The following is a 64,534-nucleotide window of genomic DNA, read 5'->3' as shown; positions in this document are numbered from 1 at the left end:
ATATAATCAAAATCGATAAATTAAAACACCCATTTTAATTTATCACTAATTCACATCCGGTGTCCTAAATTGATGTCTAGCAACGTGTCAAAACAATACTCATGTGACAGGAAATCTCAAGTGGTATGACAAACCAAAGTTGTTCGTTTACCGTGAAACTATAATCCCTTCGTTAATATAATCCAATCAATTATGAGAGATGGAAGTGTGTCAATTTCGATTATCGATCATATATTTTATTCCACTATTAAGTCAATATAAGTCGAAAACTCATTTTTGTCTTTTATGAATACACATTGACCAAGGATTTCATTATCAACTTAATTTAATGAAATGTAGATCATAATCTTTTACTATCTAAGAGTGACGAATCCTCTATTAATCATTTACAACCTTCATATGATACTTGACATACTCAAACGATGCCTTATTAGTGACCCTTGGCAAAGCACCATCCAGCATCATAAAAATATGATTGCCCTCATATAAAGTACTATGATGACCTCATTTCAGAGGATCAATTTCACTACCGAACGTTAGAGATTAATCACTGACACTTCAGATAGTTATTCATGTGGAATCTCCCTACGGATTTCCAATGTTTTGTTCTAAAACAAAACATTCACGTGTTCATTTAAGTGTCATCACAATTTAACTTGTGAGATCAACTACTTCATAAGAAAGAAATGTCACACGTGATGGTCTATCCGTAATTACGATTTCGTATCTCGTTATTATTTACGACCACGAATAATTTAAGACTCAATCATATGTAATTTATATCTCACATCATAACTTTTTGTGATTAACAAATTAAATATTTGAATCAACGGACTCTATTATTTAATTTAATTGAATATCAATTAAATAATAGATCTATCATAAAATTGAATCAATTATATATTAAAAATGCTTATGTTCAAAGTTAATTGGATTTAAGGCATAACACTTACAGTTGAAATTTAAACTCTAAAAAAAAAAATGAACAATCCGAAAATGAAAAAAAATATTTCAACTTAGACAAAACTGTAAGCTTCAAAAAACAAAACTAAGTTTTCCTCATTAAGTTCCCAGATGAATACATTAAGTGATGACTTCACTTCCTCGCTTCCATAAGAGTTTGCATGTCTAATGTCTCCTTCCCAGCCTTGAACAACTTGGCCAAAGGTTCGAGCGTTGAATTTTGTTAGCATATGATGTGAAGTCATTTATTTAACACGCCACGTACCTTATCACGAACAGCTGCAGTTGTCACTTAATTAATTGTAGTAGAAGGATATTAATTGATTAAATGTATCATATGCTCTGTGTAGTCCCACTAGGGATTGTACCATAATTTAGGTAGCGCTAGATGATATGTTAAATGCAGGTGAAATTAAATGATTTATTTAATTCCATCCATCATTTAATGTCAACTACATTGGGGTTGTAATTCTAGTATTACTAAATGGCATTACTCATTAACAAATCACTATGCAAATGATTTATTTGATTCCACCCATCATTTAATGTCACTTAGATTGGGATTGTAATTCGAAAATTACTAAATAGCATTACTCATTAACAAATCAATATGCAAATATAAAAAATACTTTTCAAAATGACTTCTTTTGAGCTTAATACAGTATAAGAAACTCAGGGGGTGTTTGAGCCACATTATTTTGGTAATAATATATTCTTGAATAGTGTATTGATGAGAAATGTGTGGTTAAAAAATAAAGAAAAGTTTTTGATTTGCGTGTAATATTATTTTATTAAAAAATGTGTGGTTGAAATAATGTCAAATCACTGTTTAAGAATACATTTTTTGAAATAATGTGGCTCAAACATGCACTCAATAAACATCCAATCACTCAAATTTTCAATAAAAAATTCACATTGTACTAAATAAGGTCTAAATGTGAAGGCAAACTTAAGACTCTTTCATAGCTTCCAATATTATATCAATTAAAATACCTTGTAATTTGTAGCTACCCTACGCTTCATATCATTATTTATTATACTATAGAAATTGTAATGCAATTAATGAATAATATAATATTATTATTTTTCATTACGCAATGGAATTGAAAGATGAAATTCGAGAACTTAAGTCATAAGCATAGAGAACATAGGCCTCAATTGATTAAGCCTTGAAAAGTCATTTTGTGAAGAGTAATTATTTTAGAATGTATAGTTAAAAAATAGAAAAGTTATGGTTCCGCATACAAAACTATTTTATTGACAAAATTATTTTATTGAAATAATTTGGGATTCAAAATGAGTTTTAAGGAGAAATAATTTTGAAAAAAATAAAATAAAAGAGGGATTAATCTTCACAAAAGTGCCGTTACTGGGCTGACCACTTGACGAAGCAAGTGAAAGAAATAGTGGTTTTCACAGCCAATTGTTGAAATGAGGTTGAAAATGTCAAGATTCAAATTATATATACTGACTTTGAGAGTGGATTTCTTCGCACAAAAAATAAAACTGTATAATTAATTAGGCACTCATTGAACTAGTCAATCTTTACCAACTCTATTCCATTGTGAGAAGGACTTGCTTTAATTCCGAAATCTTTAAATTTACAAAGATGTTTTTGAATTTACAAAGATTATAGAGAGACTTTGGAGTACAAGTGTGATAGTATGCTTTGTGTTTTTTTCTCGTTGTGTGGTTCTTTTTGAGTAATATGAGTATTTATAGACGCTGATATATTACGTCTATTATTTTGATACTGTATCATTTTATAAGTGTGCGATCTATAATTAAAGCAAAAGTACTAAATACTGTTCAACTTTGCAGGTGTGCGGTTTTAAAATGACTGTATGAAATTATTGACAAATTTTTTCTTCATTTTGACAACTTTATCTTCGACTTCTTTCTTTTGTTGACTTTGCTTGATAATTGTATACTATTCTTTTTCTTTACATCTTTTCATCTTTCTATCTTTGCTTTGTCTTTTCTTTGTTCTCAATTATTGAATCTATCTGTTCATCATTTCCATGCAAGCTTCTTTTAGCTCTGGATCCATTTCATTGTCTTTGCGATCAGATATGTATTTTTCTTCTTCTGTATCTGATTGAGTTTCTGTAAATTCTCCATTAATTTCCTGAAGTGCCATCAGAATTCTTTTGCTCAATATTTTGTATTGGTATTTTTTCTATCTGATTATTATAGCGAGGTGCTCTTAGCAGAAAATAACTCCATTATTTCACCGTGCTACCAGTCTGAAATCATTACTTTGAACTTTCATCGTTGCTGCAATTCTAAGATTTGTCTTTCAAATAAACCTGTCTAATTTTTATTTTAGTAATAGTCTTAGAAGAGAGCATGAATCTTTTGGCTCATTCATATATTAAAATATGATGATAGATTGAAATTACAATACCATTATTTACAATAGGGGGTCTGGAAATAAACTGAATCATTAAGGGATGGTCTTTTTTAACTAATCAAGGATCTGTTTAAGATTTGGTAGAAAAAAATCGGAAAGATTTGTTTAATATATATATAAAGTCTTCTTCCTCAAAAATTGCATAATCAAAGGAAATTGTAGGATAATTGTGTTTAAAAAAAGGCTAAAGTTTTGGCTGATTCGTATTTGAGACCATATTTAAGGAATTATCTATTTTCATTGTGATAGTAACTTAAAATTTGAGTAAAATCTATAATTTCTTTTATGATTGAATTCTTTATAGAATTTCGAACAATATTAACGCAATTACCAATTTTTTTTTCTAATTCGTATAAAGTATTTTCTTTCCTTGCAACTGTTGAATCTATTAGTTCAATAAGTCTTTCTTTTTTGTCAGAATAATTTCTATTTGTAGAAGCAATGTTTTTAGAAATAGGTCTTTCAAGAGTATCTTTAAACTAAGTCTTTTTATCAGAATAATTTCTATTTGGTATTTTTTTATTAACTCATGTATCAAATAATCATTTGCCATATGAATGTCATGTAGGGCGAATGTCGTACTGAACGACTACGAATAACATTATTCTTGTGAAAAAGGTTCCTTTTAGAAATTAAATTCTATCTTACAGTATAAAATATTTTACTTACTTAATATTAAGCAAAAATTATTTTAAAGCATACTAGTTTTCTTCAGATTAAACTATTAAAGCTTAGCCAAACTGGCGAATAGGCTAATGTTTCATTATTTTCATCTGATATTTTTCTGTGTCGAATTTTTTTCAAGAATGTGAAATCTCATTCAAGGGTTGGGACCCTGTTGATTAGGTGGTTCATATTCCTTATATATGTTAGTTGATGGAGTAGAGTGAATATGCCGGTAGGTTTGGAGACGCAGATAAATTGGAGGGTGGGGGAGCGGACTCCTCGTGTTATTTTATGGTCTTATGGGGGCATTTTGAATTTATGGTTCTATATACACAACTTATTGTAATCGTGTTTGGAATTAGTGGGTTATTTGCATCGAGAATATAGGCGCATAGTCGAACCAAAATTTTTTTTTGTGTCGACCTTGTCGAACACTTAAGTTACTGCAAAATTTCTAGTTGATCCTTAAAGTTTATTTGTTCCATATCAACATTTAAGTTTTCTAATGATTTCAATTCAGTGGCGTTTTTCATTTGCCTTTATCAAAATCTATTAAAATATAATTTTTAGCAAAATGGATTTTATCTTCTAAAATCATGAATTGCCTTTGAGACAATAAATAAACAAGGATTATAATTGTAATTTAGAATTTCATTAAATTTTATGAAACAAAAAATTGAAGGAGCCAACTTTAAGCAAGTGATTCAAAGTGATTAACAACGTTGATTCAAGAAATAAGACTTTGTTCTTAACATTTGAGTTTGCGTTATTCGTTAAATAGTAAATTCAAATTATTAATATTAGTCCACTCATCACGTATCTATATAAAAGCCACGTTAACAATACTTATATTTTAAATTAAAAAAATTTCTTAGATCAACACGTTTTTTTAACATCATTTATACATTGATAGACTCGCCGAGTCGTGGTGGTATGCCTACCATTGAATAAATTAAATCTCTTCATAAATGTAAATAAAGAAAAATGTTGATGCCAAAAAAAATTAAATTTAATTAAAAATAAAATGTATTGGCCTACCAAGGTTGATTTAATTCGAAAATGAAATAATTAGTGGTGAGACTAAGTACATATTCATAATCTAGTTGGAGAAAAATAAGTGGTGGGGCAGCTTATCATCTTCAATTTCCCGACCCCATATCCATTTTTGTTGGTGGGTCATTTACATAAAGATGTACCAACATATTTATTATTAATGCTGTTTATAGTAAGGATTATCGATAGTTGCTGTATTGATATATGCGTAACAATTTATTATTTGATACATAGAACAACAAAATTAACAAATTAATGTATCAAATGACAAATTGTTACATGTATGTCACGTAAGGCAATTATCAATAGTTCTCAATATGAATAACATTATTCTTATATTGAGCCTTGATAGAAACTAAAATCTAAATTTTGATCTAAATTAAAATTAACAATTAATTTTAATTACATATTTTATAGAGCTTACAACTTTACTTAAATTTTTATTTTGATAACCAGCAAACAGGGACTAAATAACCAAAATCTTGAATTTATATATTTTATTTCACATATATATCTCTTTTCCTATTTTTTTCTAATTCTATCATCCAAACATGTTTAGCTTAACTTTGGAAAATAAAAATTATCCAGTCGCTTTTGAAAATAAAAAACTATCATTATTATTATTATTATTTAGATTAGTCCATCACGATCTCTATCCCCTACACATAAAAATACAACAAACATATTTAATACTAAATACATCTTTTCTTGGAATTTATCTAACTTTATCCAATTTATCACGCTAAATATATCTTAAGAAGTTTGATTAAAATTTTCTGCCATAAAAATTATATAGACAAAAATATAGTCTATTTTTGTTGACATACAAAAAGTTCAGCCCAACTCGAATAGCCCAAGGAATGAAAATTAAATAGCCCAAGAGAATGACCCAATCAGACAATGCAAGATAAAGGTCCAAATAGGGACGCCCATGAATGTGGTAATACCATCGCCCAAGGTTGTAAGTCGCCCAAGATTTGAGCGAATGAATTGCCATGCAGTCGCCCAGAGCTGTGACCCTGCTCTCGTCCAAACATTCGAGTCACCCAACATCTTAGCAAACATAAGATGTTATGGTTATCCAAAAAGTGCAGTTAATAAAGCAGTTATTGGATAGTCCTATTACGTTCCACGATTCAAGGAATTCAATTGAAGACGGTTGAACGACAAATGTAATGGCAGCAGTTAGAGAAGACAGTTTCATGACTAGTTGGCCACTATAAGGAAAGTGGGCAGTTATAGAGCGATCAAGCAGTTTTTAAGCGGTTGATCACGAAGAGATCATCCAGGAAATATAAAAGGAAGAAAAGACATAGGGCAGAGGACCCCGAATCAAACACTCTCAAACAGAGAACATGTAACTTTCAATTTCTTAGTTTATATTTAAACACTTCTTTTACAGTAACTCGTGTGCTTGCGCTTCTTGGAGGCATTCTGTTTTTATTTTCCAATTGTAAAGTCATCGCCAATAAAAACGCCCATTTTTGGGACTTTGTCTCAAGAGGTTTATCCCTTACACAATCGTCTGATCCCTTTTTAATTGCTAGCGACTAACCCGCGTGAAATAATTTGGCACGCCCAGTGGGACAGTGGTGTTTGATGTTGAAGATACAAAAAGTAAAACAATATGCCTCAGAGATCCGATAAGGAAGCAGCAAGTCAGGAAGGAGTCCAGTCTGTGATCGAGCGATATGAGGAGCAGCATAGCTCTCCACGAACAGATGGACAGAATCAGAGCAGTAACAGTCGTTACGAATCAATGGCAGAGTTGAGTCCTCGAAATATGCGTGCACTATTTGGAGAACTCACACAAGATGTTGTTGAAGCTGAAAAATCAGGACGAATTCGTCTGGAAAGAAGAACGTCAAAAGGCTTTTAAAAGCCTGAAGAAATATTTATCAAGTCCACCAGTATTGGTGTCACCAATCCAAGGATGGCCAATGAAAGTATATGTATCGGCTGAAAAAGAATCAATAGCTGGAATGGTCGCGCAAGAAGACCAATTTGGTGAAGAAAGGGCGATTTACTACTTGAGTAGACGGTTAACAAAATGTGAATGTAATTACTCTGCTATCGAAAATTATGTCTTGCATTGTATTTCACATGTACAAAATTAAGGGCTTATTTACGGCCCGTAACCGTTTATTTGATTTCTAGAGTACATTTAATTAAGTATATATTCTCTCGCCCTATTTTGCACCAAAGGGTAGGCATTTGGACATTAGCTTTATCAGAATTCGAAATACAATACATATCCCAAAAGGCAGTAAAAAATCAGGATTTAGCTAACTTTCTAGCCAATCATCCATGCCTTGACATGCCTGAAGAAATTGAATTAGAAATCAATTCATCCGAGCTAAAACCTTAGGTGTTGTATTTCGATGGTTCAAAAACCTCTAAAGGTGTAAGAGTAGGAGTAGCATTAATAAATCCTTTAGGGATTTGCTACAAGTTCGCATTCGCTTTGGATAGGATGTGCACCAACAATCAGGCCGAATATGAAACCTTAATCATGGGCCTGGAACTAATGATAGATATGGGGGTAAAAATTGTAAACATTAGAGGCGATTCTCAATTGGTAATTCACCAACTGATTGGTGATTTTAACTACCAAAGTGATTCCATCATGAGTCAATATGAAATCGCCCAAGAGTTATTAGAAGAATTCGACCAAGTAGAACTTTCATGTGTTAATAGGATATACAATGACGTGGCAAATGAGTTGGCCCAGATGGCCTCAGGGTACTCAAAGGTTTTAAATTGGAAGTCTACTTGTGAATATGGAACAATATTGCCCGTGATCCAAAGAAGGGCGAGAAGGATTGAACTTCATTGCATACAAGATGGAGATGCAATGGATTGGAGGGTAGAAATTAAGGAGTTCCTTAAAGAACCTAATAAAAGAGATAGTAGAAAAATGAAGTTGCGTTTGCTAAACTATGCACTGATAGATGAAGAGTTATTCAAGAAACGCTTTGATGGTATACTGCTAAAATGTGTGAGTTTGTAAGAAGTCGGGACGATCATGGCTGAAGTCCACGAAGGGATATGTGGAGCTTATTAAGTTGGCCAAAGGATGAGATGGTTAATTATTAGGAGTGGATATTTTTGGCCAAAGATGGGAGAATTATGGGTTCAGTATGCAAAGAGTTGTTTAGCATGCCAAAAGCATGGTCCAATACAAAGGGCGCCAGCACGAGAGATGACACCTATTATTAAACCTTGGCCGTTCAAGGGTTGGGCGATAAACCTGATAGGGAAAATTTATCCCCCATCGTCCAAGCAACATACTTTTGTTATAGTTGCAACCGATTATTTCACTAAGTGGGTAGAGGCAGTACCTTTAAAGGAGATCACCAAGAAGAATGTCATAGAATTTATCCGTGATCACATCATTTATAGATTTGGAATTCCACAAATTTTGATGGTAGATCACGGGACATCTTTAAATGGAGATCAAGTGAATGAATTCTTGAGCGGGTTTGGAGTTAAATTAATAAACTCCACACCATATTACGCTCAATCCAACGGGCAAGCAGAATCTTCTAATAAGATTCTAAAAAATATCATAAGGAAAATGATAGATGAAAATGTTAGAAATTGGCACGGATGTCTGAACAAAGCCTTATGGACTTATAGGACGTCGCCTCGGTCAAGTACCAAAAGTACTCCTTTCCAACTTACTTATGGACATGAGGCCGTTTTGCCTATGGAAATTAACATGCAATTGATCAGAGTGTGTTTGCAACATAAGTTAAGTGATGATAAGTATACCAAATCACTAGTTCAAAACTTATTAGAGTTGGACGAATTAAAGTTAGACGTCCTAGATAGATTGCAAGTTCAAAAACGAAGAATGGCTAAATTTTATAATAAAAAAGTTATAGTCAAGTTGTTTAGCCTGGGCAAACTGATTTGGAAGACAGTACTCCCTTTGGATAGCAAAGATCCAAAGTATGGCAAATGATCGCCCAATTGGGAAGGACCATATAAAGTGAATAATGTATTGCCTAATGGATCCTATCATTTGGAAGATTTAGACGGCACCAAGCACATGAGGTTCATTAATGGCAAATATTTGAAAAAATATATTCATTCCTCATGGGAAAGTGAACAAATAAAAGTGTAACCAAATCGCATTGAATGATCGTAGAGTAAAAAGGGTCAGAGCGAAATACGTTCAAATAAATTCCTTTATTATCAAATATTCATTACAAAATTGCGAAATACAAGATGCTAAATGCTCTATAAACTACGATTAAGAGCAAACTAATCTCCCGGTCGATCGCCGAGTAAGAGGGTGTACTGGCTTTGATCGCCGTCCTGATTGCACTGCTGCAAAGGCAAGCAGAAAGGCTGAAAAGCACTCTCAGCAAGTAGAAAGGAAGATGAAGCGCCCTCACATCGCCTTCCTAAATGCATCGCTGCAACGACAGACAATGAGATTGAGATGTACTCTCAGCAAGTAAGGTGGCCTCCAAGCACCCCAAAAAATTGTCTTCCATCATTGAACTTCTTGTAGGAACGGAGACGATGGGAAGAACTTTGCTGCTGGCCAAAGAATATTTCCTATATCTCCCATACCAAAAGTGACATCAAGAAAGATGGCAAAGTGGGCAGATCAGATGATCCATTTCCATGAAAAACGAAAGCTTTTGATTGATTGTCAAAAATGCCAAGCAATGGCAGCAAATTGATTTTTTGAAGAAGAAAATGGAAATGAAGATGGAAAGTATGAAGTATACGTGCATTTATAGGGAGGTACAAATGTGATGTGCATTTATAAGGGGTGAAGGTGAAAAGACAGAATATGAGCAGCCATATTCGTGTCTAGTAAATGGGATTAAGTGGCCCCAAGTTGGGCAGAAATATTAAGAAAAAATGTGCAAAACTTTTAGCATAAAGCAGTTAAATGCCTGAGCGATTGACAATTAAAAAAAAACGAACGTTGATAAATACACAAGATGCTAAAATAGTTATTCATTAACAATGATGACTGCTGTTATATCAGTACAAGGTTACAAAGGGAAAGTCAATACGAAATTATAAAAAGAAAAAGTTAAGGCATTATATGTCTTAATTACAATTCGCCCCATACCAAACGAATTCTTTTCCTAAGTTTCCCCCAGTCCTCGTTCTGCCGAGAAGAAGTGATGTTCAATTCAGCCACAACATCATCATCAACTTCCAACTTCTTGTACTGCTCGACCAAAGACTTAGTTCGCTCAATTCCTCGGGAGGTATTACGCTTTATAGCAGCCATTCTCGCCTTGTAGTCGTCCATCTTGGCTTGAAGCTCTTTCATCTGAGCAGCCAAACTAGTCATCAAAGAGTCTTCAATCATGACTTCGGAAGAGATTTCTTTCAACTCGTTCTCAGCTTTGTTGATCTCCAGTAGCAAAGACTCTTTTTCAGATACGGCGCGAAAATATTGAGTACTTTTGGCCTTCAGTTCAACATTTTTGGCCAGCAAGGAGAGGACCTCGAAATGGATAACTTTCAACGTCGCTTTAAAATCAGCAGAAAGATTGAGCGACGGAAGTGTCAGTGCTTGCTCCAATTTCGCATTCAAATGCTCAAGCTTATCCTTAGGCCTGGTAGCACTAGCCTTACCGATGTCCATATCCATGAAGGACATATACTCAAATATTGACTGCTTGAAGAACTTCATATCGTCCTCTGAAAAAGCAGAAGGACAATTGGCTGAAGCAAGGAGAGATGTTTTGACTTGTCCCCAGGAAGTGAACACGTCTTGAATGGAAAACACAATTTTATCAGCATCCTACAAAGAAAATCGCCAATATTGAAGGTTTTCACTACACTAAACAAAGTTGAGGTAAAGATGAAACAAAGATTACCTCATCAGCAATCTTGAAAGATGGCATATCCCAAGCCAAATCTGCCACCTGTGGCTCCACCATTTGTGAGGACTTCCCCTTGTCTAAGCAAGAAGACCTTGCCGCAACGGGCAAACTCATGGGAACATCTGCAAAACTCAAAAGAAAACAAGTCAACACCAATAGCACAAGCAAAGGTAAAGCATCAAAAAACGAATTACCTTCTGCTTCGACATTTGGGGGGTCAACGCCCTGGGAAGAAGGTAGCTCGTCCATTGGTTGTGATGAAGATTCTGGGACTAAAGATTTCTCTTTAAGCGTAGTCCCTTCATTAGCTGGTTTGGACGAAGCAGCCCCAGCAGAGGATGATGGAGCAGGAGCTGCCAACACCAAAGCCTTCAAGGGAGATGTTGAACTTTTCTGAGAGGTCCAAATAAACTATCAGCACATGGAAAAGTCTCAAGTATGGAAAGGTATGCTTATGAGTAAACCGATTTAATTACCTTCCTCCTGACGATGATAGGGGTATCATCATCATCATCATCAGCATCATCCTCCAAAATGGGAGACGCTGAGGTTGGCTATTTGCGGCTTGGGGCACTTTTAGCTGCAGTGGGCTTGGTAGGAAGAGAAGTCGATGGACGGGCATATTGTTTAGCACGAACAGAAGAAGAGGGACTCCTAATGGACACAGGAGTGACCAAAACAGGAGAGGTGGAAGAAATGTTTGGCTGGTCTAGTGCGTGGAAAGCACTATTGGCATCAGTCACAAACAATTTGCGTTTCACTGACGGCCAGAGTCGTTCAAAAAAGGGATGGATGGCACGGCTATGATTGAAGGGGGCTAATGAAAAGTTGCTCGTCAAAAGAAGATTGCGAGCATTTATAGCCTCTGCCTCTGCCTTATTAATGGTGTGGAAACGGTCTATCAAATTCCTTGAATAGCAAGGGGGAACGGGCCAAGTTTGGCCAAAACCAAGTTGGCGAGCAAAAAATTGGGGAGCATATATCTCTACCCCAGCCCTGGCATTGGTCCCAGTCAAAATATCATGGAACAACTCCCTCCCGGTCAAAAACTGAATCCAAACAAACAAGGAAGTGTTCGCACTATCCAGAGTGGATGGGGGTTGCACATAATCTGGAGTCAAAAAGGGAGGAAAAGGAAAGAAGGAAGGGATTGAATCCAAAGTATAAAAGAATGAAAAAATGTCCCTTCTGGACATATTTACAGGAGTCAGTGGCTCAATGGCTAGTCCATAGCAACTAGCAGAAGGACTGGAAAAAGATGGAGCACCGAGCGATGGAAAATAGACTCTCAACCACATTTGAGCGAAGCAAAGAGGCCCACTGCCAGTGGGAGATGCACTATTCTTCAATTGGGATTGAAGAGAAGCCATGCCTCTATAGAGGGCAGCTAAAAAAAAGAACATAAATTCATAGGCCTACCACGCGCTAATTCGTGCGCTATGTGTAAATAGCTCAAGGAGGGCTTTATGCTTGGCACACACAAAATGTATTTACAAAGCCAAATCAGGAGATAGACCACTCGTTCAGTATGGGAAGCCTCAACGCTCGAGTGGTTATAAAGGGTTTGCATGCTTGAATAAGACTCGGTGAGGCCTTTACCAAATTTTGGGGCGACACCAGAAATCAAAATACCAGGAAAAATGGTATCGCCCAAAGGCCAACATCCCTTAAGGTAATGGACATGAGACCAAGAGGAAAAACAAAAGTATTATACTCAGAAGACCAAAAATTTAAAGCGATTGGAAAAAGTACCGTGTCAAAAATAGGGGGTTGAAGAGAGATTTCTAACAAATCAGAAATCCTAGCATTATCAAAAATTGCCTTAGTAGGACCATGGTCCACAAAGCGAGCATGCCATCTACAAAAAATGACATCAGATTTAGGCTAAGTGCAAATACCTCTTTTGCGAAGTGGCTCCAGCGGCAAAGAATTTAGAAATGGAGGGCCCTGAGTACAAAGGAATAGCTGACCAACTGCCGCTTGTTCGATGGCCTCGGCATTGTTGAATAAAGGACCTAGATAGAACTCATTGAGTTTGACATTGGCCGGTGCAAGGAAGTTCGAAGTTATATATGGTCAAGTAAGGAGTTTCTGAAAGTCTTCGAAACTGAAGGAGTCACCAGACTGGGATTGTGAAGCAGCTATTAAGGACGAAATAGAGTTTTTCAGAGTTACGTAGCAGAGAAGCAAGGAGATGAACAGTAACATTGCGAGAGAGGCGCAAAAAAATGAGGCGTGATTTAGTGGTGCAATGAAATAGCTTATTTGGGGGTTATAAAGGTTTGCAAACGTCGCACCTTTTCAGGCTATGGAAGAAAACAATGATTGAAATTTTTGGGAATTTCAAATGTTGCTGGGAAACACAAAGTGAATAAGGCAAAAAATTAATAATTGGTATTAATTCTGCCATATTAGGGGGTAATTGTTGACACACAAAAAGTTCAGCCTAACTCGAATAGCCTAAGGAATGAAGCCCAATTGGAAGACCCCCAAAATCAAATAGCCCAAAAGAACGACCCAATCAGGCAATGTAAGATAAAGGCCCAAATAGGGACGCCCATGAATGTGGTAATACCATCGCCCAAGGTTGCAAGTCGCCCAAGATTTGAGCGAATGAATTGCCATGCAGTCGCCCAGAGCTGTGACCCTGCTCTCGTCCAAACATTCGAGTCACCCAGCATCTTAGCAAACATAAGATGTTATGGTTACCCAAAAAGTGCAGTTAATAAAGCAGTTATTGGGTAGTCCTATCACGTTCCACGATTCAAGGAATTTAATTGAAAACGGTTGAACGACAAAAGTTATGACAGCAGTTAGAGAAGGCAGTTTCATGACAAGTTGGCCACTACAAGGAAAGTGGGTAGTTATAGAGCGATCAAGCAGTTTTTAAGTGGTTGATCACGAAAAGATCATTCAGGGAATATAAAAGGAAGAAAAGAAATAGAGCAGAGGACCTCGAATCAAATATTCTCAAACAGAGAATATGTAACTTTCAATTTCTTAGTTTAGATTTAAACACTTCTTTTACAGTAACTCGTGTGCTTGCGCCCCTTGGAGGCATTCTGTTTTTATTTTCCAATTGTAAAGTCATCGCCAATAAAAATGTCCCTTTTTGGGACTTTGTTTCAGGAGGTTTGTCCCTTACACAATCGTCTGATCCTTTTTTAATTATTAGCGACTAACCCGCACGAAACAATTTTGGTCTTTATTTACCCATAATTTCATTTTTCTTGATCAATTTTAGTGGATATCTGATTTTTCTTTTTCCTTTTTTAATTAAATTGTTTTAAAATTATAGATATAGTAATGAGTTAAATAAATAAAAATAAAAAGAAATTCCAAGAGGTGCTTTCTACTTTACCTTTTTACTTTTTAGAATTGTGATAATTTTATGCTATATATTTCACATAAAATTGTGTATTAATTATTTAATATCTAAACCAACTCGGAACATTATGATGGCTTTTTAGTTATGTCCAATGCTGTTCATGGGACAGCCATTATAATTATAAAATGGATCTTTTTATGTCAAATGCACTCATTTCGTATGAGAATCTTTGTGTAGGGCATCTTATTAAGATTTTATATTTTCCTTATGCCCATTTATAGGTTGAGAAGTTGATAAGAAAGCTCGAATACATATATCGTACACAATATTATACCATATTAAGGTCTATTTAATGAAACTTTTGCTTTTGTTTCTTCTTCTTGTAGAAAAGAGATTTTGAGGGAAATTACCTTAGATCAATTTTTTCCTAAAAACTCTTTTAACGAGATAAAGAAATTTAAGAAAATTATTCAATTACATTCGAAAGCAACTTTTTAGTCTAACAAGCAACTTTTGACTTTTCAATAGTCATGTCATAAATAGTATAATAAACATGATTGTAGCTTCTTTCAATTTATCAAACACGTTTATTCAGGGAGTGGATCTAGGAATGGTTTTAAGATAGACAAAGAAGAAAAAAAGAAATTTTTTTACACAAAATTGTAGCACAGCCTAGTCCTCCCAGATTAGCCACCGCATATATTTTATTTTCAATAACGCTATTGAGTGATCAACTGAACATAATATGCATAGGTATGTCATCAGCACTATACATTAGTACTCTAGTTTGTACGGATTTTGCTATTTGTACACTGATTGTTGACACTTTGATTGACATTTACATTGTTGTTAAATGTCAATTGAATAAAAAATTGTTTGAATTATAAACTATATAATAGGATAATGTCAAATGGTAAAGTGTAACTCAAAGTGTATAATATAATGTACATGTAGCAATGTTCAGTTTGTACAACCTAAAGTATGGATTTGGAGGGAAAAAAATTGTGATAGGATTGTTAAAGACAATAAATAGGAAGAATTAGCTCATTTTTCATTATTCTCATATACATGTACCATCCTACTTTACGTGTAAAATATCATCTCGATACCTTCGTGAATAGACAGTGCTAAACCCCCTCAAAAGTCGACCAACCCACTTTATATATATATATATATATATATGAAAATAAAATAAAAAATGGAGAAAGGGACAGATTAGCATTCATCATATCTGACTTCATTTGCCCTGGTGTGCAAAATTCGACACATGTACATTCTTTTTGACATTATATTTTTATTTGTTTTTTATTATTTACTCATTAAAATGAAAAATAAAATCATTATCCATCACATCAAGTCATCATATTTGAAAATTTATCTATTGTATGGGATCCATAATAACTATATTTTTCATTCTTATTTTTATAATAATGTGGTTCAAACGGGGCCTATATTTGATATTGTGTTATGTTGCGACACATGATTGGATTATTTAAAAAAAAAATTCACTTTCCTGCGTAACACTTTTTGATTTCGAATGAAATTTAGCTCTTGTTCGGCCCTCATTAAAATAAATTTTATTTTTCTCTTTCTTATTTTCAATTACAAAATTTTTTATAAAATAATGTTACATGTAAATAAAAAATTTTTATTTAATTTTCTAATTTCTTATTTTAAAAAAAAAATACTATTCCACTTATTTTCATTCGAAAAAATGGGAGCCAAATGAACAAAGATGTCAATTGTAGACTTAGCATTATTCAAATTCGGCAGCCAACCATTAAAAAAGAATAAAAAAAAGAAAAGAAAAAACACTTTTCATTCTCGCCTAAAAAGTTCACCTTTACACAGGCTGAGGCACTAAAAAAAGGCTCCACTTTTTACATAGAGGAAAAGAGTTTAAGATTTAGCGGAAAACAATTTTTTGATTATTTCTTATCAATTCATGATGAATATGTATATATTCAAGAAACAGATGAACAATTGAGAAAGATTTATGGTGGAAGCATTATTTGTCGGCCATTTGAGTTTCAGTAAAGGGATTCTGTTCTGAAACGTCCATTCAAGTTGGTCGAGAGATTTTTCCTGTTATTGTCCATTCGAAGAAGGCCCTTTTGCTCTAATGGAAATTCCAGGATTTTCAGTTGTTTTGTTCTGTCCTTTCGCTTTCGAAACTATATAATTTCCAAAAATATAAGAAAACGATTTGATTCAACACACTTAGTTTTCTGGGCCTGCTTGTATTTTAATAACAATTGAGTCTTTTCTAGTTTTCATGCCCAAATCCTATATGTTGATTTGAATATTCTGCCATTTTTTAGGATTCCATGACATTTTCTCTCTTATCATCCCAAGGGATCACTTGAATACTGATGAACCTCTCTGTTCAGAAAGTCTTCGACTTTTGGTGGACTTAAAGGTATTGTTCAGGTTTTGATTCTTGATGTTCTTATTTTTGATATTCCTGATTTCTGCATCAGTCTCCTATATTTAGCTAATTCTTCATTTTGTTCAGCAGTATACTTTTCTTGAAATTTTTGGACTGGATTTCTGAATTGTGGGCTGCTGTGAAATGGAGGATTAATCCATCACTCTTTTGAATTGGATTTTTATCAAATTTATTGGACCCATATCATGGTTATTATTCCTCGAATGTTTTCTGCCGAGTTGCTTTCATAATTCGATTTCTCTGAGATCCTTTCTGAAATTGACAGCTTATAGGCCCAATTTTGAATTCGAAAACCCTTTTAAGAGAATTGGGAATAACAACTTTTGGTGTTGTATATCCAGTGAGTTAAAGTCTCAATCATAGTTTTGACAGAGTTAAGGTTCTTATGATGTCTGTGGAGGTTGGATTGAAGAAATGTCCTTTTTTGGGTTTAGTAGGAATTTTAATAGCTTTGATGCTGGCTTGTCATTCAAACGGGTTGACTGCGGACGGAATCTACCTCCTTGAGTTGAAGAGAAACATTGTCGATGAATTTAACTCTCTTGGGGACTGGAATCCAAATGCTACGACACCCTGCGAATGGGTAGGCGTGAATTGCACCTCGGATTATGCTCCCGTGGTATGGTCTCTGGACTTGAGTTTGCGGAATCTTTCAGGGACTTTGAGCCCTAGTATTGGCAGTTTGGTCTTTCTAACTTATCTCAATATTTCTCATAACAAGTTCACAGGAAATATTCCCAAGGAAATTGGAAATTGTTCGAAACTAGAAACTCTTTTCTTGAATGATAACTATTTTAATGGCCAAATTCCAGCTGAATTGGGTAATCTTTCTTGTCTGGAAGATTTCAATTTGTGCAACAATGAGATCTCTGGCTCAATTCCTGAGGAATTTGGGAAACTTTCTTCCCTTGTTAATTTCGTGGCGTACACAAACAATCTTACGGGTCCATTGCCTCAGTCTCTTGGCAACTTAAGAAACTTGAGAACATTTCGAGCTGGTCAGAATGAAATCTCTGGAAGCTTACCAACAGGGATTGGTTATTGTCAAAGCCTGGAAACTCTTGGTCTTGCTCAAAATAGAATAGAAGGTAATCTACCTAAAGAACTCGGTATGCTCAAAAGCTTAAGAGAAGTGATTCTATGGGAGAACCAGTTTTCTGGATTTATACCAAAGGAACTTGGAAATTGTACAAATCTTGAGATGCTTGCTTTATACCAGAACAATCTTGTCGGAGATATTCCTGCAGAACTTGGGAACATCATGTCTATGCAAAGGTTATACCTATACCGGAATGGATTGAACGGAACAATTCCCAGGGAGATTGGGAACCTTACTCAGGCAGTTGAAATCGATTTCTCGGAGAACTATTTGACAGGAGAAATTCCAACGGAGTTAAGTCAGATAAAGGGTCTACATTTACTGTACTTGTTCCAGAATGAGCTTTCTGGAGTTATCCCAAATGAGCTTAGTAGCTTGAAGAACTTAACGAAGCTAGACTTGTCGATTAATCACTTGAAAGGCCCAATTCCATTTGGCTTTCAGTATCTTACTGAATTATATCATTTACTACTTTTTTCTAATTCTTTGAGTGGTATCATACCTCAGAGTTTTGGGCTTTACAGTCGACTTTGGGTGGTTGATTTTTCCGAAAATGACCTCACTGGAAGAATTCCTCCTCACCTTTGTAGGCATTCTAACTTGATGTTGCTGAATCTTGAGTCTAATAAACTGTATGGAAACATCCCAGGTGGCATAATTAATTGCATATCTTTGCAACAGCTTCGTCTCAGTGGTAACAGACTAACTGGAAGCTTCCCTTCCGATTTATGCAAATTACCGAATCTCGCTGCTATTGAATTGGGTCTGAACATGTTCGATGGTCCAATACCTCAAGAGATTGGGACGTGCCAAAAGTTACAAAGGCTCGATCTCTCAGGAAATCAATTCACATCTGAGTTGCCGAGGGAGATAGGAAATCTATCCCAGCTTGTGTCTTTTAATGTTTCGTCGAACTTGTTCACTGGGCAAATCCCACCAGAAATTTTTCACTGCAAGGCTCTGCAAAGGCTTGATCTTAGCCGGAACAGCTTCATTGATGCTATACCAATTGAGCTAGGGACACTTTCACTGCTTGAACGTCTTATTGTTTCAGAAAATATGCTTTCTGGAAATATTCCAGAGTCTTTGGGCAAGCTCTCTCATTTGACAGAGTTGCAGATGGGTGGAAATTTATTAACCGGCGAGATACCAAAGGAGTTGGGTGATCTTTCAGGCCTGCAAATTGCAATGAATCTTAGTTGTAATAACTTAACTGGGAGAATACCGCTGGAGCTTGGAAACCTTATGTTATTAGAATATCTCTTGCTCAACAACAATCATTTGAGCGGTGAAATTCCTAGCACATTTGTAAACCTGTCTAGTTTACTGGGCTGCAACTTCTCATACAATGACTTAACTGGCCCATTGCCTTCTGTACAGTTGTTTCAGAACATGAGTATCAGTAGCTTCATCGGAAACAAAGGGCTTTGTGGTGGGCCGCTCGGTAATTGTAGTGGGTCGACACCTTTCGACACAATTCCTCCTGTGAGAAGTTCAGATGCTCGTCAAGGAAAGGTCATTACAATGGTTGCAGCTGTCATTGGTGGAGTGTCTCTTATTCTAATTGTAGTTATATTGTATCTTATGAAGCGTCATCCAGTCGAGATGGCTGCGTCATTACAAGAAGATGTGGACATTTCATCCCCAGATTCTGATATTTATTTTCATCCAAAAGAGGGTTTCACTTTTCAGGACCTTGTTGAGGCCACAAACAATTTTCATGATAATTATGTTATTGGAAGGGGAGGAGTTGGGACAGTCTATAAAGCAGTTTTGCGATCCACTCAAATAATCGCAGTTAAGAAGCTGGCATCTAATAGAGAGGGTAATAACATAGAGAAGAGCTTTCGAGCTGAGATTTTAACTCTTGGAAACATTAGGCATCGCAACATTGTCAAGTTATATGGGTTTTGCTATCACCAAGGTTCCAATCTCCTTATTTATGAGTACATGGCAAGGGGTAGCTTGGGTGAATTTCTTTATGGGGAATCTTGTGACCTAGACTGGCCAACACGGTTCTCAATTGCTCTTGGAGCTGCTGAAGGCCTAGCTTATTTACATCATGACTGCAGACCAAAGATTGTCCATCGCGACATAAAGCCCAATAATATTCTTCTTGATGAGAAGTTTGAAGCTCATGTTGGGGATTTTGGTTTGGCGAAAGTGATTGACATGCCTCAGTCGAAGTCTATGTCTGCTGTTGCTGGATCATATGGTTACATAGCCCCTGGTGAGTTAACTCTTGTCCATCTGCATGATAACAATCACTTTTATATCCATGTTTATAATAATAGTTTATTTCTTATTGATTCTCAAAAAATCGAAATGCTATGTCTATACGAAGTGTATTTTGTCCCTTAGTAGCGCATAAAGTGGTCTTCATCCAGTAAATGTGTATTTTGTCCCTTAGTAGTGCATAAAGTGGTCTTTATTTGGTAATGTTATCTTTATACCATTTAATGCTCCCCACCCTCAAAGTTGAACGGGAAAAATACTAAAGGCTTTTTACTTGGTAATTATTTAAGTTTCCCTTTATCAGGTTGACTAGTAAGTATTTTTCAAGTTTGTAATGTACTCCTAACTTCACTTTTAAGATTTATCATCTTATATCTTAGAAAGTTGTGAAGTTCTCTTTGTATCATGTTATAATATCTGGATTAGTTTTGGAACTTCTTCTCTGATTGTTGATGTTCTGATCTTTGTTGAGCAGCCATATGCTATACCTCAATAAGAACCCACATCTATAGAACTAGGACTTGATTTAGTTTTTCTTACTTGGTCTAGTTAATTTTTGATGATATCTTTTTTGGGTTTATTACGTTATCATTCTTGTGGTATGTAAAACAATTTAAGAAGTTGCAACTTAATCGAATTACAAGTGATTTTTTGTGACAAAACTTGTGCTTGCCTTTGAATAAAATTTTGTTGGTCAACTTGTTCTCCAAGTGTGCTTGTGTTATGACAGTCTTCAAATCGCTTAACAAGTCGGAAAATCATAGAATAAATTGGATAGATTGGAATCTAAATTCTTGTAAATCTATGAACAGACTTATATCTTGCTATGTCCATTTTCACTTGACGATGTAGTTGATCCTAGTGCATTAGGATGAGATATGGGATCTGAAAATTTCAATCTGTCTTGGATAAGATTAAACAAATCAAATCTCGAGATATCACAGTTTGTCTTAGTAAAACTACAACACTGTATGTATGCTCTACAGTAAGATGATCTTTATTAGTAACAGAATAAAATCTATATTTATTCTTTACCTTTGTCAAAATATGTTTAATGCCAATATCAGTCTAATTCTAATAGTGATCTCACTAAGTCTTTCTGTTTGTGTGGGACTCTTGGAGATCTTAGATCTCTTTAGGGCTTAATAGTTTCTTAGATCTCTTTGTATCTTATAGTTTGAATGGGATCCTCTGGGATCTCGGTAGGTCTTATCATTTGCCTGGGATCCTCAAGTATGGGTCTTTCATGCCTGTGAACATCCGGATGGTCACTAGGTGTTACAGCTTGCTTGGTTCCTTGGAGATCTTTGGAGGTCTTATAATTGCCTAGGATACTCAGTGCCTCATTAGGTGTTATGGTTTGTCTGCGATTGTTTGAGATCTCGTTAGGTCGTATATTTACTTTGCCTAAGATCCTCAAAGATCTTACTAGGCCCCCGTTTGGCCCCCATTTTGTAGAAATGAAAATGGGTGGAATAATATTTTTTTGAAAAATGAGTGGTTGAAAAGGAAGGAAAAGTTTTCGATTTACATGTAATATTATTTTATGAAAGATTGTTTGGTTAAAAATAGGGGAGAGAAAAATGGAATGAAAATTAATGGAGGCCAAACGGGGGCTAGATCTTGAGTTTGCCTGTGGACCCCAAACGGCCTTACTTGGTCTTTTGTTCCTGCAACCCCAAAGAATCTCGGCAGGTCCTTGGTGCATGTGGACCCTTAAAAAGGGTCACACAATGTCTTATTTGGATCTCTTTTTCTCCTCTGAGTCATCTTCTCATTGGGAGATTAGTTGAGAGTGTGAATTTTACCATGAATAATGGCAATGAAATGGAATTCTACATAAATCAAATTTACAAGCGTTGAATCTATGAAGGAACCAGAATTCTTATGAGGAGTCGTGACAGAGTCAGTTTAATATTTATGAGTATTGGCATGGACCATCTTGAGTAGCATTTTTGCTCATCCACATCTTAATTTAGCACAGCCCATTCATGTCGTGCTTACCCTGAGACTGGAATTATCAGCGACTTGAACCATTTCATCATCAAAGTTGCCCTTTCTTGAAAGTGTAGTTGGCTATATTGTGGAACAGTACGCTTCAAAAGAGCTTTCTTAGAAGAGATCTAATGTTGGAGGAGTCATGGAGCTCTCATCGCCCTTCTCTCTCAGCATGTCATCTCAATATTTCACTAGGTTAATGAATCCTTCGTAGCACCTATGAACATATCTGACAAGTTTTCTTGCTGGACAATACCATGTCATGATCTATGAAGGCAGTGCGACATATCTGCATTTGTTGGTGCAATTTTTAAATGGACTTTGATAGGATAGAATGGATAAAAATAGATAGACTGTGTGCTTGAACTTCTTATATTATGAAATATTCCACCTTCCATTCTGAGAAGGAAGCTTTATCTATCTCTACGGTGCTTGGCTAATAATACCATTCTATTTACCATCAATGAGAAAAAAACTGTAAAGAATATATTTTACGCTTCATAGATTAGAGATGCTCCAAAACTGAATACTCCTTATATTGAAAAATGTTATTAGCTAATTTTTTTCCCCTAATTTGCATGTGTCCCAGTTCAACATTTTTGTTATTTTAGAAAGTAATTAGACTTAAATGTTATTAGGAATCTTATTAATTTCTATTTTTATTTTCCTGGCAGAATATGCATACACCATGAAAGTTACAGAAAAATGCGATATTTACAGCTACGGTGTGGTCCTCTTGGAGTTGCTAACTGGAAAAATGCCAGTACAACCTTTAGAACAAGGAGGTGATCTTGTCACATGGGTGAGGGATTATATTAGGAAGCATTCTTTGTCGTCCAGGATACTTGATAGCCGTTTGAATCTGAATGATGAAAGTACTGTTAATCACATGATTAATGTATTAAAAATTGCTTTGCTGTGCACAAGCATGTCGCCCTTCGATCGACCAACAATGCGGGCAGTTGTTCTAATGCTGATGGAATCAAATGACAGAGAAGGAAATGCAATTTCACTTCCAGATCACGATCTTTCTCCGAGACATGATGCATTGTGAATGTAAGTATCCCTTTTCTTTTGCTTTAACTGTGATGAATCTTTCAGGGAAGATTCTTCCCTGTATTTCTTACCACGGTTAAATATAGAAATTTGTTTACATTTATTGAAAGAAATTATTAGTGTTTTTGTGGTGCTTTATTTGAATCATAAAAGTATTTCTAAACCATCAGATGTACCACCTTGATCACTCATTGCAAAACATTATCTGCAAGAGGTTAAGAGAAATGCTTAATTTATAATTTTAATATGAAATTATTAAAAATGTGGATGAATATTAACGTAAAAATGATTAAATTTAAACAATCTTCTTTGTGCTTTGATGCATTTGTTGTGATCAATTTTGCACAAGCAATTCTCCCACCAACCCCGACTCCAACCTCTCCCCCCCCCCCCCCCCCCCCCCCCCCCCCCCCCCCCCAAAAAAAAAAAAAAAAAAAAAAAAAAAAAAAAATANNCTCACCCAAATGTGCTGCATATTTTCTTTTTTTTTCCCAGTAAAAGATGCCTAATAAATTCAACCTAAAGTTTTCGACATTATATTTTATCTAGTCTATCCTTAATTTCGATACTCATGCCGTCCGTTCATAGGCTGTCATACAATTTCTTTTCCTTGTGGATTGGGGGAGGGCAAAGTATTCACAAACTCATGGAAGCTTGTTGTACCTTATCTTTAGACATTTTAAATATTAGGCTTTCTGTGTCAATTCTAATGAGTTGTTTCATCTTCATGATTAAAGTGCATCAAGATGATATGCTGTTCATATTAAAGACATTTTACATGTTCGGCTTTCTGTGTCAATTCTAATGGGTTGTTTTCATCTTTATGATTAAAGTGCATCGAGATGATCTGCTGTTCGTATCTTATGGTTATATTCTCGCCTTTGTTTTATAACTGTAATCCGAACCTCTCAAGAGTGTACTATACATCTTTTCTATATATGAATGTGAACTACCATTATGAAAAAAGAACCATTTTGAAGCTGTTACTTGAAATTTCCAATTATTTCCAGAGTTATACTAATAAGAACCTGAAATTTACTTGTGCTTGAGGTTGAATCATATGTATCAATTATGGTTGACGATACCTGTTGCAATGCGGGAGCTAATTCGTTAATTCTCTATTATAGTTGTTCTATTTGAATTTTTGAAGTAGGATGCAATCAAACAATTATAGAGAAGGGGAGAGAAAAAGAGAAAGGAGGGGGAAAGAGAAGAAGAGGAGGAAGATAGAAGAAGGGAGAAGAATTATACAGAGAAGCCGAATTTAAAAGACAGAAAATATTTTTATTTCATTATCAATTTAGGATCCATTACAAAGCATAAGCCCCTTTTTATATAGGGTTTTATAAAACTATTTTAAATAGGAAATATCTAATCAAATCCTAGAGAATTTAGTAAATAAACATAATAAAATCCTTGAAAGGAGGGGGAAAGAGAAGAAGAGGAGGAAGATAGAAGAAGGGAGAAGAATTATACAGAGAAGCCGAATTTAAAAGACAGAATATTTTTATTTCATTATCAATTTAGGATCCATTATAAAGCATAAGCCCCTTTTATATAGGGTTTTATAAAACTATTTTAAATAGGAAATATCTAATCAAATCCTAGAGAATTTAGTAAATAAACATAATAAAATCCTTAAAAAAAAAAAAATTTAGTAAATAAAGCTTAATGACTTTCTTCAAAGTAAGAGTCTAAACATGAAAATTTATCATATAGTAATCTAACAGGATATTGGTTATTTATCTTTAGTAGAGAGAACTCGACTCCGATGTAATAAACTGCAACTTCATAGCTAAGGAGGACAATCTTTCTTCATGATCAAATAATGAAACTGAACATATGACATCAAATCCTTCTTTTGTCAACTGATTTTCTTCTTTTCATTTGTTGTGGTTGGTGGAATTTTTCGGGTGGTTGAAGGTGGCTAAGGATGTGGGTGTATAAATTTTGAATTTGAACATGAAATTTAATTGGCCAAAGGAAAACGGCTTGCTTTGAAGATGGGAAATTGGAAGGAGGGAGATAGAAAGGGAAAAGAATTCGACAGACGGAAACAGGATTTAAGAGAGAAAATATCTTTATTTCATTATTAAGGTCGTGTCCATCAAATTGCAAAAGTTTATATAGGGTCTCAGTGATCTTATTCTACGTAAAAAAATATTTAATAAAATCTATTAAAGCAAACTCTTATTATATTTCCTAAAATAAGTATCAAATTTGAAAACTACATTAAATATAATGTCTCTACTAATATTCCCATCATTTAAAGGGAGGTGGATCTAATCCAACATTTCATTATGATATAAGTTTATTTGCTTTTGTTTTGCTGTTACTGTTTGGTGTTGAGAAATCTGAAAGTTATTCACGTTATACGGTACATTATACGCACATGCCAAATTCCTAGCTGCTGGTGCATGCTTTGTTACATATGTTGTTACACTAAGTAATGAACCCAAAGATACAAAACAACCAAGAAAAGTGTTAGTACAAAATTACAGAAAACAAATCTGCTTCCAGCCAATCAACGAAACTCAGACCACAAGTATCAAAGATGAAGGTCTTTCATGTTTTGGGCTCAGACTCGAGGGAAAATCAGGTTTGTATCCGTCTGTATGACCCACACGATCCACCTAAACCCTAAGGCTTTTCCTCTATCAGATTAAAGGAAGCCACAAGGGTAAAATCACACACCAACCCCTTCAATACACTTAGTATTTCAGTTAAGCAGAGAAGAATCACTCAGAAATCAGAGATTGGAAGTTCACGAAGAAGAAGAAGGGTTTGGAAGAGTCTCGAAGTCTCACAGGCTGCTTAAGAGAAAGAAAGTGGCGATTCATCTCAATTAGGGCAACCAAGAGGCATATTTATACCCACAAATAAGTAACCATTGATCAGGATTTCATCCAAGTGTCGAGGGCTCCCAAGAATAATGAAGAGGACGTGTTTTGGACTGCATTTAAAATGCCTCGACAGAAAACACGCTTTCTACCTTTTGGGCCGGGTGGATCAAGTCACGTTATTGGGCAATTCAGGACCAGGATTAGCCATAAACCTGCTTAAAATGCTGATTGCATAAGCCACATCAGGTCTGGCACAGACCATGGTATACATTGTAGACCCTACTGCATTAGCATATGGAACCTTTTCCATGTACCTTATATCAAATTCATCAATTGGACATTGTTCTTTACTTAATTTGAAATGACTAGTTAAGGGCAAAGACATTGATTTTGATTCATGCATGGAAAACTTAGATAAGACTTTTTCTATGTAAGCTGATTGTTTCAAAATCAAGGTGGATTGTGATCTTTTTCTAAGTATATCCATTCCCAGTATTCTTTTAGCATGCCCCAAATTTTTCATTTCAAACTCAGCTCCAAAAGTTTCTTTAATATCATTTATTTGTTTTAAATTAGGCTCAATTAACAGCATGTCATCAACATAAAGTAACAGAAAAATGGATATTAAAGAATCAAAAATTTTCTTAAAGTAAAGGCAATGATCATAAGAGCTTCTTACAAAACCAACAATCATGACAAAATTATCAAACCTTTTATATCATTGTCTTGGAAACTGTTTTAAACCATATAATGATTTTTTAAGTAAGCACACAAAATTAGATTTAGATTTATTTACAAAACCTTCAGGTTGTGACATATAAATTGTCTCATATAAATTACTATGTAAGAAAGCTGTTTTTACATCCATTTGTTCTAGTTCCCAATTGTGATGCGCAACTAATGCAAGTAGGACTCTAATAGTTATGTATTTTACAATAGGTGAAAATATCTCATCGTAATCCACACCTTGTTTTTGTGTAAACCATTTAGCAACTAATCTTGCCTTAAATCTTACAGGCTCATGATCTGAACTGCCTTCTTTCACTTTGTAAATCCATTTACAATCAATTATGGATTTATTTTTGGGTCTGGGCACAAGATCCTAAGTTTTATTTTTCATTAAAGAGCTCATTTCTTCTCTCATAGCAGCTTCCCACTTACCAAACTAGTTGCAACTCATAGCTTCAATATAGGTTTTAGGTTCCTTATAAGCTAGGTCATTATAAGACATTACAGAGTAGGATAGATAGTCTTCATATCTTGCAGGTTCTCTTATGTTCCTTCTAGACCTATTCCTAGTCAATTGATAGTCTCTAAGATCACTTTGTTGATTGGGATCATCCATTTCAATTTGTTCCTGTTCCTGCACACCTGAATGTTCTAATTCAGTTTGAATTTGAGGTAGTGTAAGTTCATTTTCTCTCATATTATTAGGAACAGAATCAATTTGAGATCCCAACTCCACCTGAAACCTGGTCACATTTGGGTTTTCAGGGTCTGTAGACTTTTGTTTTTCTAAACAGGGTATCTCATCCTCATTGAAGGTAACATCTCTACTTGTTATGATTTTATATCCCCCATGACCTCTAGCCCATAATATATAACCTTTAATTCCTTCAGGATAGCCTAAGAACACACATTTCTGAGCCTTTGGCTCCAATTTTCCCAAATTTTGGTGACAGTAAGCTGTACACCCAAAAACTCTAAGGTGGGAATAATCTGGCAATTTCCCAGACCACTTCTCTTCAGGTGTTTTTCCTTCCAAAGCACTAGAAGGGGTTCTATTCATTATATATGTGGCTGTCACAACAGCCTTCCCCCACAACACCTTAGGAACTCCAGATCCCACCATCATATACCTGACCTTATCCAACAAGGTCCTATTCATTCTCTCGGCTACTCCATTTTGTTGGGGTGTATATGTGACAGTTTTGTGTCTTAGGATTACATTTTGTTCACAAAATTTATCAAATTCAGAGTTGCAAAATTCAAGTCCATTATCAGTTCTCAAAATTTTGATCTTTGTAGACATTTGATTTTCAATAAGGACTTTCCAGCTTTTAAACTTTTCAAAGGTTTCAGATTTGTGTTTTAGTAGAGACATCCACGCTTTCCTTGAAAAGTCATCTATTATTGAGAGGAAGTACTTATTTTCCCCTTGGGTAGTTGTGGATGTTGGACCCCACAAATCAGAGTGGACATATTCCAATAGGGAGGTAGTTTTATGCTTTCCAAAATCAAAGTGGAGCCTGTGATGTTTACCAAAAGTACAGTTTTCACATAAGGGAATTTTTGATATTTGGTCCTAACCAAATGCCTCCCTTTTATATAGGATTGTGAGGCATTTTTCACCAACATGTGTAAGTCTTTTATGCCATTTTAGGATGGAATCAGATTCAGTATTAGGGACAACAACATTATTTTCAAGTACTGTTTCAGCTTTAACTACATAGATTCCATTTTTCTTTACACCCTTAAAGATGACAAGAGATCCCTTGATCACTTTCATCAACCCATCTCCAATCCTACCACACATCCCTAGGTCATCTAATTCTCCCGTAGAGATCAGATTCCTTTTAAGTTCAGGTACATACCTTATTCTCTCTAGGGTATATATGTATCCATTTTCAAATTTTAGGGTCACATTACCTAAACCTTCAACATTGCAGGCAATATTATTCCCCATCACCATTTCACCACCTCTTAACTTCTTAAAATCTTGAAGCCAGGACCTTTCATGTGTAATATGAAAGGTACAACCTGAGTTCAAAATTCACTCATGTACATATCTATTGTGAGCATAATTTGCCATTTTCAGATCAGGTTGCTGAGCTACCACATATACATCAACTGTGTTAGGTTCAGCAGGCTCAACTACGTTCCCCTCATTAACTTTCTTTTCTTTAAGTTCAACTTTTTTGTTATGGCAATCTTTTATGTAATGACCAAGTTTGTCACAACCATAGCACTTCCTCTTATTTCTTGATTTTGATTTTGTTCTTGATTTACTCCTGAATTTCTTTCTGTTGTTGTTTCCCGAATGATTTTGATTTGGATGGTTATTATTTTACCTATTTGGTTTTCTCTCTCATGAACAAACTCTCGGATTCCTTCCATTGTCTTTCAGTTTTAAGTTCCAATTCTTTACTTCTTATGGAATTTATAACAACCTCAGGAGTCAAAGTATCTCTGCCATACTTAATGGCATATTTGACATCCCTATATGCCTCTAGTATGACATTAAGAAGTGTTACTGCTTTATATTCTTCAGAAATTACATTCCCAGCATTGGTGATATTTTGTACCAACTCATTAAAGGTATCAAAATTATCATCCAAGTCTTTGGTTGGATCAATCTTAAAACTAAAGAACCTCTCTAGAAGGAAGAACTTATTAGGTAAAGATTTCACTAAGTACAACTCCTCTAATTTTTCCCATGGGGTCTTAGCATTTTCTAATTTTCCTACTTTTTTAACACTTGGTTAGATAGGTGGAGAATAATTGAGGTATAGGCTAAATCATCTGATTCAGTTCTTTGTTCTTGGGTCATTGTTTCAGGAAACTCTCCAGTTATAGACTTAGAAACTTTCTATTGCACTAAAACCCCTCTCATTTTTTATTGCCATATAGGAAAATCCCCCTTTCCATTGAAGACTCCAAGTTCAAAGCTAGTGGTGGTCATCTTATAGATCAAACAGGTTACAAGTACACTGCACTACTCCAACATAACAAGTATAGGCAGCTTAACTCAAATCACACAAGTCCAAATGCAAGAACAATTATTCAGTAAAGGCAGATAAGAAGAAATCAAGCAATAAAAGTAGGTTTCGAAGAATTAAACCATAGCGGTGATCGTTTCACATGACCACACACGAATTTCATCAAGGTACGAGTCCCCAATATCTAAGATCGAACAAATCCAATCATCGTAGGCAATTTTCACCAAGAAAAGCCGATTTATCAGAAAGAAAACTCCAAGAAATTTACCAAATCTACTTAATATTGCAAGAACGTGGTTCAATTCACCCACAAGAGCCAGCCGAAAGCTCTGATACCATTGTTACACTAAGTAATGAACCCAAACATAAAAAACAACCAAGAAAAGTGTTAGTACAAAATTACAGAAAACAAATCCACTTCCAGCCGATCAACGAAACTCAGACCAAAAGCATCAAAGATGAAGGTCTTTCATGTTTTGGTCTTAGACTCGAGAGAAAATCAGGTTTGTACTCATCTGTATGACCCACACGATCCACCCAACCCCTAAGGCTTTTTCCTCTGTCAGATTAAAGGAAGCCACAAGGGTAAAATCACACACCAACCCCTTCAATACACTTAGTATTTCAGTAAAGCAGAGAAGAATCACTCAGAAATCAGTTCCAATCAGAGATTGGAAGTTCACGAAGAAGAAGAAGGGTTTAGAAGAGTCTCGAAGTCTCGTAGGCTGCTCAAGAGAAAGAAAGTGACGATTCATCTCAATTAGGGCAACCAAGAGGCATATTTATACTCACAGATAAGTAACCATTGACCAGGATTTCATCCACCGGTCGAGGGCTCCCAAGAATAATGAAGATGATGTGTTTTGGACTGCATTTAAAATGCCTTGCCAGAAAACACGCTTTCTACCTTTTGGGCTGGGTGGATCAAGTCATGTTATTGGGCAAGAGCCTTAGTTTTAATACAACATATTTTGGGCTTCAACCCATTTTGTCATCACAGCCCAGAAAGATCATTAGGCATCACAGCCCAACAACGTATTAAATATTTGCTCATGAATACATTTGCTGTTTTAGATCTCCAGAATTGTGATAATCGTACCCTAACAGTGTTGAAATGCCGTTGATTTCCTTATTTGAACATCTTTGTCCAAAGCAGTGGATATGGAAAATAGATGTCAACAGTGTGACAATGCTATATTGTTGTTTCTCAAACTATTCTTTGCTGTTTGTATGCATATATAATTTTTGCTCATTTGCTTCAAGAAGCTATTGTTCTGTGTTCTTGAGGCCATGTGTGTGATTCAATATTTTTTGCCATGAGAATAGGATAGTTTACTTCTTTTGTGTTGAATTAGACATTGGTGCTTAATTGCTAGCTTTTTCTATTAATTATAATTGGACCATATAACATATCCATTTAGGTTGCCATTTTAGTTGACTGTCACTTTACTAATATTTTTTTTTCCAACACATTTAAAAATGCTAGCCCCTGTTTTATATAGATTAAAATCAGATTTTTAATAGATTTTAATAAAAGTTGGTGAAATGTGTGGTTGAAAAGTTGTTAGCTCTATGAAATATGCAGTTAAAGTCTATTTGTAATGCTTTTTTAATCAATGACTTAGCCAAATCTACTTATTTCCCTTCTCAAGGTTTTTTTGCCAAAACTTATAATCAAAATTAAGCTACTTATTGACATAAATTAATAATGAATAGTTTTTTCTTTGCAAGAACTTAACTTTTCAAACTTCATTCGCTAGAGCAAAAGATATCTAATAACCAAATTGCCAAATGAACTTTTATCAATAATACTTCGAGAATTGAAATAGTTCTAAATCTTTAGCGTTTTTAAGGTAGATCCTTTACTATAGATAGGTTTTAAATATTCATTTATTTATAACCCAACAATCTTTCGAATGATATTCGAAATTGCAAGAAAATGTTGCTTCCTAATAGTGATGCAGTGGAACAATCGGCAGCCCGATCACGATAATGCACATTTTATGGTTACAAGTCACGTATTGGTCACTGATCACATAAGAATACAATTGTAAAGACACAATTTGTATGTCACAATTATGTACTTAGTCAGAAATCAAACATTTTAACAAATTAATTATTAATAGTTACAAACACAATTCATCCAACCTCACCTCACCTCACCTAACCCATCCCATCCCATCTCACGCCACCATCATCACCACCACCACCACCACCAAATTGTCGTCGCCACCACCATCTCTTTGACAAACGTAACTCTTTGACCACCTCAGATCCAAAAATGCAATTGTTCATTTGAAAACCTTCACTTTTGTACCCAATTTTCATCCTAATCATTATTTAACCACATATTTGTAAATCTAAATATTGATAAATTGAAACAAATTGGAGCAAGAAAATCGAAGTCCCATAGATCAGGTACATACCTCTGGCCACTAGTGATATCCTACAAGCTCATTTCCTGTAGGTTCTGGTACGTCTAAGCTCTCGGATGACTCTGCTATTGATGGTGTGCGATGTATATTTGCAGGTCTTGAGCTTATGGACCAAACTACCTTATATATCCAAGCTCCCATCAAGCCACGACTTTTGTTATCGATTACTATTTTTCCTGTCCAATCAATAGATAACGTTCTAAAATTGAAAATCCATGAACCGAAGTCCCATAGATCAGGTACATACCTCTGGCCACTAGTGATATCCTACAAGCTCATTTCCTGTAGGTTCTGGTACGTCTAAGCTCTCGGATGACTCTGCTATTGATGGTGTGCGATGTATATTTGCAGGTCTTGAGCTTATGGACCAAACTACCTTATATATCCAAGCTCCCATCAAGCCACGACTTTTGTTATCGATTACTATTTTTCCTGTCCAATCAATAGATAACGTTCTAAAATTGAAAATCCATGAAAGCTTCATCATAAAAATGTTGGACCATAATAAATTGATCTATATGAGAAATAAATCGATTACGTTCTCCCACTTGGTCTGTATGCTTAATCTAGTGTCTTAACTTAATCTCATCGGTTGTCATTATTAAGAAACAAACGCATGAATCATGGCAATGAGTCTTCTAATAATGAGTATTACCTTTCATGTAATAGGATGTACTTAGTTCCTCAAGATTTTTTTTATGCGATGACAATACTTAATGAACAAAAAATCATATGTCCTATTCTTGGTTTTACATAGATATACTTTCTCAAATAAATTAAGATGCACATGAATATGAAAAAACATCACAGTAAATAAGAGTCTCATACAAATATTGTATATATCATTACATTGTGAAACTAAGTCCTATTTTTCTACATGATTCTTGAATTTCAATTGTGGTAATGCCTTTAGTCAAAGGATTAATGATCATGAATTCAGTACTTACGTGCTCAATAATAAATTTCTTTTCTTTAATATGTTACGTTATGACTAAATACTTAATCTTGTTGTGTTTACTCGACTACTATTTTTGTTGTTGTTAGCCATAAAGACGACAACTGATTTGTTGCAGTAAATTCTCAACGGCTTAGAAATGGAATCCATTACTCTAAACCCAAATTTGAAACTCTTGATCCATACATTATGTGAAATAGCCTCAAAACAGGAGATGAACTCAGCTTCTATAGTGGAAGCAATAGTCAAGGTTTACTTGGCACTTTTCCATGATACAACTCTAACCATCATAAAAGAATATTTCGATGTTGATTTGAATGAATCAACACAACCAGCAAAGTTTGAATCTAAGAATCAAATCACTTCAAGATTATTCGCCCGTTTACACAAAAGCATAGAATTTTTGGCTCCTTGAAGGTATCTCATCACTCTCTTTGTTGCTCTCTAATGGTTGTTACCTGATTTACTTTGATACTTTCTAACATTCTTACAACAAATGCAATGTCATGCCTTGTACCGACTTGAGCATATATTAAGCTTCCAACAACGGAAACATACTTAATGTTCTTTACTTGTTCCATTTCTAAATCATTTTTCTGGCATTGAGTCAAATTGAACCTTCTAGTATATACATTAGTCTATGGGATTTTCAACAAATTCGTATGAAGAAATTACTTCTTGAAATATAAAAAATCATTGACAAGATGATTGCTTTAGACCATATATAGATTTCTTGAGCTTATAGACCAAGTGCTCAATATCATTAGAGGGAATCCTCTAGGTTGTTTCATATAAACGTCCACCTCTAAATCTCCATTAAGAAATGTTGTTTTCACATCCATTTGTTATAGTTCAAGGTCAAAATGATGTGTAGAGAATCTTACTTAAATACCAGAGAAAATGTTTCCGTATAATTGATTCTCTCCTTTTAAGAGAATCCCATAGCAACAAATCTTGCCTTGTATCTCTCAATGTTACAGCCAAGGCTTTTGCACGATTAGACAACTCAACAAGATTCCAGACTCTACTGCTTTTCATGGAACTCATCTCTTCCTTCACGACATTGTACAATAATTTTGATACTTTGCAACTCATGGCTTGTGAAAACGATTTGGGATCATTTTCGATCTAATACGATAGTCAGGCTCTTGTAGATACACTTCATAATCACTAGGAAGTACTAACTTTTGTGTTCTAGTCGATCTTCGTAATGTTGTACCATCATCTTCTTGATAAGCTTGTGGTTCAAATGTTTGTTCAGAAGACTCTGGTAATTCCTGAACTTCTTGATCTACTTGAATGTTGCCAACATCTTGTGGGATTTAAATGATCAGTTGTTCAACGCTTGTTTGTACTTGAGTGACACTTTGAACTATGATCAATTTGTCACTTGAGGTAGAAGGTTGAGACTCTATATGATGGTGCTTGATCACTCCTACTTTTCAAGTCATTCTCAAGAAACTTAGGATGCTTTTGGTTTGCTTATTTTAGTTTTCAGTTTTGTAAAACGCTGTACAAAACTGAAAACGTATTTGGTTTGATATTTTTGAGAACTTATTTTCAAAAAAAAATCAGAATAAACTTATAATATAAAACTCAACATGTATTTTGATATCTTGAGTGTTTTTAGTGAAGATTCTGAAGGTACTCAAAATATGGAAAACAAGCATTTAAACAAAATTTTGTTTAAATAATAAAAATATAAACTTGTCGCAAATAAAATTTGAAAAACAAAAAATAAAAATAAAAATCAAGAAAAATAAACTCAAAATTATTAATTATAAAAATTTCTAAGAAATGAAAATCATGAAAATAATAAATAATAAATAAAAATAGTTCAAACTTTTAATTATTATTTATATAAAAATTCTAAAAAACTATTTAAGTAATCATAGATAAAATATTCTCAGTCAACATTATAATTTTTCATTTTATTTTTGTTTCATATATTTTAAACGGAATTTATTATTTATTCTTTTTTAGTGAGAAAAAATATTATAAGATTCACCAACTTTAAAATGTAATAATATAACATGATAATATATTAACATAAAATTGTTCTATTTTTACCGAATAATTAAATTTTGTTGAATAAAATGTCATAAATAAAATTTTAAAATTTCAAACCAAATGCGTTTTAGAAATTTTGAAAAAGACCTTTAAAATCGAAAACTGAAAATTGAAAACTGAAAATCGAAACACAAATCAAACGAGCTCTTAGTGTTTCTTAATTCTAGGATCCTAGTGCTTTGAGATGGACAGTAAAATCTGTACCCTTTAGACTATTCGACATATTCAATGAAAAATCCACTAATCGCCATTCGGTCTAGCTTCTTCTCTTATGGATTAAAGGTTCTCACTTCAAATGGGCATAAGCAAATGCACATATGTCGCAAATTTGGTTTCCAACCTTTTAAAAATTCAAATGGCATCCTTGGGACTGCATTGGTTGGAACTCGATTTAATATATACACTGCATTTTAAGTGCTTCAGTCCACAATAATTTAGGAAGATTGGAGTTATTAAGCATACTCCGCACTATGTCCAAAATGTTTGATTTCTACTTTTTGCCACACCAATCGGGTTCATTGAACCAGGCATGGTGTATACGACAACTATCCCATACGCTCGAAGAAATTTAGCAAATGGACCATTTGCTTGTCCATCTTTTGTGTATTTATAATAATATTCTCTACAGCTATTTGATCTCACGATCTTAATCTGTTTCTGGTATTATTTTTCTACTTCAGTGGTAAATGCCTGAAGAAATATATTCGACCATTTGAGCCCATATCTAGGCTACATATTTTAGTATATATGATTTTTAATATGTTCGAAATCCTGTTGGCACCTTTCTTAGACTTATTGTTATGCTTTCCATTACTAAACTCCACAAATGTCTCAAAATCGGTGAAATCTAGTGTACTAAGAACCCTATCATTTACTAATCTTTTAATTCTTTCTCTAAAGATATGTCGTTATCTCTGATGCCATAACATATAGGAGCCATCGCTAATATTACACCATTTAATACCAGTGTGAATGTGCATTTAACTATAAATAATATTGTCTTGTAAATTAATATGATAAAGGCAATTAGACAAAATACCATTTCCAACAAAATCAAAATCATAAAATAAACGGAATGACATTATTTTTTAAAAAAAAAAAGTCCCAATGTTACAAGTCTAGAAACATAAATCAAGTTTCGTACAGAACTTGGAACATAAAAGGTCCTGTTTACTTTTTAAAATAAAATTATTCTTAAAACTTAGAACACATGTTCTTATAGCCTTCACATGTGAGCCCATCTTATTTCAAATAAGATGTTTTGTTCACTTCTCATTGACTTCCTTAGGTTGTTCATACTATGCAAAGAGTTTGTAATATGAATTGTGGATCTAGAATCAATTCATCAGGTGTTAATATTTACATTGATCATATTAGATTCAAAGAACAAACGAGATTCTGTTTCCTTTATCCTCAATCTATTTCTTGAATTTGGCGCATTCGTTTTTCATGTGTCTTGTCTTCTTACAGAAGTAATACTTGACCACTTTCTTGATATCTGCTTGGGGTGTTTTTTTACTTTTTTCTTTCTGATTGGCTTGAGCTTTCCCCTTTCCATGAATTGTAGCCAACGTTACACTTTTACCTTGATCCATGACTAACCTCCCTTCTTCTTGAACACAGTCGTTAATTTATTGATTGACCATTTATCCTTTTGTATGTTGTTTAGGATTTTGAAAGGTCCTTACTGTTGTGGAAGAATGCTCATGATATACAATATCAGCCGGCCAGAATTCACTAGAAATTGTCCGAAGACTATAGAACTTGCTGTTGCAGGCTCGCTGGACGTAGATAGATTTTTCTCAAAGCATTAATTCATCCCTTAATGATTTTCTTTGCTTATGTAAAGATTCCTCCAATGCACGAATGTATCTTACCTAAAATATGAAAGTTTTGCACAGTAAGAATAATATAGAATATTTTTGATATGGTCAATAATTAAATTAAAGAAGTTTTAATTAGTGTAAACAATCTTTTCTTCTTTTAATTTTTTGACCAATCAAAGAGTCCAGTAAGGTAAATATGTATTTCTGCATATATATAGAATATGTTTTGATATATAATAAATAATTAAATTAAGGAAATTTTTGATTTATTAAAATAATCATTCTTTTAATTATCTGACCAATCAAACTAGTTCAATAAGGTAACACACACAGACACACACATGCTACTATATAGAATGTAAAGATTACACCTTGTTTAGGGTGTGGAAATCCTATAATTTGCAGTCAAGAAAGCTATTTAACTAGTAGCACTCAATCGGTCCTGACTGATTGGCTTGCTTGTTTGGACTTCTCTTGTTGAACACCTTTTTGGCGTATATTTTGACATTTAAAAATCATTCTAATTTATACAAGTCAATAAATAAATAATAAGTAAAAATATAAAATGTATTTTACTTACAATCTCCTCCTTTGACTTATCTTAATTTCAAATCATCTTTTGAATTTTAATATCACTTTTGTGAGTATGTGTAGAGTGTTTGCAAAATAAAGTATGTGAACTACTTCCCCTCAATTAATTCTTACATATCACACACAGCCCTCCCTAACTCAAGCATCCTAAAACTCATGTTTTTGTTATCACAATTTCACCATCACTCATTAAGATCTACTACTCCCCTTTCTTGAAATTATCAGCACGCAATAAAAAGTTAAGGAACAAATAGTTTGATAAGAGAGTTAAGAGTCAGAATGATATAATCAGCCAATTAGTGAATTTCTTAGCACCTAGAAGGCTGAACTGGAATGGTTGTCTAGAGTTGGGGTCTTCGATATCTTTCTTGATTTCCTCTACTGGTTCAAACCCCACTTTCTCTTTAGTAGGTGCAATAGCAGTTGCTTTAGTCTAAAGTGATAGGAGGTAAGAACCTTGTACCTTTAATTTGGTGCTGCGGGAGTTGAACATGCTGGTTCGATAGATAATCACTCTCCCACTTACGTATACCTGCCAGCTATAATCTACAAAAGTAGCTTAAAACCATAGAATTTCTAGATTAAATGCAATGCATACTTTCTCAAATTTTAACACCAAATAAGGCTGAACTAGCCCCTCATATTCAACTTAGATTTTGTTCCTAAACATTTCCGCTCATTTTTCGTTTTTTGCCCATGTTTGGTTTTGATTAAAATCCAATTTTAATTTAAATCAAAGCAATCAATATTAACCACATCTTTCATGGGTCTCACAATTTTTAATCATACATTTCAAAAATTTCTATCACAATCTACTAAAAAATTTAATTTTAATCTTCACCAAACATCATTTTAAGTGGATTACTAGAGTTTACTATCAAGTTCAAACTATTAATCAGAAAGTCTACGAAATGCCCACAAGTTCAATCACACAAAAATTTAAAAAATTATTGAAAATTGAATTAATCACAGTCATTTTGGACCATTTTCATAGTCAGAGCAATTTCAGGATTAGCTTAAAATTCTCAAGATAAGCATGAAATTTCCATATATATAGGTTTGGAAAGGCCCTCGAAGTGGTTTCTCTCGGAATCAAGTTGCTTTAGTCAGACCAATGACCACTGCCTATCCATTTTAGGAAAAACCTGATTCTAGTTCAATCGCTGCTCACAGAAGCATTCCACTTTGGCTTTGGAGCAAGTGATGTGAGCTATGTTATATTTGCTTTGCATGCTCATATAATAACTTTTTCTATGATCTTTTTTATTTAAAGACTTTTCAATTCATGGGGTTGACTTCATACAGTCATAGAGGTAGATTTTCTCTCGTGATTTATGTTCATCATCAAGAATGGTTTCACACGTCTATGGTAGTAGCCCTATCCTCCAAAGAACTTGCCTATCTATACAATATTAAATTGTAGTGCAGAGAAATATAGATACTGAACATTGGTCACAATTAAACACATGTCACCTTCACATGCCAACCTAGTCATTAAATAGTCACAACAATGCTTTCTTGGTGTTCTAATGGTGTGCTTGATAATAATTTAATTACCATAAGTTAAAGTGAGCATATACTAATTGGAGATTCCAATTTTGTCTTAATGACTACAAACCAATCAAAAATTTACATCTTTGGACATTTCAAGAAAGGTCCCAATTTTCTTTCTTTTTTCCTTTTTTCCCCCTTTTCTCTTTTCATTTTATTTTCCGTATAAATGCAAGACACATGCAAAGAAAATGTCCTTTTTCCCCCTTTTTCAGCCCAACCACCATCTCTTAGCCCGTGGTAACTGGCAAGTGGGAATTTGGAACACCATGTGAACGAAAAGGACTTGAAGCATAATGTGGCACTCGTGCATACTTTATTAAACTATCTACAAATCATGTTGGCCAACTTGCAAAAGCTTTTTAAGATATGATAATAACATATCGTTCGACTCCAAAAGTAATGGTCACTACAAACTATAATTAGCAAAAGATAAAGTAACCTTGGATGTCTTATAGCGTCAAACGTTTTATTTGAAGCTTTAAAGGATACTTACAAACTTTGTTTGATCCTTGTTATTTCAAACTCATTTTTTCTTAAATTCATTTTTAATCGTATATTTTCAAAATAAAATATTCTGCACGTAAATTCAAGTCTTTATTTCTACTTTTTAAACATTCTCCAACAGTTCATTATTACAAAATTCATTTTAATGAAATAATGGGCTAAGTTACATAATATTGAATTAGATTAACAAAATGACACGAAGTCAATTTAACGATTATTGTGTTTAGTTAAACAATTATGCGAGAACATTGAAATTCTATCTCCCCTAAACATTTAGAGTTGTGCTACACTTACAAACATGGTTTACAAAGTAGGTTGACAAAATAACATTCACACCAATCATTTCAAAAACAGGTTTTTAAATAATTTGAAATCAATAGTTTGGATTTTGCCAACACATCTTTTGGCAACTAACTTTGTAAGGAACTTTGTACAAGTAGAATTATTGAAAGATTTAAGCCCGTGTCGGACAACCATTAAAAAGAGTTATTTTGGGAAAATGAGCGTTGAAATAGTAATTTTTTGGAGAATGCGTGATTAAAAATAGGAAAAATTTTAAGTTTATGAGCAAAATATTTTATTGTGAAAATGTGTGATTAAAAATAAGTTTGAAATTAAAAAAGAAAAGAAGTTATTTTAATTGACTTGGTTAACAAGCTAATCATGGAACCCGATAGTTCATAAATTAGAACTGTAAAATTCTTGAAGATGAAATCAATGGTTGGAATAGCATCAATTCTTGTTAACAATATATTGAAGTGCTTCAAATTTATATATTCGTTCATGAAATAAAACAGTTCCTCTATATCTCATCAAGTCCACGAAAAATCTTTTTTCCATGTTATTTCATCATTGCTAAAATAAAACCCATCTTCTTTGACCAGCCAAAAGCATTGCCTATAATTTCCACACCTATATCTGTCGCGGTTTACACGGAATGCTTCGAACTTTTTCCTTCTTCCATCGCATTTCATGGTGCAAATGTACAGTGGGGTCTTCCACAAGCCAGATATGACGCTCCAGCTATAGTCATCGCGCTCCTGCAGCGCCCGCCCGCCAATATCATTGCCGTCGTCTGATCCGCACCAGATGACCAGTGGCAAGGACGAGTTGTTGCTGAAACCATTGACGATACGAACATCGTAGCTTTTGTTGTCGAAATCATTCGGTTTTAATAAAAAGAATGCGGCAAGGCCTATAATGAATAATGAAATGTATTTCTTCATTTATGTAGGTTCTTAAGGAATTCTTTGATGACCACTGCTTGAGTATATGTGTAGAGAGAGGCAGAGAGAGGTGTTTCAAGATTTTTTTTTTATGGTAAGTGGTAATTGTGTGGGTATATATATAGAGAGAGATCGAGAGAGTGTGTGTATGTGAAAGGGTGTATCCAAGGTTTTTTGCGAGTATGCTCTTCCTACATTGCCAGAATTTTTTATCACCCTACATGATGGAATGCCACGTAGCATTATATTATTGAACTGTTTAAAAAATAGTTAACATTGTCATTCAATCATTTTTTGTGACAACTTCATCTGTCAGCCATTGTGTTAAAATTATATGGCAAAAGAGCATAAGTCATGCTCGATATCCCACTGAACACATACATAATATGGTCACACACACACACACATTACTCCTTCCATTCCAATTATATAGACTTGTTTCATGAAGAAATCTTTTTTATTATCATTGAAAAACTAATTTTTTATTATCAATTGGCAAAGTAACTAGCCCTACAATCCCAATGGAATGTCAACCTGACTAGCCGGTCTAAGACAAATTGTTACAAATCGAAACATGCGTTATATCTTCTGTATTTCTCTACACAACCACCTAACTCATATTATCACAAAGATATCAATGACCCTTATTCGCTTACGCAACTATATAATGAACAATTAAAACAAAATAAGTAAAATAATATTTATTAATTGAGAATATAAAATGTCATAAATTACAGTTATGTCATAACACTTTTGGGCACATACAGCAACAGCTAGGTTGTATGAGCTTGGGATTTTTATTTTTTGACGTAAAATCGAAGTCATTTTTTTGTAGTCTAATTGCACAACATTCAAGGCCAGTTCAAGAATATAAGTACGCATCATTTAGACCAAATAAAGGGAGATTCCATACCATTGTACATAAAATTCTAGGGGAGACATTAAATGAAAATTTTAGGAGGCAAAATACAAGAGTTCTCTCATTAAAAAAGCATCATTTGAATTTTCCTAGATGTCAAACAAAGGAGAAGAAGGAAGATTATTCAAGATCCACTGTCGACATTCACTTGCTATATTGGACTATGATTTGGTGTTATCTTTAATAGTTATACCATGTTTTCCACATACATGCTCTATCTTTTTTTTATTTTTATTTTTTATGATAGAGGAACCCCCAGTCATTACCCTTCGGATGTGCAGTGGGTAAATCTTTGGGTTGACGCAATAGCCTGCAAACTACGCCAGTCAGGTAAACCGCACTAGCAAGTCCGCTGCGATAAACTCGACCAAGAAAGTGTTGATAGGGGGAAATCAAACTCGTGATCAAAGGTTTCCGCGCTTACCTACTCCACCAACTCGATTACCTCATGAGGGGCATACATGCTCCATCTTATTTGACTCTACGTGTTTCATCCAGCAACAAGGTTCAGTTAGACTTGTCATCATGAGATTTTGTAAATTATGTAAAATATGTGATTGCACATTAATTTGGCCGGATGAGTGTATATCTATATATAGTGAATGGGTAAATAAATTTTGTTTTGAATGAGATAGACATAAACTCTATAACGAGGATAGGACAAAACTGAAATAGTTTTATTGCCTCTCATTATCCTATGTCGCATCACCTTTTAATCTCAAATATCTGAACTTTTTGGATTAAAGAATTTTACGAAGCAAACGTGGAAATTCTATATAGGTGATGTAAACAATTCTTAGGACAAATCATCAGTGCAAAATTAAGTCCCGCACAAAAGGGCCCTAAAATTTGGATGTCAAATATTCTCATGTTCGTAAAAAAATCTTTGTTATTGGATAAAAGATGTTGAATAAATACAAATTATTTGAAGAGTATCTTGTCCCCCGGTTATGTTGTAGATGCAACTATGTTTTCAAACTTAGCCTTCGTTTGATAGATATATTAATGATTTGCAAAGATAAGTATTAGTGAGTTTCATAAATGTGAATAATAATGAATAGTTTGAGTGTGTACTTGAAGTTAATATTTAACTTTGATTGAATTTATAACCTATTTAAAAAGAATCATGCTACAAGTAGGAAAAACTAACAAAAATTTTTGACAGACAACACATGGCAGGAATTGATTGAAAGATGGAAAGAGAATAAAGAAAATAATTCAATTATCTGCGACCACGTCAACATAAGTAGAAATTCTGCCAAGAATTCCCCGTACTCATGGCTTTTTCCTTTTAAAAATTTGTATCAAAAACAATGGTTATTATAAAGTTTTTCATTATTTTGGACATACATGCATTATGGAAGAAAACTAGTGAAAAATATGGGTTTACCTTTGTCTTACATGCATTAGGAAAGGTTTCCATATTATTTTTGGTAGCTAAAAATCAGAAATACAACATTTAAAAATCCAAAGATAATAATATCCAATTTTTATCCCCCCCCCCCGGTTTTTTTATGACAAGAAAAATTATTATTTTTTGGCAAGATTCATTTTGTTTGAAAGAATTGTAGCTCAACACTCCAACCTCTTGTAGTAAAATGAACAATTGATGCTCCACATAGGGTAGTGGAGTTGGTGAGCGCGGAGACTTTTGATTACGAGTTTGATTCCTCATATCAACACTTTCTCGGTTGAACCTGTCACATAGAACTTGCCTAGTGCAGTTTACCTGACTAGCGTGGTTTGCAGAGTATTGCGTCAATCCGAAGGTTTATCCAGTTTGCACCCGAAGGGTAGTGGATGTGGGTTTCCCCGTCATTAAAAAAAAAAAAAAAAAACAACAACAGCAATTGATACTTTTCAAATATTTTTGTTGAAAATGATTATAATTATTGTTCAATTTTTCTGCCCATGTGAATTGCTACTAAATTACAAGTGTAAAAGTTACTTCATTGATACTAAAACGATTTTTTTTTTATTTGAAAACGACTATAAATTATGTTTAATATTTCAACCCAAATGAATTGCTTCAGAAAAAAATGTATACATGATCAAGTACTTTTGTTGAATATTAACAAATATACTTATTTTCAATTAAAACAATAAATAAAAGAGAATAGAAGAAAAAGAGAAAAAAATATCACTCTTCATTCCCACCACTCCCATACTCTCCTTGCCCTTGGAGAGTGGGAATTTGTAATGCCATGTGAATGTAAAGGACTCAAAGCAGTCGTGCATAATTTTATTAGATTTAAGTTATCAACATATCATGTTTGCCATCTGGCAAAAAGCTCTTTCAGATATGATAAAACATGATAGCTCCTCGGAAAGTAATGGCCGCAATTATAATTAGCAGAAAGATAAATCTCATCGAAAATTATGATTATCACCAATTTATGTTATAGCGAGGACATTGTCACATAGTGTAATAAAACTATATAACATTTTTCTCCACAAAATATTGTGGTGATCCCATTGCAACATACATCGATAATGATCATCGTTACATGAATACTATTGCTCGTGTTTTTTCTCCGATTGTGTCAAGCGTCTCGTGACTAGAAGCTTTTTTTACTAAAATCATAAAGAATATTTATATTCAATGAATTAAATCACATCATATTTAATTAGATCATATATAGCAAGAGAGAAAACTTAATTATCACTTATCATGTCTATCTTAAATTACAAATATGCCAATCAAATTTCAATCTCCTGAAAAATAAATTTCCAAGTCAAAATTTTTAAAGGAGTTATAATGGTAGGATTAGATCCCAGCTCTAAAATGCCTCAAAAATTAAATTTAAAATGCTTCAAAATTTGTGTCATCTTACTGCAATAAAACAGTTCTATTTTAGCTAATCCCATCCATTAACTCTCTCTCTCTCTCTCTCTCTCTCTCTCTCTCTCTCTCTCTCATTATAATTATGTTATTATGATAATTATTAGGTTTGTGCATAAGATTTTCCCTAGTGTATAATCTCTCTTTTGGCGCAATCATAATCTCATTGCTGAACCAAGCATGTTGTTTAAGATTTTAAACGTGTTAAAAACACTGTTAACAAATGTGGTTTCACTTTTATCACACAACTTTTTTTTTTTTAAATACCTATTGCACTTTATTTATTTATTTATTTATTTTTTATAGAGTTAATGATCTAACTCTGTTACAATATATAACATCGCAAGTTGACATGACTGATTAAGCTGTGTTTGTCTCTCTTTAAAACAAATCTCTTTAATTTTCATACTATTTTACCGGATTTTTTTCTTTTAACTATACATTCTCCAAAAAATCACTATTCAAAACATCTTTTATTTTATTTATTTATTTTTTTTAAATAACAACCATCAAACAGGGACTTAATTATTTTTAATGTTTCTGTTTACAAGCACATTTCACAAACCAAAGTTCGGAGATCAAAGTGAAATTCATATCTTTGTCTACATGTATTTCTTGCGCACTTGAACATCGTTTTTTCTCCAACAATTAGATTAGTTGCCAAAATATAAGTATGTGTATGAAGAACAGTAAACAGAATTTTGGCTAGGGCTTGAATTCTGCGAACATTTTCTTAGATCAATTAGGTGGTATTTATAGAGAATTAAGGTTATGGTTTTCTCACCTTTTGGGTAGATGTCATCCAAACGTCGGATTTGTCAATGTCATATCTTCAATTATATTTCTCTGGTAATTATTAGAAGAAATTGCACCCCATATTATTATTTTTATTATCATTTATAAAAATGTCACATTTTAACAATTTCGACAATTTGTCACGTTAGGACTTTTTCGTCCCTCTTAAAATTTAAATATCTTGGATGATGTTAATTTAAGTTGATCTGACTATATGACAAAATAGTACACACACTGGAAAAAAAAAAAATAATAATAATCATCATCATCATCACCACAACCCACTCCCCCCCTTATCCTACCCCCACTTTCTAAACCCAAAGCGAACCCACCACTACAATACTTGCACTCTTATCAAATACACAATTTCTCTCTAATTTCTTGATTCTTAAATTCTTCTCTTGATTCCCACAGAAAAATTAGGGAATCCCCAAATCAAATAGCCCAAAGAATGAAGCCCAACTGAAAAATTCAAGATAAAGACCCAAATAGAGTTACTAATGAATGTAGTGGAAGCCCACGAACACGGTAACATCATCGCTCAAACATGCAAGATGCCCAAGATCTGAGCGAATGAAGTGCCTTACAGTCGCCCAGAGCCATGACCCTGTTCTCGCCTAAACTTTCGAATCGCCCAGGATCTTAGCAAACATAAGATATTATGATTATCCAAAAGTGCAGTTATTGAAGCAGTTATCGAGTAACCTTATCACGATCCATGATTCAAGGAGTTCAACTGAAGACAGTTGAACGACAAAGAGTAGTGGTAGCAGTTAGAGACGGCAGTTCCACGACACGTTAGCCACCATAAAAAAAGTGAGTAGTTATAAAACAATCAAGCAGTTTCTAAGCGGTTGATCACGAAAAAATCATCAAGGGAATATAAAAGGAAGAGAAGACATAATGCAAAAGGACCCCGAATCAAACACACTCAAACAGAGAATATGTAATTTCAATTTCTTAGTTTAGACTTAAACATTTCTTTTCAGTACTGGTGTGCTTGCGCCCCTTGGAGGCATTCTGTTTAGTTCCAATTGTAAAGTCATCGCCAATAAAACACCCATTTTTGAGACTTTGTCTCAAGAGGTTTGTTCCTTACACAATCGTCTAATCCCTTTTTAATTGTTAGCGACTACCTGGGCGAAACAATTTGGCATGCCCAGTGGAACCTTGGTGTTTGGTGTTGGAGATACAAAATGTGAAACAATATGCATCAGAAATCTGATAAGGAAGCAAGTTAGGGAGGAGTACAGTCTGTGATCGAGCAATATGAGAACCAACATAGCTCTCGACAAACAGATGGACAGAATCTGAGCAGTCATAGTCGTTACGAACTAATGACAGAGTTGAGTCTTCGAACTATGTGTGCATTACTTGAAGAACTCACACAGGATGTCGTTGAACAGGTAAATCTATGAAATATTTATAATATGGAAAGACTTACTCAGAATGGGAATACACACTATGATAACATGGCCAAACATCTGAATACTTTGAATGAAATAATGAATAAGTTAGTAGGCCAAATTTGTCAGCCAGTCGTGCCTCTTGCAAATCACTTCCAAACTAGGACAATTGTGGGACATAATCCCCCAGTCCTAAGTCCAAATCAAGGGGTAGAATCACCTTTTGGTCCCTCTACTTCAAACCAGGGGGATGGTGTAATGCCAAATCAGAATGGTAGCAATGGTACATCTAACTTGGGGGGGTAACTTAAACGTAAGAGACAATGTCCTAAATAATGGACAGAATGCCCCACGTATTAATGATGGGGTAAATATTCAGGCTAATAGTAACAATGGCCCAAATCATGGCAACTTTGTTGCCAACCAAGGACCAAATATCAGGCCTCAAGCAAATCAACCAGTCAACCAACCTGTAGAAATTCCATATGACCCCAACGTCATGTTGAGGAATCAAATTATGGAAATAGTACAGGATCAGATGTCTTTTGGGGTACGTCCTGTCATTAGGCCGACTTATACAAAGTCATACCCTGATTGGGTAGACCAAGCATATCCATGGCCTAGAGGGTATAAAGTGCCAGAATTCTCATTATTTACCGGTTTAGGAGAGGCGTTTACTCTAGAACACATAGGGCGATTCACACTGCAAAGTGGTAATGTAACTGATTACCATAAAATGAGGCTGTTTCCTAATTCATTAACAGGAGTAGCTTTCTTCTGGTTCATCAATTTGCCAGCGAACTCTGTTCAAACATGGTAACAATTGGAGCAATTGTTCCACGCTCAGTTTTATAAGACTGAGTCTGAAGTTACTTTGGCCGATTTGGCGAATCTACGTCAAATGCCAAACGAATGGGCAGAAGGTTTCCTTCAAAGGTTCAAGATAGCAAGAAGTAAATGTTTTGTACCTTTACCCGAAAAGGAGTTTGTCAAAATTGCTCAAGGTTGTCTAAACTTTGATTTAAAAAAGAAGTTCCAAGACAAGAAATTTTCTGATCTTTTTCAATTGAGCACGAACGTGATTAGGTATTAACAATTAATAAGAGAAGAAGAGTAAATGAAAAATTCTAGCAAGAGGACTTATTATAGAGATCCAAATTTTGATGTTCATACCATTAATGACGAGTATTACGATCAAATCGAAATGTGTTTGGCCAAATTAATCAAAGAAGACACGTATACTTGTCCTATAATGGCTAAGCCTAGACCGTCGGGCAAAGATGAGCCTATAAAAGATGAAAACAAAAAGGCTAGAACGTTCTCGTTCGATGTAACCAAAGTTGACCTTATATTTGATAAACTATATAAGGATAAGCAGATAAAGTTGAGCGATAAATATAAATTGCCAAGCCCTGAACAAGTTAAGGGTAAAAAATATTGTAATTGACATAATGCATGGTCACATTTGACTAATAACTGTTTGATTTTTCGTCGTGTGTTACAAGATGCCATTGAATCCGGACGAATTACGTTCGAGAATAAGAGGAAGAATGTAGTGGATGAAAACCCTTTTCCGCAGTCACTTAGGGTGAACATGGTGACGACTGGTTTTAAAAATAAGTTGCCAAAATTCAAGTTGGTTTTAGATGATGGAGAAGAAGACCCTGAACCACATCTCAGTGTCTTTGAACGTATCAAAGGGAAGGAGCCCAAAGAGGGTGAAGATGTCCTGTATACAAGATGTAAAAGAGAAGTGAGTGGGAATACAGAGAAACCAAGGATATGGCAGCATCACCATCGTTCTAGTTTTTTCCCAAACGCTCAGCCTGGTGGAGGGAAAGGGACATCGTTCTATAGGGGACAGCCTTTTGAAAGGCAGTTCAGGCCAGTGAATAATGGGAGAACATTCAGGTCGCAGCCCCGCCAACCAAATGTATGGTATTCATTCCAGTATAATGCAAGAAGGGCGATACCCTTCAACGAGATGACTAGAACTCAATAAAGGCGTTTTCAACGAAACTATGGACGAATGATGAGGCAACAACAGGGAATGTCACGTCCTAAGGCGCCTAAGCTACTTGAGGTGGCCAATCAAAATATTTTCAAAGACAGTGAAGAGACTTGTACAGGTGAATCGATGAAAGAATTGCCAGAGACTTCTTCTGGGAGGTCGAAGTTTGAGCGAGACAGAAGAGATGGAGAAGATCCAGATCAATCCCTTACTATTCAGTTCGGTACGTTACCACCTGTCATGGCTAATAACTATTTGCTAGCCAATGAGTTCAAGAATAAAGAGAAAGAAGAAGAAGAGAGAGAGGATAACGAAGAAGAAGCATGCGTGCTGGAATATGAAGAAGGCCAAACTTCTAGAGGGGGCTACGATGATGAAGGCGATGATGGTATGACGAATATCGAAGAGGAAATTGATTTGGAAGCAGAAAGAAGAAAAAGAGGAGTATCATACAATACTCTGTTGAAGCAACTACATCGAGAGGGGGTTCGTGAAGTGGACTTGTTGGGGGAACCGTTTGGGCGTTCTTTCGATTATTACGTGCTGTACGGGATGCCCAAAAGGAAAAGGAGAGTTTCTCGCTTTGAAAAGTATGGACCACCTCCAATAATAATGCCTCCTCCCACAGGTTGTGTAACTGAAGAAGAAGCATTAGAAAATAATAAAAAGGAAATGTAGGAAACGGAAGCTCAGTACGACATGCTACACGTTGACTTATCACAAAAGGATAGCTCGACAGAGGACAAGCAGGAAGTGAAAATCGAGGCTGTCGAAATGGTTATTTTTAAGCAGTCAGCCATGAAGTTAACTAAACACTTGAGGCTATTGTACGTTAAAGCTCTAGTTAACGGCATACCTGTGATAAAAGTGTTTGTCGACAATTGAGCAGTTATAAATACCATTCCATCTAGGATGATGAGGAAATTTGCAAAGACAGAAAGCAATATGATCCCAACAGAAGTCGTCCTTACGAGTTTCAATGGAAGAGCAACTTCAGCTAAAGGGGTTATGCCATTGGATATAACTATAGGGACAACTACTAGGACCACAGTGTTCTTTGTAATAGATGATCTTACTAGTTACAATGTGTTATTAGGAAGGGATTGGATACACGGAAGTCGCTGTATACCCTCATCGCTCCATCAATGTCTGGTTTTTTGGAATGACAAAGGCGAAGCAGAAGTGGTGCAGGCCGATCATAGACCTTTTGTCGCAGAAGCAAACTCAGTAGAAAGGTTCATGTACGAAGAAAATTATGGACCTGTCAAAGTAGTCAAAGATGGAGAAGAAACTCAAATTGTCGCGCAGAGTGAAGAGCCATTTTCAGTGGATGCACTCACTAAAATGTTTAGTCAGATGAGGCCAAACATAGTGGCCCTAGAGGAGCCAGTAATTGGAAAAAGAGTAATCAAGGAGTTTTAAATGAGTTATAAGCAACAAAGGCAAATGGTCGATATTCAAGCCTTCAAAGTCAAATTAATGGTTTTCAATAAAGAATGCAAGGACAAGACGAAAGAAGAAACAACTTTGAAAGCATTGAGAGACAAATTGGCAGTGTTCGAGTTGGAACATAGTATTGGCCGAGAAGTCAACAAAGTGGATTGTTTAGAAGAAGAAGTGCCTACAAGGGAATTGGACGATGAAGTGATGAGGATCGTCAAGCTTGGATACGCTCAAGCACAAGACCTTCTGATTAAAGTGAATATTGGCAATGAAGGAGAAGATTTCCCAATATTCATGAGTCAGATGCTCGATCAAGAGGTTAGTGATAAATTAATTGCTTTATTAAAGGAATATAAAGATTGTTTTGCTTGGGAATATGAACATATGCCTGGTTTAGATAGAGATTTGGTGGAACATAGGTTGCCAACCAAGCTAAATTTTAAGCCTCATAAGCAACCTCCTAGACGTTTTGCTTCTAATGTACTTCCTGAGATCAAGAAAGAAATAAAGCGATTATTAAAGGCAGGTTTTATTAGAACAGCCAGATATGTGAATTGGTTGTCCAATATCGTGTCAGTACTAAAAAAGAATGGTAAATTAAGGGTGTGTATAGACTTTAGGAATTTAAACATAGCCACACCCAAAGATGAATATCCAATGCCCACAGTAGACTCTCTAGTAGACTCAACTGCTGGACATGTAATGTATTCCTTCATGGATGGATATTTAGGATACAATCAAATTTATATAGCTGAGGAAGATATACACAAAACTGCCTTTAGATGCCCAGGGTCTCTAGGACGTTTTGAATGGGTAGTTATGCCTTTCGGCCTGAAAAATACAGGAGCAACTTATCAAAGGGCAATGAACCTGATTTTTCATGATATGATAGGCAAGTTTTTTGAGGTGTATGTAGATGATATAGTGGTCAAATCCATTAAAGAAGAAGACCATTTTGAACAATTGAGATGTTCATTTGAACGGATGAAGCAATATAAACTAAAATTGAATCCCTTGAAATGTGCATTTAGTGTTAATGCAAAAAACTTCCTTAGTTTCTTAGTACACAAAAGGGGGATTGAATTTGATAAAAATAAAGCGAAGGTCATTTTAGAGGCCAAACCACCTCGCAAAAAAAATGAATTGCAAAGGTTTCTAGACTAAGTAAACTTTTTGAGACGCTTTATTTCTAACTGTGCAGGGTGAACTAAAGCTTTTTCGCCGCTTTTAAAGTTGAAAAATCAGGACGAATTCGTTTGGAAAGAAGAGCATCAAAAGGCTTTCGAAAGCCTAAAGACATATTTATCGAATCCATCAGTGTTGGTGTCACCAATCCAAGGACGACCAATGAAAGTGTATGTATCGGCTGAAAAGAATCAATTGCTGGAATGGTCGTGCAAGAAGATCAATTTGGTGAAGAAAGGACGATTTACTACTTGAGTAGACGGTTACCAAAATGTGAATGTAATTATTCTGCCATTGAAAAATTATGTCTTGCATTGTATTTCACATGTACAAAATTAAGGGCTTATTTACGGCCTGTAATCGTTTATTTGATTTCCAAAGTAAATTTGGTTAAGTATATGTTCTCTCGCCCTATTTTACACAAAAGGGTAGGCTTTTGGACGTTAGCATTATCAGAATTCGAAATACAATACATACCCCAAAAGGTAATAAAAAATCAGACTTTGGCTAATTTTCTGGCCGATCATCCATGCTTTGACATGCTTGAAGAAATTGAATTAGAAATCAATTCATTCAAATTAAAACCTTGAGTTTTGTATTTCGATGGGTCAAAAACCTCTAAAGGTGCAGGAGTAGGAGTAGCATTGATAAACCCTTTAGGGATTTGCTACAAGTTCGCATTCACTTTGGATAGGATGTGCACCAACAATCAAGCCGAATATGAAGCCTTAATCGTAGGCCTAGAATTAATGATAGATATGGAAGTAAAGAATGTGATCGTTAGAGGCGGTTCTCAATTGGCCATTCACTAATTGATTGGTGATTTTAAGTGCCAAAGTGATTCCATTATAAGTCTATATGAAATCACCCAAGAGTTGTTGGAAGAATTTGACCAAGTAGAGCTTCAATGCGTTAATATGATATATAATGACGTGGCAAATGAGTTGGCCTCAGGGTACTCGAAGGTTTTAAATTGGAAGTCTACTTATGAGTATGAAACAATATTGCCCGTAGTCCAAAGAAGGACGAGAACGATTGAAATTCATTGCATACAAGATGGAGATGCAATAGATTGGAGGGTAGAGATTAAAAGGTTCCTTAAAGAACCTAATAAAGGAAATAGTAAAAAAATGAAGTTGTGTTTGGTAAACTATACACCGATAGATGAAGAATTGTTTAAGAAACTCTCTGATGGTATATTGCTAAAATGTGTAAGTTTGCAAGAAGCCAAGACGATCATGGCTGAAGTGCACGAAGGGATATGTGGAGCCCATCAAGCTGGCCAAAAGATGAGATGGTTAATCATTAGGAATGGATATTTTTGGCCCAAGATGGGAGAATCATGGGTTCAATAGGCAAAGAGTTGTCTAACATGCCAAAAGCATGGTCCAATACAAAGGGCACCAGCACGAGAGATGACACCTATTATCAAATCTTGGCCGTTTAAAGGTTGGGCGATAGACCTGATAGGAAAGATTTATCCCCCATCGTCCAAGCAACATACCTTTGTTATAGTTGCAACTGATTATTTCACTAAGTGGGTAGAAGCGATACCTTTAAAGGAGATCACCCAAAAGAATGTCATAGAATTTATCCGTGATCATATTATTTATAGATTTGGAATTTCACAAACTTTGATGGTAGATCACGGAACTTCTTTAAATGGAGATTAAGTGAATGAATTCTTGAGCGAGTTTGGAGTTAGATTAGTAAACTCCACACCATATTACGCTCAATCCAACGGACAAACAGAATCTTCTAATAAGATTCTAAAAAATATCATAAGGAAAATGATAGATGAAAATGCCAGAAATTGACACGAATGTCTAAACAAGGCCTTATGGGCTTATAGGACGTCGCCTCGGTCAAGTACCAAAATTACTCCTTTCCAACTTACTTATGGTCAGGAGGCCGTTTTGCCTATGGAAATCAACGTGCAGTCGATTAGAGTGTGTTTGCAACATAAGTTAAGTAGTGATGAGTATATCGAATCACTAGTTCAAAACTTATTGGAGTTGGACGAATTAAAGTTGGACGTCCTAGATAGATTACAAGTTCAAAAACGAAGGATGACTAAGTTTTATAATAAAAAAATTATTGCCAAGTCGTTCAGCCTGGGCGAATTGGTTTAGAAAATAATACTCTCTTTGGATAGCAAAGATTCAAAGTATGGCAATTGGTCGCCCAATTGAGAAGGACTATATAAAGTAAATAATCTGTTGCCTAATGGAGCCTATCATTTGGAAGATTTAGATAGCATCAAGCACATGAGGTTTATTAATGGTAAATATTTAAAAAAATATGTTCCTTCGTTATGGGAAAGTGAACAAATAAAAGCGTAGTCAAATCGCGTTGAACGATCGTAGATAAAAAAGGGCCAGAGTGAAATACGTTCAAATAAATTCCTTTATTATCAAATATTCATTACAAAGTTGCAAGATACAAAATACTAAATGCTCTATAAGCTACAATTAAGAGCAAACTAATCTCCCGATTGATCGCCGAGTAAAAGGGTAAACTAACCTTGATTGCCATCCTGATCGTACTGCTGCAAAGGCAAGCAGAGAGGCTGAGAAGCACTCTTAGCGAGCAGAAGGGAAGAGAAGCACCCTCACCTCACCTACCTAAATGCATCGCTGCAATAACGGGCAAGGAGACTGAGAAGCACTCTCAACAAGTAAGGTAGCTTGACAGACATCCTCAAAAATTGTCTTCTATCATTGAACTCCTTGTAAAGAACATGGAGACGATGGGAAGAACTTTGCTGGCGAAAGAATATTTCCTATATCTCCCATACCAAAGGTGACAACAAAACAGGTGGCAAAATGGGTGGATCAAATGATCCATTTCTATGGAAGACGAAAATTCTGGATCAATTGTTGAAATGCCAAATGATGGCAGCAAATTAGTTTTTGAAGAAAAGAATGAAAATGGAAATGAAAATGAAAAGTACGAAATATACGTGCATTTATAGGGGCGTGAAGGTGAAGAGACAGAATATGAACAGCCACATTCGTGCCTAATAATTGGAGTCAAAGGGTCCAAAGTCTTGGGAAAAGAGATAGAAATACCAAAAGAGAATGTACATGAATCTTATCATAAAGTAGTTAAATGCTTGGAGGGTTGACGATTAAAGACAAACGTCAATAAATACACAAGAAGACAAATTATTTGTTCATTAATGACAATGGCTGCTGTTACATCCAAAATTGGCAATGACTATCAGTACGAGGTTACAAGAGGAAAGTTAATACAAAGTTACAAAAAGAAAAGTTAAGGCATTAGATATCTTAATTACAATTCGCCCCAAACCGAACGAATTCTTTCTCTAAGTCTCCCCCAATCCTTGCTCTGCTGAGAAGAAGTGAAATTCAATTCAGCTACATAATCATCATCAACCTCCAGCTTCTTGTACTGCTCGACCAAAGACTTGGTTCGCTCAATTCCTTGGGAAGCATTACACTTTTTAGCAGCCATTCTCGCCTTGCAGTCATCCATCCTTTCTTGAAGCTCCTTCATCTGTGCAGCCAAACTGGTCATCAAAGAATCTTCAATCATAATTTCGGATGAGATTTCTTTCAATTCGTCCTCAGTTTTGTTGATTTCCCGAAGCAAAGACTTTCTTTCAGAGGCAGCGCGAAGATATTGAGTACTCTTGGCCTTCAGTTCAACATTTTTGGCCAGCAAAGAGAGGATGTCAGAGTGGACAACTTTCAACGTCGCTTTAAAATCAGCAGGAATGTTGAGCGACGGAAGTGTCAGTGCTTGCGCCAACTTCACACTCAAATGCTCAAGTTTATCCTTATGTTTGACAGCACTAGCTTGACCAATGTCCATATCCATATAAGATACATACTCAAATATCGACTGCTTGAGGAACTTCATGTCTTCCTCTGAAGAAGCAGAAGGACGACTAGTTAAAGCAGGGTGAGACGTCTTGACTTGTCCCCAGAAGTGAACAAGTCCTGGATGGAACGCACAATCTCATCAGCATCCTGCAAAGAAAAATGCCAACATTGAAGGTTTTCATTACAATAAACAAAGTGAAAATAAAAGTGAAGCAAAAGGTTACCTCATCAGCAATCTTGGGGGTTGGCATATCACCAGTTGGCTCCACCACTTGTGGCCCCACCACCAGGGGAGACTTCTCCTTGTCTGGGTGAGAAGACGTTGCCACAACGGGCAGACCCATGGGAGCCTCTGCATGATTAAAGAAGCAACAAATCAAAAACTAATAGCACAAGCAAAGGTAAAACATCAAAAATGTATTACGTTTTGGTTCGACGTTTGGGGGGTCGGCGCCCTGGGAAGAAGGTGGCTCGTCCATTGATTGTGATGAAGGTTTTGGGACTGAAGGTCTCTCTTTAAGCGTAGTCCCTTCATCAGCTGGTTTGGACGAAGCAGCTCCAGCAGAGGATGATGGAGCAGGAGCTGTCAATACCAAAGCCTTCAAAGGAGAGGCCGAACTTTTCTGAGAAATTCAAGAAAACCATTAGCACATAGAAAGGTATGCTTATGAGTAAACAAAATTCAATTCAATTACCTTTCTCCTGATGATGAGAGGAGTATCATCATCATCATCATCATCATCATCCTCCAAAATGGGAGATGCTGAAGTTGGCCATTCGCGGCTTGGAGCGCTCTTAGCTGCAGTAGGTTTGGCAGGTAGAGAAGTAAAGGGACGAACAAATTGTTTAGCACGAGCGGGGGAGGAAGGATTCCTAATGGACACAGGGGTGACCAAAATAGGAGAAGTGGAAGGAATATTCTGCTGATCCAGTGAATGGAAAGCACGATTGGCATCAATTGCAAATAATCTGCGCTTCACTGATGGCCAGAGTTGTTAAAAAAGGGCGAGAACGGCATGACTAGGATTGAAGGGGGCTAATGAAAAGTTACTCGTTAAAAGAATATTACGAGCATCTATCGCTTATGCCTCTACCTTATTAATGGTGTGAAAGCGGTGTATAAAATTTTTTATATAACAAGAGGGAACATGCCAAGTTTGGCCAAAACCAAGTTGGCGAGTAAAAAATTGGGGAGCATATATTTCAACCCCAGCTTTGGCATTGGTTCCAGTTAAAATATCATGGAACAACTCCCTCTCAGTCAAAAACTGAACCCAAACGAGTAGAGAGGCACTCGCACTGTTTAGGGTAGATGAAGGTTGCTCATAATCTGGAGTTAAATGAGCAGGAAAGGGAAAGAAAGAAGGAATTGAATTTAAAGAATAAAAGAATGAAAAAATGTCCCTTCTGAACATATTTACATGGCTCAATGGATCAATGGCTAGCCCATAGCAGCTAGCAAAACGAAGGGACATAGATAGAGCACCAAGTGATGGAAAATAGGCTTTCAACCACAGTTGAGCGACAGTGGGAGATGCACCATTCTTCAATTGAAATTGAAGAGAAGCCATGCCTCTATAGAGGACAGCCAAAAAGAAGGAACACAAATTCAAAGGCCTACCACACGCCAATTCGTGCGCTATGGGTATATAGCTCATAGAAGGCTTCAAACTGGGCACACACAGAATATATTTACAAAGCCATATCTGAAGAAAGGCCACACGCTCAGCGCTTGAGTGATTATGACAACTTTGCAAGCTTGAATAGGACTCGGTGAGTTTTTTTGTCAAATTTTGGGGCAACACCAGAAATCAAAATGCCAGGGAAAATGGTGTCGCCCAAAGGTGGAAGATTTATCAGGGCCCCAACATCCCTTAAAGTGATTGACATGGGATCAAGAGGGAAAACAAAAGTATTATATTCAGAAGACCAAAAATTTAAAACAGTAGGAAAAAGTGCTGGGTCAAAAATTGGGGGTTGAAGAGAGATTTCTAATAAATCAGAAATCCTAACACAATCAAAAATTACCTTCGTAGGACCATGGCCCACAAGGCGAGCATGCCATCTATGGAAAACAACATTAGATTTAGGCCAACTACGAATACATTTTTCGCGAATAGGCCTCAGCAGCAAAGAGTTCAAGAATGGAGGGCCTTGAGTACAAGGAAACAGCTGGCCCACCGCCACTTATTCGATGGCTTCAGCGTTGGTGAATGAAGGACCCAAATAGAACTCATTAAGTTCGGCATTGGCTGGTGCAAGAAAGTTCGGATTTACATATGGCCGAGTGAGGATTTTCTGGAAATTATCGAAGCTAAAAGAGTCGTCAGATTGGGTTTGTGGAGCAGCCATTGGGAACGAAATACAGTTTTGTTAAGGTTTGCTCGAGAAACGTAGTAGAGAAGCAAGAAGATGAACAGTGGTATGGCGAGAAAAAAGCGTGAAATAATGATACGTGAGTTAGTGGTGCAACGAAATGGCGTGTCTTTGGGGTTTATAAGGGTTTGTAGCGTCGCACTTTTTCAGGTTATGGAAGGAAATAATGATTGAAATTCTTGAGAATTTCAAATGTTGCTGGGAAACATAAAGTAAATATGGCAAAGATTAATAATTGGTATTAATTCTGCCATATTGGGAGGTAATTGTTGACACACTAAAAGTGTAGTCCAAATTTAATAGCCCAGGGAATGAAGTCCAATTAGGGAATCCCCAAATCAAATAGCCCAAAGAATGAAGCTCAACTGAAAAATTCAGGATAAAGACCTAAATAGGGTTACTAATGAATGTAGTGGAAGCCCACGAACACGGTAACATCATCGTCCAATCTTGCAAGACGCCCAAGATCTGAGCGAATCCCTATTCTCGCCCAAACCTTCGAATCGCCCAAGATCTTAGTAAACATAAGATGTTATGGTTATCCAGAAGTGTAGTTATTGAAGCAGTTATTGAGTAATCTTATCACGATCCACAATTCAAGGAGTTCAGTTGAAGACGGTTGAACAACAAAGAGTAGTGGTAGCAGTTAGAGACGGCAGTTCTACAACACGTTAGCCACCATAAAGAAAGTGGGTAGTTATAAAACAATCAAGCAGTTTCTAAGCGTTTGATCACGAAGAAATCATCAAGGGAATATAAAAGGAAGAGAAGACATAGAGCAAAAGGACCCCGAATCAAACACTCTCAAACAGAGAATATGTAATTTCAATTTCTTAGTTTAGACTTAAAAATTTCTTTTCAGTACTCGTGTGCTTGCGCCCCTTGAAGGCATTCTGTTTAGTTCCAATTGTAAAGTCATCGCCAATAAAACACCCCTTTTTGGGACTTTGTCTCAAAAGGTTTGTTTCTTACACAATCGTCTGATCCCTTTTTAATTGTTAGTGACTACCCGCACGAAATAGCTTCAAGAAATGATTTCTTGGTAATTGCAAATTCTACATGGGTGGGATCTTAGTATCAATGCACAATGTGTTTTGTCTGTGATAATCCATGCAACACACAGATCGCAATAACGGGTTGGTAGTAGTAGGACGGGGCACTTTTACAGGCGCCTTCGAATCAAACTTTTCATTTTTTTTATTTAAATATTTTGAATAATTTGTACTTTGTCTGTGTTATGGTTTGTTCTGATTTGAAGTTGGAGAAAAAATTCACTTATCGATTTCATTTGTGATCTTATTCAAGTTCTTACAAAAATTCAGTTTTTTCAAGCATTTCCAGTGTGACGAGTAAAACATTATAGTTTGTTCGAATTTTTTTTCTTTTTCTCTTTTCTTTTTTTTTTTCCTTTTTTTTGAAAATCTAAATTTGTTCCTTTACTTTTGCCCTTTTTTGTTTGGTATTCCTATTATTTGTTCATTTAGATTTGTAACTAAGATTACTTAATGTTTAATAGCCATTGTGCTTTGCTAATGAAAAAGTGAACATAGGTGAAAAATTCAGTGTTTTCTTGTTTAGTGGATTACATTTAGGTTGCACTTAGAAGCAAGAATATAAGAAAACTTAGTGCCTGTATGTTGCATTGTTTTGATAATTTTGTTTGATTTTGAAGTTTTATAGTGGATTTATTTTCAAATGTGTTTATTTTGGAGGTATCATTAAACTAAATTCTTGTTGTATACGATTGTGAATATAGTTTTGAGTTTGTATCAAATTAGTCCCATTTTTTATGCAGTATGATTCGATTTGAGGACTCAAACATCTCATTCATGTTAGCATATGGAAAATTCACATGTCGTTCTTATGGAACCTATTTGTCGACATAAACTGTCAATCTCGAAAGTAATATTTTGAAATTCTCGACAACTGGTTCTTATTTGTTAACAGTTATGATGTAATGACAAACTTGTTTTAGCAAGGCGCGTAGCTTGATTGTGTAATTTTTATTATTTGTATAATGTAATGATGGTCGAGTTTAGCTGTATTCCATCAAGTAAACAAAGTGACTCGTTTTTGTAATTAATTCAATTACCTTGTGTGAATTACACCAGTGCTGTCGCACATCCGCTAACAATGAAATTGATGGTTGAGTTTACCTATTTATTGCGTAACTGTTAAATTTTTAGGTTTAAATCCAATAAATAAAATTGAATTAGGTTTGTAATTTATACATATTGATTAATTACATTTACAAATGACCAACAACTAATGTAAAAATAATACAACAAATCAAAGATTAAGTCCCTGTTTGAGCCCCATATTTTCAAAACTCATTTTTAACTATACATTCTTCTATAGAACAATTATACTCGTATTTAAAAAACTTTTCATTACTGTTTGAGCCCCTGCAATGATGGTCGAGTTTAGCTATATTTCATAAACAGGGGCTAAATCACAAATTGAAAAGTATTGCGCACACAATGAATGTCATCATTAAAACGAACTTGAATATTATGTAATAAGTATTCGATGTTTCTCTATCAATTGTAGGACAAGTCATGTCGAAGTCATATTATTTGGAACTATGATTGAAGTGGTTGAGTTCTCTCGCCACTTTCATTTATCTAGTGTACAAATTGACCTACATGCGATACAATGAATCTCAAAATATCACTCATATCTAAACTTAAGCAAACGAAATAGTAAGCATTCTACACAAAATTAATATACCGGATTTTACATCCATACACAAGGCACCTACAAGTAAATAATACGAACAGTTACATACTGGTTCGATGAAAAGTTACAATGTCTATCCTAATAGTTACGAAATGTCGAGATTGACATTTGAACTTTCAATCTTGATAGTTAACAATTGGCGAGAGCGTATTCATGGTGTATGGTGGGATATGAAATAAATTAATTTTTTTAGTTAACAATTTTATTATCCATTGTATAATAGGTAGATTCATGGGTTTTTTCATCGATGAGCTAATTATCAAATTCAAGCATTAATTGAGCAATAAATGCATGAGAAAAGGTATCTAGAAGGGTAATTGGGACAATTTGCATAAAAAAATTATCTTTGTGCACATTTTTAAAAAGTGACAAATTTTTTGTCCATTGATATTATAGGGATATCTATGCAAAATCTGTTGAAACTTTAAACTTTATAAAACTACAAACTTAGATCTTGAAAACCTAAATTCCTTTATTACTATGATCTTCCATATCAAATCACCAATAAAATTAATAATGCGGAACATACATTAATTTTTTGTGAATGATTCTTTATTACTGGATCTTGATTCCAAATTTTGAATCTTGAAACTTGAACTGCAGATTCTTCACTTTTAATCTTGAATTTTCCTTCCTTGGATTCTTTAGTTCCTGTTCTTGATTTTGCTTCTTGATCCATAGTATTGATCTTTGAATTCATTCTTCTTGATTTTTGATTGTGGCTATTGGATCTTCATGTTTAATATTCTTTCTCTTGTATTCTTGTATTGACGGGATAACATAAAGAATAAAAAGTTGCATATGAATTGGGAATCATAACCTATATATAGTTTCAATTTGTATTTTGACCACCATGAAATATAATTTTAAAGGAATTTGGTTTCTACACATATAATCCAGCACACTTTATTTAGATGCTCTAAGCTTAACAATTTAATTCTTTATTTGATTGTTTTAATTATGAGGTTAACTTTAAGATAGTCTTTATATACATTAATTACATATGTCGACCCACTTGACAAATTAAATAATTTTTCAACAGTCATCAAATTGGGCCACATATTTACCTTGATAAATGTGTATAACCTTCAACTTCAAAACTTTCGCTATCATAACCAAAAGTATTTTCGAACAATCATGTCCATCAATTATCTTAACATTAGATCAAAGCGGTCTTAGTTACGAATATTATAACTAAACCTTCAATGGTCATGTATATCAACACAATCAAATGACATAGCTTAAGTGTGGATGTGTAGTATGGAAATTACATGCAAAGTGATCCAAACGTGCATATTTTCAATTGGTCCTACCTTATTCTTTAATGAGATGAAACCAGAATTTTAACCAAAGTGAAATTGAACTGAATACTTTATTTTTGAAATAAATCGAATGTCCATGGATAAAATTATGTGTCACGTCCAAAATAATGAAATACATCCACTATTTATCGGATCAATAACTAAGTAGAAGAGTTTAATTTAAACTCAAACAAGACTCTTTTAATTCAACAAGGATTCCTTCATGTGCAAAACTCCAAAATCGACTGTAAATTGGAGACCATTTTCTGCAAGGATTCTACTTTCAACTTTAATTAGAAGTTTTCCACACAATAACCACCTTTTATTATTTGTAATAGAAGTCCTCTAGTTTTTGACTTTTGAGGCAATTACCTAATAATCTCCACTTTGCCGAAAACGAGTCAAAATATTGTCATCTATTCTACAACTTTTAATTACAATACTTGGAGAAAATAGATAAGCCTTTGACACACTTTAACGATCCTATACTCCACCATATGAGTATAATCGCTCAGAATTATCCGCGAACTCCGAGCATATCATTGGCTACATGTCAAAACAAACCTGCTGATAGTTATGGTGCAACTCTCTCACTAACTTTTCCAGAGATCTCATTAGTCATCGACATCGCAACACCACCAACACATATATACACACCTTGCATCAAATGTCAGCCAATGCTATGTGCGGATATACTGATCCATGCTAGCAAGAACACATCCTCTATCATGGCAATTGGCGACATGCCATAAGAATGTTCTCATCTTACTTCACAGCACCATGTGCTCCTTCGCTAGGAGAGACACATTGTTTGACCCAAAGCAATTAGCCGACCCTACTTCACCTTTTGAACAAGTTTTCCTTACGTGACCAGTCTGACCGTAGTTCCAACAAGTTGCTTTCTTCCTCATAGAGTTCTCAATCTTGCCAGAGCTCTTGGTTGGGTTTCCTTTCAAAGTCTTGTGCAGTTCAATTTAAGTCAATAAATCCTTAGTTTGTACTTGCCACACACCAAAATTGATTCTGTCGTCAAATTTCTCCATGTCATATTTCAACGACGACATATTTTTCTGTTGCTCCAATACTCCGAACTACTTGACGCTCCGATATCACTTGTTGAAAATTTTACGCTAATTTCATTTATTTCTATTTACCCGCAGAATATTTTATTGTTCAAGAGAATATTAGTAAATAAAGAAAAATAAATAATATAGCGCACAAATTAAACGTATCGTCAAAGTTTTTTACTGTATGAAAAATTGTTACAATCATATAAAATTTCACTCACTAACCCAATTCCCAAGTATTACAAAGAAAATAATAAATTCGAGTTTTACTACATCTACTTTTCTACCCAATGAATGAAAAGTCTCAAGATGTTTGGCTCACAATATTTTTTTTTTCAAATAAACTCTCTGGTCAGACCCAAAATAATGAAATACATTCACTATTTATATGATTAATAACCAAGTAGAAGAGTTTAATTTAAACTCAAATAAGACTCTTTTAACTCAATAAGGATTTCTTCATATGCAAGATTCCAAAATCGGCTGTAAATTGGAGACCAATTTTTGCAAGAATTCTGCTTTCAACTTTAATTAGAAGTCTTCCATACAATAACTACCTTTTTATTATTTGCAATAGAAGTCCTCCGACTTTTGACTTTTGAGGTAATTACCCAACAAAATAGACCAAGCAACAGCCAATGTGCATCCCTAGTATTAGAGCCTTGAGTTCTCTTGCTCATTACCAGGAAAAGAAGGGATTAAAACATGATATATGTTAACTACCTTAATTAACGGTGTGTATTTGCCTTTAATCTCCATGAAGCATTGTGTCGGGAACTGCTAATATCACATCTTGACAATTGACAAATATTTAAGCATGTGATAATCGCCATTTGAAGTACAGTATATGGATTAATTTTAAAATAGACTACAAGAGTGAAAAACATATGGTCAATATAGATGGAGTGATTATCGAAATGTGGTTTAAAAGACGATTCTGGAAGAAATGATGTTTAACCTACTTTCCCCACTCAAAACATTTAAATAGTAGGTTATTAATATTATATTGAAAAACTTACGCCAAGCTTTCAAAATCTGATAAATTAGTCCAAAAAAAGTCTTGTTCTAGGGATTACTGTTAAAATCTATGGATGGCAAAAAAATCCGTTCAAACTGATAATCGTGGGGATCCGCCCCGAATGGGGTGGGGATTACCCACCTAACCGGGTAAATGGGAGGGGTACGGGGCGAGGATCATTGCCTTGAAGTGGGTATGAGACGGGTATGGGAAATATGGTCCCCACCCTGCTACCCGTTCCGTTTAAAGTTGATTTCAAATTAAAATTTTTATCAAATAAAAATAATAAATTTATCATCATTTTTAAAAATAACATAAGTTATTTTTAACAAATTAGTAAAAAAGCAATAATATTTACTAATTAAGGACATAAAAAATAAAAGCAAAAAATAAAAATAATAAATAATAAAGAAAAAGAAAAAATAAATGGTCAAACTTGCCTTGTTCCGCTTTAATTGGGTATGAGTATGGTGTAAGCTAACAAAAATAGCCGACTGGACGTGGGTGGGAATGGCCGACCCGTCCCATAACCGGCCCATTGCCATCCCTATTAAAATCTTATTGGATACCTTGTTCAATGATATTTAATAGTGTAACAAAATTCTCTACAATTTTAATGTTCACATGGATGAAATATTCAATTTTGTGTTAATCCATTTCCTTTATGATTCAGCGAGATAAATGCTTAGCAAATGATCCAGAATCCCAGATCATTGAGAAGATTAGCACTTATATAT

The 64,534-nt window shown here is 34.9% G+C and overlaps 1 protein-coding gene across 6 annotated transcripts; it reads left to right on the top strand.

Moving 5' to 3' along the window:
• Positions 1-16,103: 16,103 nt before the first annotated feature.
• On the top strand, positions 16,104-37,018 carry LOC111393632 (probable leucine-rich repeat receptor-like protein kinase At2g33170). Of its 6 annotated transcripts, none has more exons than XM_023019264.1 (4): positions 16,104-16,706; positions 16,806-20,065; positions 22,743-23,124; positions 36,816-37,018. In XM_023019264.1, exons 2-3 carry the CDS (start codon positions 17,122-17,124, stop codon positions 23,120-23,122), a joined length of 3,324 nt encoding a protein of 1,107 aa, XP_022875032.1. In that variant the 5' UTR covers positions 16,104-16,706; positions 16,806-17,121; the 3' UTR covers positions 23,123-23,124; positions 36,816-37,018. The 6 variants fall into 6 exon arrangements, with proteins under 6 accessions (XP_022875032.1, XP_022875033.1, XP_022875035.1 ...); XM_023019265.1 differs by lacking the exon at positions 36,816-37,018 and adding an exon at positions 23,958-24,165; XM_023019267.1 differs by lacking the exon at positions 36,816-37,018 and having other exon boundaries at positions 16,806-17,355; positions 17,458-20,065; positions 22,743-23,371.
• The last annotated feature ends 27,516 nt before the right edge of the window (positions 37,019-64,534 follow it).

The sequence above is a fragment of the Olea europaea genome, chromosome 4 (genome assembly GCF_002742605.1).
Source record: "Olea europaea var. sylvestris chromosome 4, O_europaea_v1, whole genome shotgun sequence".
NCBI lineage: Eukaryota > Viridiplantae > Streptophyta > Magnoliopsida > Lamiales > Oleaceae > Olea > Olea europaea.
This window is presented reverse-complemented; position numbering and strand designations above follow the sequence as displayed.

Bases quoted from the DNA above. Each gene is read 5' to 3' on its own strand.
- LOC111393632 (XM_023019264.1), top strand. From the start codon at position 17,122: ATGATGTCTGTGGAGGTTGGATTGAAGAAATGTCCTTTTTTGGGTTTA. The intron at 20,066-22,742 runs GTGAGTTAACTC...TTTTCCTGGCAG, and splicing joins ATATGGTTACATAGCCCCTG to AATATGCATACACCATGAAA.